The 71,824-nt window shown below is 45.9% G+C and overlaps 3 protein-coding genes across 3 annotated transcripts in view; all 3 read left to right on the top strand.

The window, feature by feature from the left end:
- The first annotated feature begins 13,810 nt into the window (after window positions 1-13,810).
- On the top strand, window positions 13,811-24,637 carry LOC144123910 (uncharacterized). Its single transcript, XM_077656623.1, has 3 exons — window positions 13,811-14,111; window positions 16,115-16,277; window positions 24,053-24,637. The coding sequence occupies exons 1-3, from the start codon at window positions 13,825-13,827 to the stop codon at window positions 24,635-24,637; spliced, it is 1,035 nt and encodes a 344-aa protein (XP_077512749.1). The 5' UTR covers window positions 13,811-13,824.
- Window positions 24,638-36,787: 12,150 nt separating this feature from the next.
- LOC144123909 (uncharacterized) lies at window positions 36,788-66,781 on the top strand. The gene is made up of 4 exons (XM_077656622.1): window positions 36,788-36,877; window positions 64,195-64,286; window positions 65,611-65,713; window positions 66,344-66,781. The coding sequence occupies exons 1-4, from the start codon at window positions 36,788-36,790 to the stop codon at window positions 66,779-66,781; spliced, it is 723 nt and encodes a 240-aa protein (XP_077512748.1).
- A 4,098-nt stretch (window positions 66,782-70,879) lies between these two features.
- Window positions 70,880-71,824, top strand: part of LOC144123155 (E3 ubiquitin-protein ligase Siah1-like) — a 16,544-nt gene continuing 15,599 nt past the window's right edge. Inside the window, exon 1 of the mRNA XM_077656038.1 lies at window positions 70,880-70,953. The gene's annotated coding sequence lies outside the window, so the exon portion shown is untranslated. The remainder of the gene's footprint in view (window positions 70,954-71,824) is intronic.

Genomic DNA, 71,824 nt, shown 5'->3' with positions numbered 1-71,824 from the left:
TGTTCTGCAATGCCGAATGACTCTGATACTTCGCATTTCCGTCGGATTGGTCCACCGATTGCCAGACATTAGAGTTAAAGCATTGCGCGATTCGTGATCCGCTACCGTGTACAGCTTCTGCGGAGCACCACTACATACGCGCTGGTTGGTCCAGGCGTGCATGCAGCTGACGGCAACGTGGCGCCATCTGGCGCCCCCATGGCGTTCTGCGTATGCGGAGTGGCGCCACGCGGCAGCAGTTCATAGTAGCGGATCGCGCGGTGCTATAACTCTGTGGCATTTTTTAGACGTAAGTATAACTTGCCCCATTGAGCAAAAAACCGGCCGTGTGCGAGCGCGCGCGTGCGTGCGTGGGTGTGTGTGTGCGTGTGTGTGTGCGCGTTTGTGTGCGTGTGTGTGCGCGCGTTTGTGTGCGTGTGTGTGTGAGAGAGGGAGAGAGAGAGAAAACTGCCAGTGATCGTTGAATGTTAAGTATGGACAGACCGATTCTGCATATAAGGGCATTAATCCATTAGCTATCTCGTCACTCTTTAGGCGGAGCGCGGGCCGCAGTACAGCCGGCGGCTGCTTTCCCGGAGTTAGCACGCAAAATTCATTCATGCAGAATTTCTAGCATCGAGGCATCGGTTTACATCACGCCGCAGAGCGCGGCTACTGCGTTCATTGAAGGGGTGGGCGAGCTTACGCCTGGTCACACGTAAGCAGTCTTGTCTCTGCTCACTTTTTTTGTTATTATTTCTGACAGCAGGCGTCAACTACGTGAGAATTAGAAAGGAGTTAGGGCTTTATATTCTTAGCTCGCCTTATGTTACTGCGACCTCAAATAGAGAGTGTATTGCATTGCATTTGTGCATATATAATCTTGCAGTTATTGCACCACTTAAAACATGCTTACAGTGGGTCAGTCCCGAAGCAACCGTACACATGCTTTAAGCGACAAAAAATGCTATAGTAGAGGCTACCTGACTGACTGAATTACCTATAGTTTGTGGTTCACTTTTCTGTCGTCCTTTGTCGCGAGCGAAAATTTCATCCGGCTGTTAAAATAAACAACAGAAGAAAAGCACATATTCGGGCAAAAATGCATAAGATATTTTAGATTCAGATAGAATGCCACCCGCAAATTTAGAAGTTCCCGGGCTGCCATACTAAAGTTGCGGCATTCGCGCTGTCAGCCAAGTGGATATTAATCAGGCTGATGACCATTATTCTAAGAAAAAAAGGGCGCTGACTGTTGAGTTCGAAGAAATTTCAGATCAGTTTCACGCCCAGTCCTCTGTAAGTATCGGTGCGTTGTAAAGGCCTTTTAAAACAGTACCAGTAAAAACTCTAGAGCATGCTTACTACATTAGAATCAGTGCGAAAACACGATTTTGTGCTGCGTAGAAGACGACGATAAGCGTGCAGTGCCCCCGGACGGACCAGATGGAATTCGGTGAAGAAGAAGCTCTGCAATGCACTGCGCTAGTGTGTGGTGGTGTTAAACACAAAGCGTGATCGGCTGTGGCGATAGCCTAGTGGTCAATAAAGGGGAAAAAGAATTGGCGATGCGCTAGTGGTCTCGCGCAGAGGTCTTTGAAGCATTCTGTTCACGCCGCCGCAGGTATCAATACTAGTCATGGATATTGAGGTGATTTGTTTTTCGCACCTCTTTTTCTTTATGCGGACATACATCGTATATAGACGATTTTTCATGGCTCACAAAAACCGGATTAGTGCTTTCACCCTAAAATAAAATACATCATAGCAAGCGATGACGTATGAGTATGTCTTTGCGCTCTATGTATGATAAAACAATATTCTGTGTCTCTTTTGCATGTCATTTATTCATGTTTGTGAAGCTTGCTGTCTCATATAAGGGAAGAAACTGCTGCTGTTGATCCATTTTCTTCACCGTTACTGCCTTCTTTCTCTCTATTTTCAACCTGAAAGCCAGCGTATGCAATAAAAGAGAGAGAACTGCAGCTGTTACCACCCACGCATGACTGTTACTTCAGAGGAATCAAAGGCAGTGGACCCAGTACATGATATAGGCAACACGCTTTAGGGTAGAACTCGTTACTGCCTTTACCATAATGAACCAGAAAATATGCTATAGCATATATGACCGGAATATATATGATAACTGCAACACATTGCTGCCTAATGCCATGTGTGGTTTTGCCGAGACCGTAATGAACGGCACTTGCTTCAAGCAAATCGGGTTAGAGGCCCCTTAATATTCCTACAATGCTGATGCGAGCGAAGTGGACTCTCTCGCAAAAAAAAGACGTGTTCTCGTCGGTTGACACTGGCAAAACAGAAACTACCGCTAATTCTCGCTTTTCTGAGAATACATGGATATCTATACTTTGCGATGACGGTTAACATCATCAATAGCGGCGGCTTGCATCTCGTTCAACGGCAACCATGTTTGTTCATAAACTAATGCTTCGAATTAGCTGTATGATCGGTAGAATCGTCGAGCGACATAAAAACAACATATTCATTGCTCATATTTTTGTTGTCTTGATGACAAGAAGCGAAATTCTCGTGCACCATTTATGCCCAGCCCAGGTATTGAAAAACACGGTAACAACCATAATCTCACTACGATGCAAAGCTTCGCGCTTTAGAGCGTGCCGTTATGTTGCAAACGCTACCTCGTTTCCTTCTCTGGAGTTACACGCTTTAAACATCTATAAAAACCGCATAATAAGGTTCAACCAGAGATAGCGTTTGTGAATGTACTCTACGAAGAGCGACAGTTTTTGCGTACGCAATACTGAAACAACCTAATTCAATAATTGACGAAAAGCAGCTTTACGCGCCCCCTGAGTGTTATTTATTTTCCAATCTCCTTGTAAAACTGGTCTTTGCACACAATATCGTTAAACTTAGGTGCATCTTTGTCCTATAAAAACATGCATTCTTTTATCGCATCTCCACGAAGGAGAGGCTACGGCGTTGCATCGATTTGCTGGCTGCCATGTTTGCATTAAACGGGACGTCTCGTCTAAAGTGCCAACGTCCTATCTCGTTGAAGGTGGATCAAGTAGGTCACGGACCAACCGTCCTCGCCGAGCCGCGCTGCTTTTCACCCAGATCGGCGCCATAAACAGAGAAATCCCTTTCACTCGCCGCATATCTGAACCACTGTGAACGAGCTTTATCCAAGGGGTAAAAAGAGAAAAACATATTCGTTCTTATTTAAAACCATCCCATAAAAATGAGTGTGTTTATGGGACAGACACAACCAAGCTGATTTCGGGGCAAACCCATCACATTCGGCGACATCGGGCGCTTGGAGCACTTGCGACTGCAGAGAAATATACACAGCCACCACTTCTCGTCGGTCTTGGCCAATGATTTGAAGAGCGCCCACAGTAGCAAGTCCCCCGGTCCCAACGGACTGAGGTCACCCTCCTGTAGCACGGTATTACTTGAGGATCTCATGGACATCGGAGGGCCTTCCCGTATTTGAACTTGGACTGTGATTTGACACTGTTTTCGGGTATGTGTGTGTTTGGGAACATTTGGTGCGTTCCGTGTCCCTCTCATTCTACCCTCTTCGCCCCCCCCCCCACCCTCTTCCGGTGGAAAGGTGGTGATGAAAACTATTTGAAACAGGGAAGTTTAGGACGCGCAGGTCCTTGGGCCCCCGCACGGACCCACTGAAATCAAATGTTCATGTCCCGGGGGCTCATGACGCTGGCAGACCGGCCTAAGGCGCTGGCTTGCTTGGTCGGGTCCTCGGAGCGCAGTAGGGTCTCCCAAGCGTCCCAAATGGTAAGGTGCTCCACGCCCCGCGGGGGAGAATCAGCCTTGCAGAAGAAAAGGATATGATCGAGAGTGGCTTTTAGGTGGTGGCAGAGGCTACAGGAGGGGTTTGTGCGGACTTTGTGATAGCGCAAACGTATATAAGTGGAGTGTAAGGTGCGTGTTTGGAGCCACCTCCAAAGTGTCTGGTAATAATTGTCGAGGAAGCGATGGGGCGGGGGGGTTGAGCCGACGTTCGGCTTTGCAGGTTTGCGCCAGTTCACTGAACGAGTGCATGAGCTCTCGTAAGAGCCCTAGATTGGAGGCCGGGGGTGCTGGTTGAGAGAACCTCGGGCTAAAGCGCTGGCAGTCTCTTTTCTGGGATTCCCGGATTGAGCAGGCACCCATATGATCATGTGGCGGGGTGGGTATGCGGCGAGGGAGTTCAGTATGCAGGGACGTGAACTCTCCTGCGAGCAGAACTTAATATGGCAGCTTGAGAGTCTGAAAGTATATAACTTGCCTCCATGCGCGTGATTGCTAAGGCAATGGTGGCTTCTTAAGCCTCCTTCGAAGTGGCAGTAAGGGCACAAAAGGACGAAGAGGCCGCGCCGCAGAAAAGGCACGAGAACGAAACGCGGCGCCAGCGAGTGAATGCGAGAACGTGAAATAGGAGAACAGTTAGTCGGCGGTTTGCAGGAGCATGCTGAGTTCGTGTCTTCCTGTATCAGAGCATTGCGCAAGATCATTTTAAATTATTTGTGCTTGAGAAGTGCTGCGCGTAAACTATACCTTCCGTCAGTCTTCATGTGACTAAATACTGGATTTTGAACTGTCATGCATATGCATTAAGGCTTACCACAGCTTATTGCAAAAGGACAGGGCAGGTAAATGGCATTTAGAGTTCTAAAATCATTACTTGTAACAAAATGGCGACCGGTATATCCTAGGACAATCTGTGTTTAATATATATAAGGCCATTCTTTTCAAAAAGACTGGGCGAATTGCTTCGGTAGCATGTGAGACTTGAGTTCGGTTGCAGATTCAAATTTCAGGAGTTGGAAGACTGGTACTTTCATTATAGAACATTCCGCATACTTTTCTTGTAATTATTAGCAATTAGCGGTATCAAAAGCTATACCGCTTGAAATTAGCCTTGAAATAAGGCTGAAGGGAGTTTTTTCTTAACCACTCAGACTGGGATTGTAGACGCTGTGGTGTTTCTATTCGCTGCGGTAAGAATAGTTAAAACTGTCAGAATTAAGTCCCGCAATATGGCGCGCGGTTGTGGCAAAAGACGATCGTCCTAAATATCTATAATATTAGATAGTGTATTAAACGTTACTAGCGGTATATCCTGTCAAGTCTTTCTAAAGGTAGTAAATGTTGCAAAAGAGTCTAGTTAATATTACAACTTTATAAATGTGTTAACTACACCTGAAGGTAGCTCCTGCTACAACCTCGTAGTCGTGTCACCACCCAGAATTTGCTATATGCGTTTCGTGCATATGTTGTATTTTATGTGACAAGCTCTTTTTGCCACCAATGTTAATTACCGTCACAACAATTTTTCATAGCGTCATCTTCAAAAGCAATGCCTGAAATTTAAAAAAAATACGGAAGTGCCCCTCAACGGATGGCAACTATGCACACGCTTTTCAACTTTTAACTCTTCCACAGAATAATTATTATGGCGAAACACGGGTAAGCATCACCACCTGTCTGCCGAAAAAAGAATTTTGTGGCCCGACTTTAGCCGAATAAAACCAAGAAAGATCATGCGCTAGAAAAAACTGCATGTCTTACACATATTGTTTTCACAGCGCATTGTGGTTTTGAAGCAGGCATTTCAACTAGTCTCTGTTTGCCCAAACATTATGGCCACCTACCTGTCTCAGACGATTCCAACGTTCTTATGCGCTTTTATAGCATAAAATATTGGCTTTATCTTTTCAATACACCTGTCACTCATGACGTATTCGCCAAAGGGGCGTCTTTTTATTCTCATACAACACTTCTAGCGAGAGAGACGTCAAATTTTTCTTTAGGTTGAGATATGTGTGAAAGCCCGCTTGCGTAATAATGCTTAATTTTCCTTGTCTCGTTTCAAACAAAAGCAAAGCGAGCGATTGCAGCATGATACGCTTCTACATGAAGATTGCGGCCCGTGAAAATGGTCCAGTTATTGTGAACCATATATTACCTCTACCGTCCAACTAAATTTCCGTGTCATCGGCGTCGTCAGCAAAAAACGCCAGGCTAAAAATTCAGTGCTATGCCAAGTGGAAATGTACCCAACAGCATATAGCTGGTTTGTCATACTGATCATAGAGGAGTCGTAATGTGAGAAGAATTAAAAAAAAACACACAAATAAAAAACAAACAAATTAATATAGTTTAAAAATAAGCAAACACATTAAAATTCAAAATTAAAAGAACGAAAAAATAAAAATATATGAATGGTAAATGATAAGCGGGCATACCGCATACAGCTCAGTACTCGTTTTCATTAGAAAAACAAAACAAGCATCAAAACCACATTATGGATGACAAGGCGCGTGTGAACAATAAGAACACCATTTCACCAATGCAGCTCAACTGACAACCATTCATTGTTCATGCATTGATCTAATCCTACCAAAGACTATCTACATTTAGAGCTGAAAATTTCAGTGTATATCATAGTGGTCATCAAGCAGTAGTGAATGTCGTTGTGAAGTAATAAAGGGTAAAATAAGTATATTTCACTTGTCTCTGGTTTCACGTCACAATAGGTAATTGGGCGTCATTTTATGCTTCGCTGTCCAACCACATTCACAGCATGGATTGGAGCCACATTTTTTTTTAATCGAAATATTAACAACCAAGCACCTACTATTAGTGCAGATAGCTCTTCTGAGCTTCACGTTAAAAGCCTTCCTGGTAAATACAGGGCCGTTGCCAGCTGTTAATTCCTCATGTGCTGCTATTGTTACCAAGCAGCCGTCGCAGCTGCACAGGGGAGCCGTTGGACAAGCGGCGTGAAAAAATTGAGCAATCAGACTCGCTCTAGCCTCACCAGCTCGAAAATTTCTACGTTCCTTGGGAAAAATTGGCGAGGACTTAACATAGCTAAACAGAGTAGGCATGCGAAAGCAGGCGTTAATTATTCAATTGGAGGGGCACTTAACTCCGTCTGAAGGGTATGACGTGATATCTTTGGTTGATTGATGCCCATATATGCAAAATCGTTCATTTTCTACTTAACATTCACACATTCATAGGCTGCCAGCACTCAGGCAAGGTATTATTTTCAGTCTTTTACTCCGCGACAACTGAGCTTGACAAAAAAGCGAAAGCTATAGCCTGAACATGCCCAGTCTTCCAACGCAGAGATATATCATGCCCGCATTCATTTATAGTGTGTTTTAAAAGACCACTTATTCGTAATAACGTTTTGAAACAGCGCACTTATTACGTAACTGAAATCTATACATTCTTTTGATTCGTAGGAAGAAAAATTTTTCATGATTACAACAAATATTGTAGGCATAACCCGTTTAAAGTAGCCTAGGAAGATGGCGATCTACAAGAGCGGCGAAGTGCGCATCACCGGCGAAGCCAGCATCGCACTAGTTGTCCTGCGGCACTATGCTGCGGCTTCATTTTTTGGAGTGACACAATTACAAACGGTCCTCCCATATGGGCTTCTCTTCATTGGTAGGAATAGCCGCCAGCGAGCGTACTACTATCGAAGGACTTGCCAGGTTCGTGTAACGTGTAGTTTCTGGAACTCTGCAACGTGGTCAGGTAATATTTTTGGTTAAAAACCACGGCAGCATTTAATAAATTACAAAATAGCATTTGCGACAAACAGTGTCGCAATGAGATATTTCTGCGATCACCTGTTCCATGGTTAAAAAAGCGGTGCTTTGGCTAAACCATTTTTCGAGAAACATGCAGGGCAACCAGTTTAAAAAAAATATTCAGACATGGGTACTGCTGAATGTGAGTGCGCTCTGCTTTGAGCAAAAGAGGTGCCTAGCTATTTGAATCACAAAATAGAGCGCGTAAAAGACGAAGTGCACAAACCAGTAGGGAGGACTTGAAGCCTGAAGCACATCTGATGGGCTCTTCGAAGTCCTGCAAAAGATTACTTGAGTATTAAAGTACCTCACCGCATACAGGTCCAAATGAAGCGCAAAACATATATTGAACGCATTTTCTGAGACCTTACGCAGTTCGCAAATACTAAATCTGGCTGGGATTTTGCAGCCATTTGCGTAATCTGCTGGAGACGCCAGCAGATTTTGTTGGCGCCCGCACATCAGCCTCAACCACCCTGGAGGAGTTCTGGAATTTTGTTCGCAGAAAACTGTAGTCATTTCAAGGCCCTTTTGAATGCATGGGCGAGCTCTCTAAGGTTCAGGAATTTTAGTGACAATTTTACTGTATACTCTCAGCTCAAGTTCGGATCTCTCGCGTCAAAACAAACAGCCGTGAGTGTTCTCTCTGAAAGTGATCGCATTTTAAGGCTTGTATTTCGTAGCCTTTGTTTGGGTAATTTACTAAGGCAGACCTTGCATCTTCGACACAGTAAATTACCCATCAGTTGATATTCGCTTCATGATTGCCAAAGAAAATCTCCAGCTTACGCTCGCTCACTCAAGAAGCATCATGAACGAGGTTATCGCTTAGTGTGCTTTAGCCATCAAAAAGCCAGCGGATAGTTTGGCGATATTGCTTTGAGCGCCAACTGACGGTCACGCCAATCGCCGAAAGCGCCTTTGGTTTCGCGTAGCTTGTTCCGCTCAAAATGTTTTAATAGTTTTCTATGAGAATATAATTATCGTCACGTAATAGTGACGGCAGTAAGAAATACAGCGTAAAGGGATTCTTAAAGAAACTGTTTATAGGGCAGACCTGTGCCCACAAAAAACTGAATTACTTGGCGGCGTCACAGCAAGCGTGCTCGATGATTGTCATACACTTCTACCAGAAAGAAAACCGTGAACAGCCTAAGGAACTGATAGGCATGTGGGATTAATGTTTGCAAAACAGCTAGCTTCGTACTCACCCGTGGGCTCGTAGGACTCGATGGCGTGAGCACGGGGCTATGTCTAGATGCCCGCTCGTGGGCCGACTGGAGCGGCGTCTGTCGCGCCATTCGTCTGAGCCTGCGAATTAATGTTTAGATTACTAACGGGGCCGTAAGATATTTTCGTTCAATTTTTTGGAGGCTTGCACCAAACGAAGCGCGTGTCTTTTTTTGTTGTCTACAGACAGTCGAGCTTGGTGATGAATATTCTGCAGTTACAACGCCGATTATATTTCGTGCATTTTGTCTCCATCGACAAGGAAGAGGAAAAGGTTGGCCTATGTGACGAGTTCACAGCACCAGAATATAATTAGAGGGCTGTTTACAGCAGCTGTACAAGTCGACATTCCTCAGAGGTGTTGGTTATTGGCGCTTGCGCATTACGGTTGTGGCCTTAACACAGCCTATGTAATTACTTCAGAATTAGCGCTTTACAGATTGTGTTTGTGTAAGTTATACTGAAGAATGAAATTGCATTGAAGTTATTAATTATCCTACAGCAAGCGCGTGAAAAAGTTAACTTACAGCTAGCAGATGTACACGGGCGATGTGATGTGCGGAATTTCTCTGGTTAACTGGTCTTACGCTCATGCATTTCTGCTACCTCTTCTTCACTGAAAGCCACGTTATTTTCTTCCGATACACCAAACGTAACTACAGGATAGAGAACCCAACTTCGAAGCTAGCGCTCGGCTGCACAACATAACAGCCAAATAGTCGCCGTTGCGGGATTGATATTCGCCACGTTCCTTAAGGCATAGCTCTAAAACATTTTCCAGCATATTCTAACGTAGTTCAGGCAGCCGTTTTATGAGCAAACTGTACTGCAGGCTCCGCAAAAAAAAAAAAAACAGTGTTCCCTTTTGTGCATTTTAGCTGCTTGTTATGTTTCTTCACGTGCTCCTCGGGGCGACAGCGAGAATTCTGGAAACTGCCTGTGTGAAACCGGCCTGTGTGAAAGACTTTAACTGGAACGCCTTGTGTGTGTGTGTCTCCATGTGTGCACGTTCTTTTTTTTGCGTTTTCCTCTCTGTCATCTTTCTAACCCCTATCCCCCATCCCCAGTGTAGGGTAGCAAACCGGAGACTCACATCTGGTAAACCTCCCTGCGATTCTTTTTCATTCTCTCTCTCTCTCTCTGGAAACTGCCCTATGTACACATTATACACCCTGAATCTCGTATTGGTCCAAGAATGGGCACCATATGATAGTGAGACTCTACAGGAGTGAGAAATTAATACTCGCGTAGTAATCAGGAAAGCGCGTACACATCTGGGCTATCTGATGGCAAGTTTAATCTCTTACCCCCTCCTTGACTGCAAGCGTCTAGGCCCTGTAGCAGAAGTCCTTGGCACTGCAGAGAGGCCACGAAGCGAGAGGTTAGGCGGTGCCAGTCGCTTCTTCTTCTCACATTCTTTTCAACTTTTTTGTGTTCGTCAAGGAATAACGCGACCATATGCACTCCGCCTTTTCGGTCTGCTGTCAGGTAGATATGTAACACGATGGAAAGTGTGTTGAGAGTAGCGTTCTGTCATCTCTACATATTTTAAGTGTAACATATTAATAATGTCATCTCGAAAACCTTTGTTCTAAGTATAAGTAAAAGAACAAAAATTAGAAATCATGAAGCAGTCGTCTAAGTTTTAGGCGCCTCCTGGGCGGCGTAGCTTAGATGAAATCTCTTAAGCACCGAGCAGTTGCCTGAAGAGGGGAACAGAGTAATCCCGAATGTCATAGATAATGCTCTATTAGGATTGGCGCCAGCATATCTCGAGGAGTGCCACCAAGACAGAATCTCTTGCCAGGTGTCTGCGGGGTGCATTTACCGGCTAGCCCGGTCGTTGCTGCGTGGGACAAGCGGGAAGGAGGGCTCTGCGAAAATTCCTTTAAGGAGTGGCTGACCTCGGCCGCGAAGTGGTTCCGACTCTCTTCCGATTTTCCCCGACGTCTCCACCGACCCGACTACTCCTGGCTTCACGAGCACAGCACCAGCGTGGGAACGGATCGCCACAGTGGCTCGTCTGCGGGCTTCGCCGGCCATCGCTAATGGCAGAACCACTAGGGAATTTCTCCAGACGGGACGCTCCGGCTTTGCGCCTCGGCTTCTTCGAAGTTCACACACCGGCGGAGAGCGGGCCGAACACCTGACGTCTCCTGCCAGCCCGGCGGGGTCCTGGCCGCATACGCCTCTCCCTCGGGCTCAACTTATGCCAGGGGTTTGTCCATGTGTGCGGAGGTGTCTGTTTGTGTGTGATAGTGAGCTTGTCCACACCCTGGTACCACGGCGAGGGCGTCCCCTACCTGGGAAATCTAGGGAAGACGCAGTGTATAAAACTGGACTGCAAATGCAGTTGGAGGAGTTCCCTTCTGAACTTGAAAGCTTGTAAATATGTAAAATAAACCAAGTCTTCTTTCTCCATTAACGAACCCTTCTCTCAGCGGCACTCCTGTCGGGAACGGAGCGGGCGTCATCTTGACCGAGGTTGTATCGAGAAGCGACCCCGATACCAACCTTCAACAGCTCTATCTCAGAACACGTGAAGCCAAGACGGACTGAAAGGCTACACTGGAGTCGCGAAAATCGACCTGTCCTTATAATAATGGTCTGCAAAGAGGTTTTCAGCAACCTCTACATGGTTTTGAATTCTCTCGAGCAACTTGGAGCGTACATAAGTGATTCTCAGGAACTCAGCTATTAGCAGTGGAAGGCAAAGCTGGCTCGCACATAGCAGCCCTTTCAGCGCCAGCTCAACGGCCAAGCCTGGAGGTCAATCTTCGTTGATGGTGTCCCTGACCTTTGCGATCCATCCGCGTAATCCCTCAAAGTCTATTTACTCTAATTTTGCTCTCTAAGTCCTTGCATATGGTCCTGCTGGAATAATTCATCATTAGACGTTTTTGGCGAACCTTTGAAGCTGCAGTAGCTGCTGTGGTGGAGATCAATATCCAAATGAATTTTCCACAGCCGCCAACTTAACTCCGTTTTCTTATTAGGCAGCCTTGCAAGTTCATTGGCTCTGAAACTGCACCTTTTCATCTTAGCCTGAACGTGAGTGAAGCCCCAGTTTATTATCACCGTGGATTCTCCTGTGCAGCTTTCCTTTCTCCGGACTTCCTCGCCCTTCATTTCTAGTTCGGTTACGTTCAGTGACCTTCCATTTTAATCAGACCTCTTGTAAGCTTGAGTACTACGAATGGTACGGAAGCTGAAGTCGTCCCGCCACTAGGACGCTATAGAATTAGTTAGTTGACAAGCCAAAACAGCCATACAAGCCACCTTTATGCAGCGGCGCATTATATCCTGCCTGGTTACAGACGAGGGGGAATTCACTATCACGATAACCTGAAGCGGCGATGAACTGCTTCAAAGAAAGCAACGCCCAGATGCAGTTTCGGACGCCAAAGGATTGCTCGCATGGTGACCGCTGTTGCGTGAGGCCGACGAGCGGTGTAGTCACATTTTCAATAGCATTGAATGGTAGCGGTCCAGCACAATTCCATGTCGTCTGCGTGACGATATTCTGTTGACGCTCATCAGATAACATCGACAGTTTTCACTCATTAGCCGTTAGCACCAAGTGTGTGTGCTCTTAATCGTGATTGCTCTAAATTTAAGCGTACTGAAGCTAACCTGAACATGCGCGGCCGTTATTCAGCATTATCTAGAGTTCGATAATTCGAAGATATGAATCAACTTTCGCAGTGCATCCAATTTCAAACGTGCCTAGCACCGCGTGGCCTACCAACTTAATCGAAACGACGACAAAGCAGCGGTTGGCTCGAGAGGCGCAGCGCTTGGGATATACCTGGCTCTGGGATTTAAAGTACCACCCTCATTTTTTTGTTCCCCCCTAAACCTACCTGAACGGCTCTCCTTGGGTCGTCACACTGCTGGAGGTGCTAGGTAGGCGATAAACGCAATAATAGGATGAGTCGAAAAAGACAGGAATACCCGACGAAAGCCTATTTAAATTCAAATAAAGTTTTTGTCCGCTTTCTTGAGCCTCTACTCACATGCCAGCGACCATTCTGCACATTTATGTGCTAATATAAAAAATAAAATGCTGTTACATCCGTTACCTGTGCCACATTGGTTTTGTTCATTCCTGTGAAGATGCCAGCCTAAGGTCTCGGAAGACGTCAGCATGTTGAGAAACACTGCACGTGTTTGTATCCACCAGGAAATTTACCGTTAAGAAGCAGAGTAGAGACCAGTTATGACTGTACAGCAGTTCTGAAAGGCTGGGTAGTCACTCTCCACATTAACGCTAAGCAAGAACTAGATTTTGTTTTCCTCAGCTCCTCAAACTTCTTTGCGCTATTCGTGGGGAACTCCGAGGTGCAATTCCGCTGCCTCTCAGCCCCTGCCTCACTAATTTTGATGATGATGGTGGTGTGGCTCAAGGTTGAGAAGAAAGTCCCAACCTTTGCACCCTTGCGGTGTTGTTTGAAAATAAAGTAATGGGAAAACACTAAAAAAGGACTTTATTCATAGCTCCAGGAAAGTAAGTGAACACATTCCTGTAAATCAGCACAGTATAAAGAAAAAGAGGAATTTCATAACAATGACCTACAAAATTAGAAGCGTTGCTCTGAATCGGCACTGAGGAGGAAAATCGAAGGTTTTGTGTTGTCGACACGCCAAACAGATGCATCAATTGCGGTCATAAAAATATATTGTTCGTTTGTTTTTTTATGTTTCATCAAACTGGTTAGTATGGATACAGTTCGCCCTCTACCCTAGGCGCGTTTACTTGCTACGTACCGTATTCAGAGATCATTGATTCAGTTATACACCGTTGTTAATCGTTGCTGACACAGCTTTCAAATAAGCCTTCATGCGCAACGCAAAATTCTTGTGTGCAGGTCATTGACAGAACGGAATCAGGGGTTTTTAAAGTGTTTGCAGTAGAGCATGGACACCGAGGACAATGATGACATGAAAGCAGGCTGCCTTGTCGCGAGGAGGTGAAGAAGAAGCAGGAGAACTGAACCTGACTGTCACCAGAATGAGGCACTCAAGAAGGCGTCCGAATCGCAGAGTTCCCGCGTCACCTCAGCGCAAGGCGCCGAATCATGGAAGAGCGGCGGCAGAAGGCGCAGCTCTCCGGCGCAAGATTTCGGAAATTCTCCCGCCAGCGCAACCGAATCCAACCCCAAGCCCCGCCAGTCCTGGGGAGGCAGTGCGTGAGGACGAACAGAAGCTCCACTTTTCGATGTGCCCTCTTGACAGTCCGCCAACAGGGCCGCCACCAGCTCCTGCAGACAGGGGCTACGCAGCGCTTACACCACCTGGGTGAGTGCTGATAATGCGCGTTGTGATTTGGACCGTCGGCTGTTCCAATCTCCTGTAATTTTTTTTTGTGAGGCGGATTCGGAGTGGAAACTGCTGGGGATAACGCGTATGCAAACATTCAAATTACGACGGTTTAAAAACCACATATTCTTGGGTAGCTGAAAACACCGTGCCGGAAGAGACTACTAATAGTGTTATACATTGCGAAAAATGAACAGCAGCGAGGCTTCATGCTTCTTCAATTGAAAGTCAATTTCATGGCTGGAACACTAGCGGGGTGCGAAAGGTTAAACATTTTAATTGCAGAATGCTTTTGACGGCCACCATAGCGTACTAACGTGGGCGCGTATCGGAGGGTCCAAGAAAGACGAAGGTTAGTTGTGTATGGAGGGAATGGATTTCACACATAAAGCGAATGAAATCAGTCGGAGCGATTAAAAAGTTTTCATTTAAATTAACTTAGCACACTTAGAGTTAGCGTTACTTTTTGCACAACGAATGCGGGATTGCGGAGAAAGCATTTCATTATATCGACACTGACATACTTCTTGTAGCTAGTATTCTTAGTATTGCACTTTTAAGTATAATTTAGGCGCAGGGCATATCTCTAGAAGAATGTCAAGAAACTCTACTTTAATTGGCTTACATGTAGGAGCGTTAAGCTGCTTTGAAAACGATCAAAGACATAGAGATGTTTTCTTGATTAGTGTGAGACTTAAGACTACAAGTACAAGTTTTGATCTTGCAGTAAATATCATTTATATGGAAATAACTGTATTTCTTAAAGAGTTAGTTTTGAAGGGCAACTCAGATCGAGAATTTGACTGCCTTCAAAACGTCGAATGTGTCAAAGTTGCAGGTAAACCATGTGAAGCCCTTCTGTGCTAGCATTTAGAATTATGACGTGAAGGCCTATTAAAATCGCGGCTGCCTTAAAGCTTGCCCGCACCACACAGTGCCAAGTGTGTGGGAGATAAGCGGGGCGGGCGGCATGGGGTGCCATTTTCTGTATAGTTGCATTTCCCTCGCATAAGCACTTGCTAAACACCACGCATAAGCACCTAAACTTCGCCTTAAGAGCATGACGCCATAGGTTTAATGGATTAATGCCCATATATACTAAATTGATCACTATGAACTTTATGTTCATAGATCAATGGGAGTCCCCATCCTTGTGCGATACAGGATTGAGTACATTCAGCGCTTTATCACATCATTGATTACACCTCGCTGCGTGTGACTCCTAATGAATGGAGAGCAATTTTAATTGTTAGCAATATTGAAATAAAAGGAATTTGGAAACTGATTTCGACTCACCTTGTTCAGTTTATTTTTCGGCTTTTATCCAAAGTGTAATGCCTAGTAAGAAATCTGGATAATCATAGCAGATCGAGGAATGGAAAAAATTCATGGGTACATCAATGACAAGCACGAGTAAAGCAGCATCGAGCAAGCAGAGAAAGTGATACGGGGATTTTTTATCAGAATCTAAGACCGACGAAAATCAGCGCGACGCGTAACGCCCGATTATTAGGCAAAATTTAAAAGCGGAGTGCCACAGCAGATAGGAAGAGGAGCGAAGCTCAAGAATCGTATCTAGAAAGGACATTCGGATAATCGGATATTTGTTTTCAAGAACGTGGCAGTGGCCGCCACTAAACTGAAATAATCAGAGGTGTTATTTTCCTAACAGTGGATTCACCATGACTGCGAGTTTTGGAAGAGTGACTGTCATCCACAGCATGTAAAAGTATCTTTGGCGCTTTTCGCATGCTCCACAATCTGCCGTCCGCAATTCCGGGTATTCTGTCGTTCTGGCTTTTGTAAATTGGGTAAGGAGAGGGGCGGCAAAAAGGCGGCCATCACAGTAACTGAAAGGCGCAATACTTTGGGGCACAACATTGCATGGTTGGAACTTATGAAGTGGTATTGTGGTGTGGAAAGCTGACTGCCGTCATATACTGAGCCAAACCACTGCATATAGTGCATAATTTTAACTGCAGACTGCACTTCACCAGTCACCGGATTCGACTGTCTGCGGACCAGGCGCCGGCGCAAGAACTGAGCGATCTGAGTGGGCTGCTCTCTCCGAGGATTGCTGCGTGGAGAAGGCCACAGCCCACATTTGGACTGTCGCCACTTTTACCACCACTGCCGCAGGCAAAGGTAATTTCTTCAGTGGATCGATTCAGTTTAGGTCCCTTTGAGTTTTAGTTCTTTTGTTTACTAACGCATTATTTCTTTATTCCACTTCTTCTCTCAGGAAGCCGGCCTGACAGCCTCGAACCAACAATATTTTCTATTTCTTAAGCTTACGAGTACTATATGAATGAATGCAAAGTGCGAGGAAATCCAAATAAGCATGGATATAGGACAAGAAGTTAACTGAAGTACTGCTGTCTGCGTCTAAAACAGACGCTTTCACAGAGGAACAACAAGACAATGAAGAAGAAACATTCGTGTGTCGAAACTCCCGTCTAGGCGTAATCTTCTCTGCATTTTTAAGCTCGATGGAATGATAATCACTGTACTCCAATTTTTCGCCATGCGTGTATTAGTACAAATATGAGGGTGCACGCTTTAGGGCAGGTATGACAGTCAAGTAGGACATCAGCTCAGTTATGGAGCTGTTGTCTTCTGGTGAAGGTCAAAGCCTTTGTAAGAGAGCGGAAGAGTGCCAACACTTTAATACATGTACTAGCGTAACAAGGGGCAGGGTTAACGGACACTTATTTAAGCAAGCCAGAGTGACCCTCCAAACACCTCGAACACATGGTGATGATTATAAAGCTAGTAATAAATTTCATATACCACATCTGCCATATTCCATGATATGGGTCATAGGCAACTCGACAATCGGGGATATGCGTACAATCATTACAGTAATCAAGCAGTGCGAGGAATATAACGAACCCTTATACAGGGTAACCAAAGCTACGCTTTAAAGTTAGGCGCTGAGAGGTACGTGAAATCCACCTCAGCACATAAGCGACGCAGGCACGGGGACACAAAATGAGATAACTGCCACCATAAGTCACGTAATTAAGTAAACTCTCTTGATGAACGTTTGAGTAAATGCTAATCGCGTTTCGGTTATTTTCGGTGAACTCTTCACCTAGGCCTCCTATCAGTAAAATTATTAGCTTATTTAACATTCAGCCCTCGCAATTTAGGTACGCATGCGCTGTTTGGGACCCCTATCACCGTAACCTATCTAACATACTACAAGCAACACAAAACCGCGCAGCAAGATTCATTCGCTTGGCCTTTTCCTATCACGTAAATGTAACTAAACTAAAACGTAATGCTCATCTTACAAACTTGGCAGACCGCCGTACTGTTGCAAGACTGCCTTTTCATGAGTTTTGCTATTATCCTATAAGAAATTCTCATATCAGCCCCGCCCACCCCATGTCCAGCCGCACAAACCACCAGAGGGCTGTTTGCCCTCTCCCTGTCCGGACAAGTGCTTCTCTGTCATCATTTTTTGTACGCACTGCAAAGGACTCGAATCACTTGCCCAACGGCGTCGTACTTTATTCCGACCCATCATCATTCAGACCATCCATAGAAACAACCGTTTGCCCTGAACTCCACTCCGTCATCTTATACTCCTGTATTGGGGCATGTCAAGTTGTAATAAATAAGAAATGAATAGAAAATAAATAAATATATAAGGTCATATAACCAACTAGTTTTCACATCTCTTCTTATAATTACGCATGCAAGACTGCGCGGATCTGTGCAACGCTTCTACCCTCTGTTGCGTGCTGCGTTTTGTTTGTCGGCGGGGTCATGGCATATGTACGGCTGATGTATGTTCCTCTTTCAATCTCGCTTGCGGAAATACAGTAGTGACTGCGCGGTGTGGGGTAAGCATTAGGCGTTACAGTTTTAAGGTCCATCATGGCAAACAATTTTTCGGCACGTTTTTGCACTGCTTGCAATCGCATTGCGACATCATCTCGTCAACGGGTTGGATTCGTTGCGAGCTACAAGATTGCCTCCGCGTTAGCGCCGCCTGTGAAAAACCACCACGAAGAATAACGTTGAAACCCACGTCACTTAGCTGCTTCCTCCGGGACGAGGTACTCCACCCAAGAAAAAATTTTGGACGACGCTTAAAAGGCAGCTGAAGCACTTTTCGGAAAAAATTGAGTTCTCATCATTTTCTAGCTTTTATTCCGCTGAAAAAGAATATCTCATTCAAAAAGAGCGGAAATAAACGCAAAAAGCTGTTTTTTAGAAGAAAACGGGCTCTTCGCCTAAGGGCGCCGAGCAAACGCTCCTCTTGCCCGCGATTGGCCGGGACTGTCGTGACGTCATCCACGGGGATCTCAGTACGGAACTGACGGCCTTGCTGCGTAGCGCTTTGCTTCAGCTGGCTTTCAAGGGCTACGTTTTAAAAATTTTGGATAATTTAAGCAGTGTTGAACAGTATGGGCTTTCACCATGCACGTTCGAGCTATAAGCAGCTTCAGAAAACGGCGGAACCAATGACGCCGCGGACTGCGCCAGCAGCGGATGTCAAGTCGCGACAATTTCACGTGTGGAAATCTCGACTGGACAGATGGATGGATGGATGACAGCTTTTATTTCCACCGGAAATGCCTTACCACCCCCGGCACGCAGGACTGGTGGGTGGGGGTCGGAGCCTCCGTGACTAAAGGCTAACAAAGAGCGGCATCAGCCGCCAGGCGGATTGGCTGGTTTCTGCCGAGCGGTTTCTTCGCTGCGCAACACAGCTTCCCAGCTTTCTCTGCTATCAATATCTTCGTCGACTCCGGGGTAGTCAGCGCATTCCCATATTCTTTGCTTCCGGGTAGCCATGGAACCGCCGGATTGTCGGAACCTGGACGAACGCGCGCAAACCTATTCTGAAATCGTTGAGAACTATAGACTAAACAGAAAACTGCTGCCACCGCCGGATAAGATGCTAAGTAATAGAGAAGCGAAAGCATGACGGCGCCTGCAAGCCGGAGATTTCGTTAACTCGGTAGGGGGCTTTCACGTCCTACCAGGGTAACACGAAAACCAAATTTCGACTGATGCATATGTTTTGCGTAGGTGACTGCGCGTACATATCTTTTTTGTAGGTGCATGTGTAAGTCGCAATAAAAAAACAGGAAATTGCGCCGAAACGCAGTTGTGTACCACTGCTGCATGAAAGCCTGGCCACCAACTTTTTCCCGGCTGCAGTCTGTGTGTGTCTTCTCCTGGTCCTGCGTCTTTTTTTCGCTGGTTTATTTCTCTAGACCAACTTCTTGTAACTCCTGTAAACATGATCTAAATCAGATCACCTGCACGCTTACGCGAGCCCCGCGAGGTAAAGCATTTCTTTGCTTATTTATTTATAGTTGCTTGCCTAATTACTCCCGAAAGCCTTTTAGGACTACAAAAGAATCCACGGAGCCGAGGTGAAGTGCGTCCGCTCACGGCGTTCATTCGTTGGCTCTCCCGTAAGGGAAGGAAAATCCTTTCTCTTACGGCGCGGTTCAGGTGTCCACAGAGATGCGCCATTTTTCGGTCACGGCCAAAGACGCCGACGACACCGGCTTTTCTGCGACACGAGCTCCTTAACATTGTCGCGTTTAAAACAGACGTGTACTTCCGTTGGCTCAGATGAATGACAACGCCTCATGAGCGATGCGTCTCTAAGCGGCTCGCCAGCCAAAGCGTCAGCGTCCGATTAAGTAAAATTTCATAAACGTCTTTCAACGCCTCCGCATAAACGCCTAAAACCAACATCAGGGACAGGCCACAAAAGTGATTGTCGATGAAGGCTTGTAAATTGACAGTTTCGTGTACGTTAACTGCATGCCATTAGTCAGCCTGCAACAGATTACTAAGAGTACGACGCACCTTCGTAACAGCCGTCAATTTGTTAAGGAACTGTAACTTCCATCCGTACCACGTTTGCCTTCGCCAGGAGTTTAATAAAGCAGATTTTGAAAAGCGGCTTCACTTTATATATTTGGGCCTGATCAAAATTGATGACGGTAAGCAATTCCTACAAAAAATTAGTTTGGACTGATGAACCTCGGTTTTGTCCGAATGTCACTGTGAATGTTTACAACTTCTGCGACTGCTTTCAAGAGAATTACTATCGACTGCGGCAAAAACAAGCACCCAGTATGGTTGAGTGTGAATATCTACTCTTGTGAATGTATATTGTGAAATACAAGATGATAGTATTATTGGTCCTAAAATTTTTCAGGACAATCTCGACAGAATGAGGTGCGCGCAACAAATACTTGCTGGTGCTGTCGACTACTTCGCTAATCTGCTCCGTAATTAGGCGCGCGAATTCTGGTCCAGCATGATAGAGTACCACCACGTTCCTCTTCTACAATTAAAGAGCTTGTTGAACAGACATTTTCAACGACTGTGGATCAGGTCCAGTGCAGATGTGTGTTTACGACCCAGATTGCCTGATTTTTCTACGCTTGCTTGCTTTGGGGGAGCTGCATTAAAGATCATATCCTTGCAATTAAGAGAGAATTGACTTTACTGCCATAAAGAACGGGATAAAAGCGGGCTGTGCGACCATCATCCCAGAAGCACTACACTGATTTAATGAAGAACCGCGAGAGTGGTTTATGTGTGTCGCTGCTGCGATAGGAAATATTTTGGACTTTTCTAGAAGCTATAATATCTTTACGGGTGTCATGTTTACATACAAAGTCAGGTTTGTGCATGAGCTCATTGGACATTAAAAAGCAAAATGGAGTATTCCGCACTGCCAAGTCACGTTTTTTGTTGATTTCAATGAAAACAAATTATACGAATTAGAATCAGCAGTTACTTTATTTGCATAACATAGGCAAAGACATCGCCCGTCCTTCTGGGCACCCATTACGCACGCATTTTCTCCTCCGGTTTTTCCGCTGCCTCCCATGCCTCGGCAAGGCACCGTCGCTGTCGTTGCAGACTGAGCGGTTGCGTGTTTCGGCAGCGGTTTTGGGATCTTAATTTTTTATTTCCCCAACCGAAAGCGAAAGGGAGGGGAGTATTTATCACCTTTATCTATGCTTTAACCCCGTTTCCAGACTGAACGCCGCAAGCAACAGACGCCTCACCCCGGGGAGGAGCTAGGAGCTGGTCATCAGTCTTGCATGTGTAATTATACGAACATATGAAGACTTGCAGTCGGACATTTCGGAACACGGGCATTTAGAAGACTTGTACAAAACAGAATTGCATTGAAAATATGTTTGTCTATAAACTTCCGATATTAACATGCCCGGCTCACTGCATTCCCTAAAAAAAGTTCAATAAACAGTTTTAGGTAATTAGGTGCCTGACAGAGACGAATATTATCTCAGATTTTGTCTCCCTGGCCGCATAACGTATGTGCACAAGTGGATTTCACGTACATCTCAGTGCCTGATCTGAAGAAATCTCTATGACTTAACTTTGATCATCCTGTATAAAGATTTCATAGATTATTAGCAAGATTTTACTCAGTGAAAAACAGCACTCGTAAGCGTGGCGGTACCTGCGTGTAGAAGAGGTATGTGGAAGGTTGTTGAAAATACATGTAGATGCTGAACAGCCGCCAGAGTCGTAAGTAGGAATAGTGATAAAATGAAGGTGTCAGGCAAGGAGACATGATTTTAGCAGCACCGTTAACGGCGTGTTTACAACAGTTATTGAAAAACATGGATTGCGAGGAGTTCGCAATAGATGTTAATGCGGAATTCCTACGTAACCTTCCGTTAACTTATGACAGTGGTTTACTAAAAACTCAGGTGAAGAAACATTGATCATGCATGATCGAGGACTTTCTATGGTAAAGCTCAACGGCGAACCTGAAAATAATATGAACAAATGTAAACTAGTGTTCAGTAGTCTGGGTGTCACTGAACAGTTAACGACAACCAGCGATGCATCAGAAGCTTTCAGGAAATACACCAACTTAGGGCACGTAGAATCCGGAGACCCGGACAATGGGAGTCGCATAACTAAGCGAGAAGAAAGGAGGAGTTCATTTTGTTGGCCTTCTCAGTTCGTGGATCAAACGTTACCATTAATGCAGAAGTAGCAAGCTTATGACCATGGTAGCTTGCCAGTACCGGTTAACGTAGGTGGCAGAACTTTGAAGGCTAATCAAAAGCTTGAAATTGAGTTTCTGATAGCGGTATGACCTGAAGAAAAGAAAGTGGTGTTTGTAATGTTAAGAGATAGAAAGAGAGCAGAATCAGTCATTAAATAAATTCAAGTTATTCATATCGCAGTTAAAATGACGAAGGACAAATGAGCATTACCAGTGCATCTAATGCGAGGGCAAGCTAACACTGTGGTAAGGGTTTGGAGTAAGCGAGGAAGTAATAGTGACAGAGGGCGATCGAGTGGTCAGGTGGGCAGATGGGATTAGAAATTTTGCGGGAATAAGGTGGCCGCCGCAGGCACCGGGCAGGGTTGATTAAAGAAATTTGGGCAACGCCTTCAACCAGTAGGGGTCGTAGCTAGGCTGATGCTGCAGATGATGGCGTGCGGCTTTTCAGAGCATGAGGAACGCTTTCAGAGGAGGAACGCTTTGCGTCTCCCATGAGAAAATGAGGAGGAAAGCTCGGAGGTGGACAGCGCGGAGGGAATGAAAGCGCTCCGGTTAAAAAAGAGGAGGGCAGAAGAGGGGAAAAGAGGTGGGCGGGGCGCTCCTCAGCGCACTTTCCGCTATTAGATCACGTATTTACTTGAAGCATCGGATTGGCTGACGGTCGTCCACCCGAAATGGCTACACTGCTGACAGTAGAAGAGCTCAGAATAGGTGGAGAGAGGATCATGGGTGCAATAAAGACAGAATTACCATTGATATGCCCGCATCAATGCATCAAAGACAGGTTTGATTGGGCCCTCAATTTTAGAATATTTTTTTTGTGTGTTCTACATCTTTTCATTTCAAGTCGAAAATTTTTTAACCAGATTTACAAGTGGCCCCATTGTTGCCCTTAGAGTTTGTGTTTTATTCGTCACTCTAAGCTATCAGTTTTCTCAAAACAGAAAAGAATGGTCATATTAGAGTAGGTTTAATGTATCTGACCAGAACTAAGTGTATGTCCTAATTTCTAGCTACACCTTTTGATGAGCTAGTTTGTTCATGATCTTTAATAAACAACGGTGCACTTAACAGACCAACACAATAGTCTAGCATTCTGTCTTCGTCTGTTTAGAGCACGTTTGTTTCTTCAAAGCCTTAATTTCTTCAATGCCTTGTTGCAATCCGGCCCCTGCTTGTTAGAACACGTTTCCTTGCGCACAAATGCTTAAACATTTACGCTGGAGCCGGTAATCCAAGGCCTTACTGATAAAAGCATTTACATCTGCAGTATAAGTGAAGTTACCCTGGGAGTGGCCGACACCGTGCTTATCGATCACTAAAGACGCTGACACAGTAGCTAATGCTGTTGCAGTAAGTGACCAGTGCGTTTTGTAAACGTAAAACCTATCCATCCGATCTCTCAGGTGCCGTCTAATAACGTGAAGCCCTCACACGCACATGCGTTGAAGCATATTTGTGAATCCATGGCTACATTAGGCTGGGCAGACCGACATTCTCTATGTGACCGAACACTGATATTGGGTTGGAACCCTGAATAAATGTACTCAGTTCACGGTCGAGCCCTGATCGCTTCTGACATTTGAGTACAGGTTGTCTTTCATCGCAGCTTTCAGTGAGTTACACGACAGTAGCATGCAATCAAGGTAAGGGGCTTAACCAACTCACAAACCATTTTTTCTGGTGAGAAGTAAACAGAATTCAACACTTCCCAAAGCAGGCTGCCGTATTGCGCACAGAGCCAGCACACATCAGCCATACGTTGCAGGGAATGATGCAGAGGACCAGTACCTGCATCAGTTCGAAAGCTCAAAACCATGTGACTTTAATATTAAGACAGGGATGTATTATTTATGTCGTTTCCAACACCCCTCTCATGCAGAACCCGCGAGTGCGCTTCAAACATCCTCCCGCACCGCTGATGTCTGAGGCTGGCAGTATCGTCTACCTGGAGCACGCGCCAGCCAGCAAGGAACAGAGCAGCACGACCTCAGGCATGGACCAGTGTCCTCAGCTGCGAGTCATCTGCGGCGTGTGTGCCTGCATAGGCATCATCGTGATCAGCGCTGCGATGGCTGCGCACATGAGCCGCTCTCTGCTGAGCAACATCCAAAGCCCTGCAACGCTGAGCTTGACGTCATCTCCGGAGCCTACAGCGCAGAAGCCTGCTTTTACGACTACAAGTGCCCCTTTCGAGAAGAAAAACCCCGGCTTAAGTAGAAAAGCTGGCTTAACTGCTGACACCACTGCGGGATTAAGTTTCAGGGAGGCTGAGGGAACAAACTCCAAAGAAGACGTCTATGAAACGTCGTTTGTGGACGATTCTGATGAGCGTGACCAAGCAACGGCCACAGCTGACGTAGTTGTGCTAAATTTTTCAGGTCGAACTGCGAGTATTAAGAATGTGCTGAGCCTGGCCCGCAAAAACGGGAAAAAATCGGGAGGCGCGTTCAATGATGCTGATTAGTGCCATCAGCAGGAAAAGTAAATGCAGCGTACATAAGTGTTTGAAATTCTTTATTAAATCACGGTATAGTAGAAACGTTCATTCTGTCGGCAGGTGCAAAGCGCGGTGGACTACGCCTGTCGTGCTCTCTCTCGTCTTAGTGCGGATTTAAGCTATCGTGCAAATAAAACTTAATCTCGCTCACCTGGTGTATTTATTTCTCGTGTGTGATCCGGCGGTGGGATCCGAACCCATGACTTCCGCATTTCGTGTTCGGTGCTCTACCAACTGAGCTACGGCGCTGGATGTTCTATCTTCTACTTTTGATTGTATGTATGTTGCGTGTAACCTCTCCTTGAAAATGTGCACCAGCGCCACCCTCCTGTATAAGTGCGGGCATAGTATTGCCGCGAAGGTGATCGAACACCAACAAAGAAACACGTACGAGAACACTCTTAAGATATCTATCGCATTAAGAGTGCCACAGCCAAGGACCTCGTTAATCTATTGAGTGGGCAAGTGCAGGAAAATGAGGGGCTCGTTATTACATACAAACGAAGGAAGCAAACAGATTCCGCACTCTAAGAACATAAGGAGTGCTGGGAACTCCTTTCGATGGAGTATCCGCTTGTCCCATATTCCACTCCTTTTTCCAGAGTTGCCGCACTCCTTCCAAGAGTATGCCCTCTGCAGGAGTAGATATACTCCTTTATTAAGATGCTGCCGGGGAAAAAAACTGTGTGAAGCTAGGAAACGAACCGAGGAACTTTGGGGGTTGTGAGGCGGGTGCGCTACCTCTTCACTATCACTGAAACGAGAGTTTCAGGTTTTGAACACATATAAATGTTTTCATTATTACTTCCGTGGCGCTTCCTGCGTATGTTCCGTGAACTTCTGTCGTTTAACTTCCCAGGCAGCTGCCGCGTTTGTTGTCACAGCACAGTAAGTGATGAAACAGTCCCGACAGCAGCTGCGCGCCACCGATAATACTTTCTCGGAAGCAATTTCATGGTGCACGGTATGTTTAAGCCTCACCGTTCGTGAAGAAGATAACTGCTGTGCTGTTGCATATTTCTTTGTATTAAAAACGAAGTCAATCTTGACTGAAGCGCTGGTCGAACATTCGCACCTTACCAGCACTGCAATAGCAAGTATTTAGAGTGACGTTTCGCGGCGAATCGAGAACGTTTACGGCATCTGACAGAACTGTTTTCCTTGAACCCTAGCATCGCTCTTTTCAGCGAAGCGCTTTTTCTCGGAAGGTCACCGTTTTTAATCAGATGTACCAAAATAAGAATGGCAGCTCCGGAGCGCGTAAAATACTTAGCGATTGCGCTATGTTTCGGATAAATTGCGAAAGTTACAAGACGTTCACTTCTCATATTCATGTACGTAAAAGCATGCTTTCGCTGAATGGAACTGATCCAGAACCTCTGCTCAGGCATATCGCTTCTTTTCTGCAGCTCAAATGGAGAGCTATTTATTTTCGTTAAGCGGGATCAAGGGCGGACCTAGTTTTCATGAGGTACGGGTCGTAGGTGACTATATAGCTCCGCTGCATTACATTGTACTCTTTGCCGAAGGAGGCGTTTCACTCCTTAGGCAATTTGGAGGAGTAGAAGCTCCTAGAGAGTACAGTGGCTGGCATCTTCTAAAGAGGGTGCCAGTTGTTAGATTGCGACAGATGGTTTATGGTTTATGGGTGTTTTACTTCCCAAAGCGACTCAGGCTATGAGAGACACCGTAGTAAAAGGATCTGGAAATTTCGACCATCTGGAGTTCTTGCGCTGACATCGCACAGTTCACGGGACTCTAGAATTAAGCCTCTATCGAAATTCAACCGCCGAGGCCGGGATCAAACCCACGTCTGTCAGGTCAGCAGTCGAGCGCCATAACCACTGAGCTACCGCGGCGCTCAGGTTATCGAAAAAAAAGAAAGCACAGGTTATTTAATTTTTTGTTTTTGATGCTGATCAATGTGAAATTAATCCTGTAATTGGATCATTGCTGAAAGGCGCTTGATTACAAATTTGAAAAAAAATAACGTTGAGCCGCCGGTGGGATCCAAACGCAGGGCCCCCGCAATGCTACGTAAGGCCAGGCGTATATCTTACCTCAAGGATGGCGTTAGTATTGCAGCATATATCATCAAATAGTAGTGGGCACCGAAAACAAGCTGTACACCTGCTTTGCGCACGTAACTCTTAAGTATCTGCGCAAACATTGAACATGTGCAGAGGAACTGGCTTAGCTCTGGCTATGTTCAAGAAGGTGCATCTGGTGTCAGTTAACTGTGGCTCACTTATGAAGATTGTTAGCATATCGCAAGTGCTCGAAAATGCGTTATACTTCTCGCTGCTGAAGGCGCGACGGATTACCACCGCTGCACTGAAACTAGGGAATCATGAGCTGTTCCGCAGCGACGATCCAATTGTGGAATTTTCTCCTTTTTTGAAGAATTTTATGACTCAGAGTTGGAGAAAGGAAACTGTATGGAGTTTCAGATTGTTTTGAGACGGGGAATTTTCTGACCCGCAGTTTTTAAGCTTCTGCAGGCAAAAAAACGGCAAGGAAACGTTTTTTTAAAGAGAATTATAGATAATGCTAAGGAGCAATTAACAAAAAACTTTACATTCTACCATTCTGGTCGCTTTTATTTTAATTCGCTGAAGCCAACAAAATGGCGCATACGGGGAACCCCGGGCAGCGTAAAAAAAAATAGTTTCAGTGCCATCGCATTACTGCCCAATGGAGCACGAAATCACAATACGGAAGCTATATTTCTTCCATTAATGCATGGTGTTTTCCCGATTTGTAAAGCTCTCTTGGAATATATTTCTAATGCTTCTAAAAAAAATTTTGACACATTATTGCTTGTGGTAACTCTGAAGCCATAGCGTTAAGCACACAAGCCTTTATAAAACACACCGACGCACACTTTTTTATAAACGCCACATTGCCACAGTTCGAGCAGGCGGAGCTTTGCGGAATTGTCTCGTTCCTAACAAAAAATAAGCTCTAAAGAGGCTAACATCTAGATTAATTGGTCAAGTGTGTCGGGATAAATGAATGTAGAATGGCAAACGCGAGATTTAATTTTTTAATAACAAAGCGAAAAAATAAAGAGATAGCGTTGAAACAGAAACGTCGAAACAGTGTGGTGTAAGTGCCGTGCAAGGCTTGTTTTGAAGGCCAAGCACCCTCACCGACCATACGCATCGGCTTGCATCGGTTAGCGCGCTTGCATTTGGGCTAATTTGGAAGGTCTATAAGGAAAGAACTGCACGCAAGCTGTTTGCTGCTCTCGTTCATACCACAAGTCAGTTTTTGAACCTTTGAATGGGATCACTGAATTTGCAAAAATATTATATTGCGGGACACAGTAACAAGTAGTATTGCCGCTGCTTAGCGTGTTTGCTCTATCGGAAATTGGTCTGATGCATAAAAACGTTACGTTTTTATTTGTCATTATTAGTACGTTAAATTTATTTCTGCGGTGGCTCAATACAATTACTTAGCATTGTGGTTGTCATCTAGCGCTTATCTTCTGTGGAGGTAGATTTCTGATGTCCGTTTGCAATATAGATAAGGAAAGCTACAATTTAGTTGACGACTGAAGGTTTCTTGTTAAGTTGCAAATCTACATTAGTCGCCTTACGCAGGTACAATCCGCGTATAACGCATGTTCTTTATGGCATATATTACAGTATTTTTATTATCACTTGAAATACGATATTCTTATAAATAAGTTACACACATGCAACAAATTTGATTGCACCAATAATTTAGGCATTTCACTTCTGCGTTTACGATCTCCACGCATTATGCGCTTGACATGAACACAAGAAAGACGGCAAGAAGGTTTGTGCAAAACGAGATAGATTAGGCTTCGTAAGGTTTTGCATTTCTGTTCCTGGATGATCTTCATACCTCAGCAGGGGTTGCATTAAAGAACCGATGGGAATATATTTAAGTGTTTATCAATAGTTATCCTGGCAGGTCCCCAAAGGCATTTTAGGGTATTCAGTTCTGCGGGATGCTTCACCGATACACACTGTGTTCCAGTTTGAAGAGCATTTTCAAGAGCATTTTCAAGGATGCACTATGGGGAAAATACGCGCTTGGAGGTAAAAATTTCCACTTAGCGAAGAATCCACAGGTGGCTTTCGATAGTGCGCTATTTTTTCTTTCAAAATTGCTCAATACACTTCACGCCGCGCAATTTTGTCTGGGCAGGCGATGCATCTACAGTCATAGTTAGGGTGTGCTCATCACGCAATTTTGTACTTCAGTTTCTACTTGAGCACGTTTGTACTTTAGCTTTGTACTTTAGGCTTGCCAAACCCGATTCTGACTAAAGCAATTAAAAATGTAATATTGTTTATATCAGAGAATGTAGATACAATTAGCGCGAAGTGTTGATGCCACGTGGAGCGCTACCGAGCAAGCGTTCGCATCATGGGCGATTCTTGCAGCGTTATTACTGTGTTTACGCAAGTAACCTTTAAAATTGTGCGCAAGAAAGCATTTCTTCAGATAATGAGAGCTCAGCTCGCGTTTTGATACGCAAAGGAGAGATATATAGCTAGTTATATACAAACCTATCTCTGGGAGAATTCCACGCTGGCACTGTGCATGCTAAATGGTGTACTATTATCTCAATGTGCTCGTTTAGCTAATACACAAGCTATGTGCTTAACAAGAAAAAAAATTGGCGGTGGTTTAGCTCTTGCTAAACCTGGAGTGATGCGATTGCTGCAGCTGGCCGAGTGAAGCTGAACTTGCTCACTTGAATTGCCAAGTCAGTCTTTCGCCGCCCCGTTTCGCTGGGCGTTCCTTCCTCATCTTCGTCCCACTTGATACGGCGCATGCGCACAAACGTGGCAGCCGCCGGCAGCAGCAGCTGCTCCGCACCACGTGGCTGGTCACGTGGCCAAGCCGGTGACGAACCACGTGATCAGCCACGGCGCAGCGCCGCCGGCAGCTTCTCCGCACCCCGTGACCAATCACGTGACAGCGTGGCGGCGCAGTCAGGCTGAAGGCTCGAAATGCTGCCGTAATGTAGCTACAAAAAACGAGCAGCACATAGCCTCGGGTGCCGGAGCGGTCGCGGACGCAGATGCGTGCGGGCAGAATGACGGCGGCGTCTCCTGGCATTTCAGGGCTTAAGTGCCAAAAAAGAATGCATGTTCGAAACGAACGCACGCACTCACGCGCACGCACGCACGCTCGCACGTGCACGTACCCACACAAACACACACACGCGCGCGCGCACACACACACACGCACGCACGCACGCATGCATAAATACTGTGCTTCCCAGAAGCAATGCGTGCGACATGTTGTGTCACTCAATTATTTTACACGTGTTCCTCAGACATTGTTACGCTCTGAGGTAGTTATCTGACACGCTACGTCGTAACGCGCAGGTCTAATTGTGTGGATCGAAAATTGCCGCTTTTCAGATACCATGCCAGCAGCACATTAAGGAAAAGGCACAAGAACAATATGTACGACTGGACGAGGCGCTGAACTGACAAAATTTATTTTGAAAGGGGAGGCGGACCAGTACTTAAGAAGAGCCCTATCAGGCCACATGACCACGAGAAAACAAATAAAAAACCAAACGAAACATGGCACAAAAAACTTCAGATACGAGAAGCGAGGGCAAGACCTCACGTAACTAAGAAGGAAAATACAGAATAAGAACAAGGCAAAATATAAGATATCTTCCTACAAAGAAAACAAACTCAGGTAAAAAGTTTGCGCAGCTCAAACTTATACAAAGCCAACCAAGCACTTGCAGGAAGATATCTTATATTTTGCATTGTTCTGATTTAGTATTTTCTTTCTTAATCACGTGAGGTCTTGTTCTCGCATCTTCATACGTGAACTTTTTGTACCATGTTTCGTTTGGTTTTGTTTTGGTTTTTCGTGGTCATGTGGCCTGATGGGGAAATTCTTAAATTCCGGTCCGCCTCGCCTTTAAAAATAAAAGTTCATAGTTCAGTGCCTTGTCCCGTCGTACTTCTTGTTATAACTTGTCCTTAGTGCGCTGCTAGCATGGGTCCTAACCAAGCAGCCTAAAAACAAGTATTGCTGAAGTATTTTTCAGATACGCTCCACCATTTTATAGAGAGGTTCCTGCTTCTTGGTGTTTTCTTCTTGAGCTGCGTACAGAATCCGCACGACGCCTGGAAACGGCGAAATAGCATTAAAAGGAAGATTCTGGGCGAACTGACGACGACACTAGTGAAACACGGGTAGACAGAACGTGCTTTGAATTTGTTCTAGAAGTTTTTCTCCCATGAGATCTTTTTAGGGCTACACTAGCATGGGGTCTCCGCAATGTAAGGTTGGTACAGATGGAAGAAAAAAGAACGATAAACTGAAAGGCACCCATTCATACTCACGTATGTTTCTAGATGTTTCTGGGTGGATTGCAAAGAATGTCTAAATTCATGTTCGCGCATCAAAAAACGAATTTTAAAATCGGTGGCCAGTCTCGTCAGTGCCTTATTCTACCAAACATCCTAATAGCGCCCCGAATAATTCCTCACAAGAAGAAAAAATCTTGTAGCAAATATTTATTAGGACCCAGATTTCTCCGGGAGGACTATTAGGCCTTGAAAACAGTGAACCTGTGTGCAAGGTCTGAGAGCTACTAAATATCACATAGCTGGAACTTCGCCGTCTGACCTCCTGGAACCACTCGCCCTGTATGGTTCGCCATCCAATGGGTGCCTCGAGGGATCCATAGGGCAGGCTGTCGTCGGCCATAGGCTCTTCGCTCATCTCTTCATAGCTAGGTAAGTGTTGAATGTCTGCCGGGGCAAATGAGAAGTTTATTTGACAATCTTGTTGCAATATACATTCGTGGCTTTGTGTTCCATTGATTTCATGATTCACAAAGAGCGAGAGAAAACCTCTGTACTTGATTAAAATGAAAAAAATATGTGGTGGTTTAGCTCTGGTTAAACATGGAGTGACGCGATAGCTACAGCTGGCCGAGTGGAACTTGGTCACGTGACCATCCACGTGACGAACCACGTGATCAGCCATGGCGCCGCGCCGCCTGCAGCTGCTCCGCACCACACGACCAAACACGTGACAGCGGGGCAGCGTAGCCACAGAGTAGAGCGCTGCCACGCTGAAGGCTCGAAAAGCATCCGTAATGTCGGTATCGGTAGAAAAAAAATCTCGTGGAATCCTTCCCGGCCACAGTGTATCTACCCAAGTAATGAAAGATGTGATAGGCATTTGTCTGCAGTGAGCGTAGTGAGGCTGACGGTGATGCATTTATTATGTCGGAACGACTTAGGCTCCAAACAAGAGATTCTTCTATGTTCTGCGTTGCTGGCTCCAATAGATCAGTAGCTAAGGAAGCATTTTTTAGGCCGTGAAATTTATGTGAACACCTGAAATAGAGTCCAAAAAACTATGTTATCACTTTTAAAACCCTATCTCAAACCTGATCACTCTTTCTATCCTTTACATGCTGTGCCTACAAAGAACCACTGCTTGGAAACTTGAGCCAACTGAGGCTTTTAGAAAACAGTTGCATGTCCACTTTACGCAAAAATTATGCGAGCGTCAGCTCCGTTTATTTTATGCGCAGATCCTTCTTTAAGGTCTTTACTTCAGGAATAGGATTATCCCTAGCATGTTCCGTTATTGTCGAGCTATCTGGTGGTTAAATCTGGCATTTAACATCTGCCGTGATCGACGCCGGAATATACTGCATGAAACCTCACTTCGCTTTTCTCTACGTATAGGGCTTTTTTCGAGTTTACTGTGGCAAGTAAAAACATTAGCACATGTAACCCAGGAACGGAGCGGCATATTTGCACCGTGTGGGGCTGCGCTTTGTGCAAACGCTGATAGCACCAGTGTCGAGCTGTTCCCGCATTTGCTGCGTGGTGGAGGCAGGCAGGATGTATGCTTTATTAAGCGCTCAGCTTCGAAAACGTCGGAGCTCTGGTTTTGAGCGGCCGTGCGTGCCACATTTTCTTTCCAGCTTGGTCGTCAAAGCCAGCGACATTTTCAGTCATAATAATTGGAACATATTTACAAAACGTCATCGCCGAACCCAGACTCGGCGACTCAAATTGCTGCTTTTGTTCACTAGCTCTATTACCTTCGGCTGCATAAAAAAAACTCTGCTCAATGCCAGTATTCTTTACTCCAAGTCAAACGTCATGCGGTTGGGAAACTGAAGCCGACCTTTTTACGGAAATATGCATCAGTCTAAAACGGAAGTTAATTCCAATCTTGACCGACCACCCTAGAAAGTAAGCCTTTAATAAAAAAAGCGGTAAGAAATTGTTTTAGGGCGTTGACTTTCTTCAGAATTCCGTTTAGAGGAGGTCCGCCACAAAGAGTTCACTTTTAAACATTGACTGATTGCTATGAAAATCAGCCGGATGGTGCACACTTGTGTCGCTAAAATCTGGCCAAAATATTTATATTGCTCTTTGACAAAATTGTAGTTGCCATAAAAGTAAGCTACCTGGTGAGACATTTTAGGAAAATATAAATTCAGAATACTTGTAATTTGTTGACATTTTGGTCATAAAGTACCACAGACAGTGTCTCATACATGATAAGGACGACCAAAGAATAAAATTGGACCAAACAAAAGAAACTTTTGATTGTTTTCCGCCAGTGACATGGCGAAGTTATTTGCCACAAACACCTGAGAACCGAGCATGGTAAGTAGCTTAACCAATTCGCCGTGTGGTGGTAGTCCAGAAAGCAGCTTTAAAATAAATAAAATCATGCTTTGGTTTATGGAGTTTACCGTCGAAAAGCTACTCAGGCTATGAGGCACGCCGTAGTGAAGGGCTCCGGAAATTTCGACCACCTGGGTTTCTTTGACGGGCATTTACATCACACATTACACGGGCCTCTAGAATTTCGCCTCCATCGAAATTCAAGCGCCGCGGCCGGTATCGAGCCCGTGTCTTTGGGGTCTGCTGCCGAGCGCCAAAACCACTGAGCCACCGCGGCGGCCGCCGAGGAAATGAAGTCAATGAGTCGAGTACGCGTACTGTTGTTTGAAAGTTCTTTTTTCAAATAAAAGCTTTTGTTACATACGTTGGGCCTCGTTATTCGAAGCGATTAGGTTCAATGGGAATCGCCTCAAGGTTTTTTCACTCATTGTTGTAGTTTTGAACTGTGCATCGACTTTGTTTGCTCCACACTAAGCATAAGAGGCACTGACCTTAAGAAGGACAAGGTCAATAAATTCGTTTTCTGAGGTGACCTGACGCATATGAGCTAATTAGTGACTTTTTTTTCTTCCTAGCGATTACGACTCGCAAGGCAAGGATTGTATTTTTCCTTGTGTTTTTAATTGTGTCTGTCTCTATTCTTGACCAAATTCCCTGGAAACGGCGACACAAATTCCGGCATGCCTGTTTTGTTCGGCGGTGTGCGCTTCAAACGACTTTCGTTGCGGGGCCTGCGACACCTCCTGTTCTACCTGTAGTTGAAAAAACTTTTTTTTCAACATTCCAACTGCACAGATCCTGACCAAATTATGAAACGTTCCTTCTCCCTTTATGAACCGTATGTAACCAAATACCATGAACAAGTTTCTTTTTATGAGAAATAAATATTCAAAGTTGATGCCCTGCATCTTCACCTAAAGCGAAAATAGAAACAGCCTACACTTCCAGTCATCTCGTCAATCGTGAACAGCAGCACCCCACGTTGGCAATGCGCCGTTCTGGTGATTGCACATTTGCGCTTAATCTTTTTCATTCATCACTTTGCTTAAAGCGGTCCCATTGAGAAATCGAAGCAACTCTTGCCGCTCTGTGAAATGACAGCCCCGGAAGGAAAATTTTTCACGTGACTTGAGTAGCCTGATTGCCTGGTCAGACTACTCCGTGTACTGCGCGGCTTGACTGGCCTCACAGACGGGGTCACCGCATGGGACTGTGTCTCACGTAGTTTGCCCTACCATTTCTGGATCACTGTACGAGCAATTCACTGCTTTTTATTAAATCTTGTGCGGTGAACATCATTTTTTATCGCCTACATGGTATAAATAAAGACCCATGGGTGCATTTTACATCACTGTTGAATTTTATGCCCATTTTGCCTGAGATCTCTGCTGGGCCCGATTAATTTTGTATGCTATTTGATGGAACTGGACGGCTGAGTATCTTGAAAACCTCGTTAATATATTCACCATGGCTACATCGTGCTGACGTATATAGCACCACCGCCAACACGGATTCCACGGAAAGGATTTCGTTGGCTTCTCTGTTAAGTATATGGAGCGTAACGGAGAGGGAGAAAAACCGCTTCCTTTGATACCGACTGAACTTCCATCGTGGAGCATCACTGACCGACTATGCAGGGTGTTTCACCTAAGGCTAAGGCTTAGGCTTATTTAAGACAATATTTAAACATTGGAATTTTGAGTAATAGTTCTTTTTCGGCATATACAGCCAAGAATATTCAGTATGAGTTAATAATCGTGATAGTGAGCAGGATGGTTACCCTCGGCGCTGTGGCCCAACAAATTTTGACTATTTCGACGAGTTGCACGCGCTGGAGAGGATGCTTTGCCTGCAAGCGCCTCGAAAGTTGATTATTTTAGCGAGATGTAGGCAAAATTTCTTGGGCCACTGCGCCGAGGGTAACCACGTTTTCGAAATTCTAAAAATTGATATCGATGTTACTTGCGCTGCCCTGCACACCTCTCAATAATTAGAGAACCCACCAGTCACGGTTTGAAGGTTAATTATTTCTAATTAGTTAACGAGCCAGCTAGCCTGCAAGTTAGCACGTCTTGGCTATATTCTGATAAAGAACACCGCAGACAATGCTATGCTGAAAAAAATCTCAAGGCTGCCAAGCTCGTCTTGTTTAAGCGAAAATACGTTCGTGGGAAAAGACGGCTCGTATCTTAAACGCTTTTTTATAGACTGAAATAAGTGCATGTTTTCTATCTTCGCGGAATGGTTGCATCGTTTTAGAATAAGTAGCGGATTACACGTGAAACGCCTTGAAACTGTCGTTCGAAATTGAATTGAAAATTGGTTTTTGGGGAAAGGATATAGCGCAGTATTTGTTTCACATAACGGCGGACACCCGAACAGCGCCGTAAGAGAAATAATAAAGGAGGGACTGAACGAAAAGAGGAAAAAAGAGATGCCGTAGCGTAGGGCTACGGAATAATTTAGAATACCTGCGGATCTTTAACGCGCACTGACATCGCGCTGCACACGGCTGCCTTAGCGTTTCGCCTCCATCGAAATGCGGTCACCGCGGTCGGGTTAGAACCTGGGTACTCCGGCCCAGTGGCTGAGTGCTCTAACCACTGAGCCATCGTGGCGGGCTCTCGTATGGTCGCAAAGTGCACACACTGGGTGTTTGCCTTGACACACAAACAGGTAGACTCACTGATACAGAAATAATGCATTGCAAAGCAGTGCCAAAAATGCTCGTTAACGGCAAAATCGCAAGAGGAGCAAAGCAAGCTTAATCGGTCCTAGCAAACGTAGTTATCTTGTATTGAGTTTCTTTTTTACTTAGTCGTTTGTATCAGGAAATAAAAAAGTTGTAACGGTAAGGGGCATTATAAAGTTTTATGGTTAAGTATGTGGTCTTTTGTGACGCCCCAAATCACTCAGACTCGGAGTGTAGAGGACTCTCCATCAACAACAATCGGAAATTGAAGTGGTATTCCGTCTTCGTGGCACGAAAGCATCTGCTGCTGCTTTTTAGGAAGACAGGGCGATCGCAGACGGGCATTCCACACCCAATGTAGGTCCGCGTACTTCTCTTCGTTTGCTTAGTCCTGTTCTATTTTTCTTCATTTTCTGCGAAGTTCTGTGCACTGCGCTGTCTAGGCAAGCTTATGATATTGCAGCTCTGCTACTGCGCGCGTGTCCTTCGCGCCTTGAACGCTCCACCTCAAAGGCAAGAAGGGGGCCTTGTATATAACTCGTTCTCGCCAAGCACTAATCCAGCTAAGAACAGGTCGCCGTAGTGGCCGACCAGGCCTTCCTGTTAGTTCTCGAGATGACCTGCTCCCACTCACATCCAAGTTTTACGGCCAACTGCAAACGGCGACCACACAAGCGTGTCACGTGCAGACTGAGCACTGTGTTCGTTTTAAACGATGCCGTCGTCGGGGTGGTCGCCATTGGGGTCATGCAGACACCTCCCGTGGAAGCGACCAAGCTGACATACAAGCGGACACCTCAAGAGACCGGGCACAAGGTGGACTTCGTGGCCATTTTGGTAAGCCAGCAAGGTGCGTAGTTATGTAGAGTGTTCGCGAGAAGACTGAGTAGTTTTCCAAACCGTATTTTAAAGCCAACACATTATATGTAGCTGTGTACAGCACGAGCTGCAGGGAACGTTGGTCTGACATGACGTACAGCAAATCCCGCTTCTTTTCCTTTGCATCGTGCCCTTGCGCTGTTGTACTACGAAAACAAAACCGACGTCAGCGTTGACCAGCAACAGCAGTCCGAAAAATCGAAGATGACGCTACCGTGATATCAAAGAAAAGTAATATCTCTTCTGGAGGGGCGGGGATTTTAACCCAGGACTTTCAGACTAAGCAATCTAAATTAAGCATTCTAAACTGGCCTGCGTAATTTTTTGAAATACAACCTTTGCCCGTAAAGTTGAGAGACTGAGTCCGTTAAAAAAATGCGTTTAACATTCAAGTCATTTGTGCAGCATCCCTTCGATATAGTCTCCCATGAAGTCTATGCACAGCTTGCAGCGCTTCTTGAGGTCTTGGAAACGGTTAGAAAACGCTTCTTTTGGCAGGGTTGTAAGCTCCTTTGTAGTGGAGTCTTGAATGGCTTCCAAGCTCCCCATCCAACCGACCTTTTAGGACTCTCTTCACACGAAGAAACAAAAAAATCGCTTAGGGAGAGGTCAGTCGAGCATGGCGGATGGGGAAGCGCAGTAAAGCGGTGCTTGGAGAGAGATTTTGTCAATCTGAGAGCTGTGTGTGTCCGTGCAATATCTGGGAGAAGGCTCCATTGTCCAGATGAGAATAAGTCAGAGCGACGGCATCGCAGTGCATCACGCTTGTGCTGGAGCACGCGGATATAAAACTCCTGATTGGCTGTCTGCCCTTGTGGGACGAACAACTGTTGTATTACAGCTCTGGCATTGAAAAAAAAAACTATAGATATCGTCTTTGTTTTGGTATTCTATCGCTGAACCTTTCTCGACGCCAGAGAGCTTGTGGACCGCCATGCGGCGCTCTGCCTCTTTGTTTGAGGATCGTATTGAAAACACCATGTTTCGTCTTCAGCAATGATGCTGCCGACGAATGCAGCATACTTCTCTGCCTCGGAGAGCAAATCAGCACTCACTGATGCCCGCGTGTCCTTCTGGTCCTGTGTGATGGAGTGCGGCACAAGTCTGGTATTCAGCTTTCGTTTCCTCAATTTGTCTCGCAAACTTCGGTGGCATGTTATCTTACTAATGTCGAGAGCATCTGAAAGAATGCGGAATGTAATGGTCTGGGCTTGCTGTACGATTTTCCTGATCCGAGCCACATTGTTTGCATTCCGAGAGGTTGAAGGGCGCCCCTGCCTCTTGTAGTCTTCCACCGATGTTCTCCCTGAAACGAACCTCTTCTGCCACTCGAAAAGTGGCACCCGCGATAATGTCTCGTGGACGTTAGCGTCACGAAGGAGCTCATACGTCTGTGTGGCTGTGTTGCCAAGCTTCACACAGATATTTATGTTTACACGCTGTTCGGGGTGGACGTCCATCTCTCCCCATTCACACACAGTAGAATGCGCAGACGACTAGTGACAACGTATTTTTCTACATGTAGTGCCTTCTAGCGGCTCCCACAACAATTAACATAAAGAGCTCAGGTTAACTTGAAAAGTAGGCGCTACGAATACGCACCAACATTTGTTGTGGAGAATCATTTCTAAAGAAGAAAATAAATCAGTCTCGAAAATTTATGACGAAAGGTTGTAGAACGATGATTTTTTTGCGGTCCTGAGAGCGACGTTGGCGGTCGTAATTAAATTTATGAGTGATGTTGATTATTAATTAAATCACCAGAACCCGCTAAAAACATTTTTTGTTTCAGCAGCCAGACGCCCACTTTTGCAATTGATGAATACGGGGCATCAGAGCTGCGAACCTCGATTACTGTAATTTGAAAAAGCCGCCACAGGCTGGAACACGTTGAAGTAAGGAGCGTTAGCTGTTTAGTTTACTAGATGAAGAAGGCGAAGAAGAAGGCGCCGCTCGTCTCGAGAAACGGAATGTAATACCCTTTGAAACGGGGTGGATTGCCACCATGCTCGGCTAAGTGTACGCACGCCACCCAGAGCGAAACGGTCGCCGTCTAGCGCCATCTATCAGAAAAATGACGATGCGCGTCTACCCATTGTCTAGTTGCGCCCACTCAAAATCCGTTCCAAACGGAATTTGCTTCGTTTGGTGGGTCAAGGTGGGCCTAGAATTCGGCTTGCGGTGCGATATGGTAACGTTTCATTTAGAAATTCCATGTATGTAATGTTTACCTATTATTTAATTGTGGTTTCATTTCTATACCACCAACAATTGGGTTTTATTTGCCTACCAAATGCGGTATACAACTGTCCCCGGATGGGTGCCTGTTGTCGATGGAGTATATATAGCGGAACGAATGTGTATGTTATGCCTGATTTAATATCTCCTGCGGGCCCATGGTCCCGAGAACTTCTTTTTGGAATATGGCGGAGTACTTGGCTTGAAGCACTTTAGCACGGGACGGCCCGGTATTGCACTGCCTACGGGATCGGCCCGGGGCATATTAGCGCGCGCATTTTCTATCTTTGCTCTACAATCCTTTAACCCTCCTACTTTCAGCAATCGGCAGTGAGCGTGGCTCGGCTTGAGCCAGTAGCCAGGCCCGTGCACTTTCCTTTTCTTTGTTCCTGTCAGCAACAGCAGTAGCAGTAGTAGCGAATTTATACATGTATAGCGGTCCCGAAAGTTGGCAGTTTTCCACCAGTTTAAGGATATTTTTGGTGAGAGGGGGGGGGGGGGGGCAAACGAATGAAAGGGCATAAGCAATTTTAATGGCCGCCACCTTGGATTTGAGAAACCAAAACTACGCCATCATTTCCTTCCTTGACGTCGCATTCACATAGTTCCACCTCTAACCGCCATATTCGACCGTGACGTCATCATTGGCGCGCGGTAGGTTGTTGTTTCTACAATGCTATTGTAGATGGCGCTACATGTCTCAATGCGACATGGGCTGTTTTCTAGTTGGAGCCCAAGATGGAGCTTTGATCTCACGGTTGTAGGAGACATCACAACATCTCAACGTGATGAGTAGTTGCTGCCACAGATGGCGCTGAGACCAAGGGTGGTAGCTGGCCCCACGAAATTTTGAAACGTAATGAGTGAGAGCTAAGCTCTTAAAATGGAATTGCCCTTGGCACTGCGGGCTGTTTTCGAAGCCATTAAGGGTTGCTTCAGAAGCCGTTGCTTATGGACTCTGGCATGCCTAGTTAGTTTCTGGAAAGCGCATCGTGAGTGGGTGGATCCAAATCACTTTGACGCTATAGGTTACTCTAGCGCTTCCAAACTGCTCAGCGTGCGTGGTTCACTAACTGCAGAATAAGAGACAGTTGGGCGAGGAGGTTCATGATGCAAGAGAACCGGTGCGAAGCTAAAAGACAGCGGAAGAAAATACGATTAAAGCGCGCTTGTGTCTTTCTTTTTCTTGTGCTTTTGTTTGTGTCCCGTAGTTCAATATTTAATAACCGCTTGTTCTTTGGGCAGGCTTGAATGAAATCTATTGCAGGCGGGCGGGCGGGATTCACCAGACTTTGTTATGCGGGAGCCATAACATCACTGTAGATAGACCTGCAGAGATCAGCGACCTCTGATTGCGTTAACAGAACAGGCGCTAATGAACAGTGCGGGCATCCTAGAATTACCGTGTGCGGCATAATTTAAAGAGAGTCATGTTGAAATGTGGTACTAGTAGCATCGCACCGACCAAGTTGAAAAGCTTCAATCAAGGTTAATGATTTGCGACAAGGCACTTACCCCTACTCGGTCGTAGGCCGCCCTCGTTAAATTCGATTGCACCCTGTCAACATGGAAAACAGAGGGAACAAAAGTCAGTTTTCTTCTTCCCCTTCTAAGAAACGAAACTAGGTAGTTCATTTTCGCTCTCAGCGCAACACGAACGGGACACAAGACGAAGGACTAGCACAAACAGGCGCTGACTATCAACTGGTTTTTTATTGAAGAACGCAAAGCGTATAAATACAAACACTGAACTACTTATCAATCGACAAAAGTTATCTGGAAGGCACTTGGGAGGTTAGATAGCTCAATTCGCTCTCGGTTAACGTTATGGAAGGGCTGCTGATACATTTTGCGCCGTTGTGGTAAATATAAAAAGCTTCCATAACTTCGCGTCTTATTTTTTGTTATGTCGGAACAGGATGCGCGTGTTCTTGTAATCGGGAACACATTGGCATTTTTTTGCACCGGAAAGACGCCTGGGCAAGGGGGTCCCCTTTAGCTCTCCTTTCTGCATGATCATTTTCATGCCTGCATTGGCATTGCCTGCTGTGGGAGCCTGTGTGAGACAGGGGGTCATTATTTCTGGTGTTTTCATGCTCCATTAAGCGTTTATTAACGCACCTGCCAGTCTGGCCAATGTACATGGCACCGCAAGAGAAGGGGACCTGGTATACCACCCCTACCTCGCAAGGTATAGATGGCGACACATGACGCACTTGACAAGCATCCCTCTTGCTCTTGCCGTAGTGCCTCTGATTCACCTGTTTGCACATTGCGCTAAGTTTTCTAGGTGCATAAAAGACGACATCAAGGTCGTATCTGCCCGCAACTTTTTTCAGCCCATGTGACAAGCAGTGTGCATACAGGACCACAGCCGGCTTTTTGTTTTTGGCTTCTTTCGGCTAGCCCCATTCTTGAGCTGCCTAAGAAGTTTCTCCGCTGCCCTGGAAATGAGTTGATCTGGGTACCCGTTCACACGTAACCTGCCTGTTTGCGCCAAAATGCTCTCTCGCGTCCTTTCATGGCAAGATTTCCTGAGAGCTGATTGCAGGCAAGATGCGGCAATGCCCTCCTTTATGAGCTTAGAATGGCCAGACCGGAAGTTTAGCAATGGTTTGGCAGTCCTCGGGCGATACCACCAACACAAGTGTTTCCCCGCCCCCCCCCCCCCACACACACACACACACAGTGCCAAATCCAAAAACTGCAGTTCTTTGTTGCTGGAAACCTCAGTTGTGAACTCCAGCCCACGTCCGCATTCCTTAAAAGTCTTCAAAACGTCGACTAGACTTCTAGGCAAACTGCCTTCTAGGCAAACGCCACCCTCGACCATAGCGGCGGACGTAGCATGTCCTGTATTACCGCGAGCGTGACGTGGAACGTCATCTAACGACGAGGGTGGAAACTGTGCGAGAGCCCTCTTAAGCAACCTGTGGCATCAAGACTGCCAGAACCGAGACCCTCGTTAAGCTATTAGCAGACAAGGTAAAGTAAATGAGGGGCCCGTTAGACAAACTTATGAAGGGAGCCAACAGTCACCGAAACCAAGGTGCATAGGGGAACGTTATCTTTTTTATGTGTTATGCTTATCAGTGGGATAATATTACTTAGATTAATAAATCGCTTAAAGAAAATTACTTATATAAAGCAGCAGAAAAAACCATGCCGCCGGTGGGATCCGAACCCACGACCTCCGAATATCGCGTCCGGTGCTCTTACCAACTGAGCTACGGCGACGGCTGTCCAATCTGCTGCTTTCGTGGGTATTTATGTTTACTGGGTGTAAGCGAACCTTGAGAGTGTTCACCAGCGCCACACTCGACCATAGCGGTGGACGTAGCACGTCCTGTAATACCGCGAGTGTGACGTAGAACGTCATCTAACGGCGAGGGCGGAAACTGTGAGAGCCCTCTTATGCTACCTATGGCATCAAAACTGCCAGAACCGAGACCCCCGTCATGCTATTAGCAGACAAGGCAAACGAAATAAAAGGCTCGTTTGACAAACATATCAAGGAAGCCAACAGTCACCGAAACCAAAGTGCATAGGGGAATGTTTTTATTTGTTTTTTACTTTCTAAAGCAGGTGTTCAAAATTTCTGGAGCCCTTCATTACGGCATCTCTCATAGCTTCATTCGCTTTGGGATGCTAAACCCCAATAAAAAACTCGTTCTTGCGTCGTAGGGTCATACAGCAGAACTATTTTGCTATGGATGAACTTTGTATCAGTGCATGAGGTCAGTTTATTCTCATATGAGCCCATGAATACCTGTTGCAGTGATTAACTTTTATGGCAGTTGCTTATGCAGAACACTGTGTTGCACTGCAAGTTGTAAGTTCAGATACTGAATGTCATATTTGCATCTCGAATTGGCACTAGGATTATAAAAAACTGTGTGCTTGAACTGATATGCACGTGTTCAACTGCTGATTTTCCATTTTTATTTCTTTAGGCACCACCGAAGACAGCTGCTGCTCAGGAGAGCACTAAAGAAGTCTGGGCAGCGTACCGGGATTACAACAAATTGCAGCAAGCAGCTGAGGAATTTAACGAATAAATTATTTGCACAAATTTTCCGCGTTCTTTTATGCAGTTTGACTACTTATAACCTCCTCAGAATGTACTCAAAACATCAAAAATTGTCATTTTGAGGCTATTATTAGGATGTCCTAAGGCCGGATATAGGACCTTTTTAGTACATTTTGAGGACCATTTGAGGACGTCCTGAGGATAAAGAATGTCCTCAGTATATTTCAGTGTTCTATGGGTAGAGTTGAGCAAGAAGGCGGCAACCTGACTCCGTTTGCGACAGGCGCGTGCATTGATTTCTAAGGTGCGCCTTCAGGAGCTCCCGGAAAGTATTCAGCACCCCAAACGCCATAAACCAGCTGTTTGAAGTAGTGATGGAGAGATACAGGGCAGGTTTAGTAATTCTGCGAATGATGACCTCAAGGGCATCCTCCTCTTGCTTCCATAGGTAGAGATAAGTAGTCGAAGAGAATATTCGACTGGTTACGAAGGCATTTGCCAGCCACAAGTAATCCTTACTTCGTAACCCCCTCCCCTGGCGTTTGGTGGAAGTCCGGCGGATCATGCAGCCCACCCTGTCTCCCACCTTACGTAGTTTGGTTAATTAGAGTCTGGCCGTCTGTGTTCGTGGATGTAAAGTCCGTGAACACGTATCTCATCAGTTTCCCGTATGGCAACCCTCTCAAGAGAAAGAGATTTTAGTTGTGCAGTTTTGTGAGCCGCGGAGGTGCCCAAATGTAGAAGCCTCCGCCACAATCAGACCGCAACATCACTTTTTCTCCATGTCAATAAGAACAATACACAAGCACTGTCTTATTTCTCAAACACTAGCGCTTCCCTGAATGACACGACTACCACAACAACACATTCCAGCTAACATTTGCAGTGCTTCTTCATTCTTCAAATCTGGTGCCACACAACTTTATCGCTTTGTTTGTGACACAAGACGCGACTAGATTTACCTCAATTGATCGCAGCCAGGAAGAGCTAATTCTACGTTGTTCCGCAATGTTCTAGTAACTTTGCACGCTTTATCTCGAAAGTTTGCTATCAGCTTTAAATTCAGCATGGCCGACAGCGGCGGGCATTCTGTTCAACGACCGCCGAGCACGTTTGTCGCTTCGCCGGCGCCGAGTGATTCAGTCCATTTTGGGTGCAAGTCAAGCCAATAAACAGTTCTTTAGAAGACCTTTTGTCCGTCTTCGTCGCTGCTTCGACTGCCGTCACCACTACGTGACATCTGGGGGAGGTGCTCGGTAGCCTTCCATGTTCCGGACGCCACCGTTCAAGTCGTGAAGCCAGCCCTCAGCGCTTCGCAACTGAGGACGAGCCAGCAGCTCAGCGATCCAGCCGACGTCTCCAGGGAGAGGAGCCTGAGTTCGGGACCCTGCCGGACCGCACCAGACAGCGAAAAGACGCTGCTACGAGCAGAGCAACCTCGCCGAAGATGTCGACACCAACCATACTGCAGCAGCTGCGGGTGCCGCCAACTTTCAATGGATCACTAGGCAAGACCCTGAATAATGGTTGGACCAGTTTGAGCGCATGGCGTCATTCAACAAGTGGGATGATGCGGAAAAAACAGGACGCGTATTTTTGTCATTGGATGGCTCCGCACGCACGCGGTACAAAAACTACGAGTCGTCTCTTACGATATGGAAGCTATTCAAGAGAGAACTATTGAAAATGTTCACAAGTGTCGTGAGGAAAGAAAGAGTCGAACGACTCCTCGAGTCTAGGATCCAGCTTCCGAATGAGCCCGTCCACGGTTACGTCGAGGAGATGAAGCGCTTATTTCGCCGCGCCGACCCCGAGATAACCCAGGAAGAGAAAGTTCAGTTTTTATTGCGCGGCGTAAAAGAACAACTCTTTGGTAGCCTCGTCCGCCAGGCGCCAATAACAGTCGAGGAATTTATACAAGAAGCCTTCACGATTGAAAAGAGCCTCGACGTCCGAGCTCGGAAGTGAAATCGCCCTTCCTCTGATTGTGCAATTCGTTCGGACATGATGGCCACTACCAGCGACAGCTTGCCGGAAGTTATCCGCGAAATCGTCCGATAGGAGCTACGCCGATTACTGCCATCCTCCCCACAGCCAAAAGCAGCGACTCTGACGGATGTGGCAAGGGAAGAAGTGCAACAGGCACTTGGCGCCCCGACGGCCACAGAACCCCAGGCCATGACCTACGCCGCTGCAGTAATGACTCCTCAGCCCAACGATAACCCCTGCATCCTGTCCGACATGAACAACTTGTTCCCGAACGCCACCTCCCTGCCCCCACCCACCCAGCCTACGTTCGATGCTCAAGCCCCAGGAAATGCGACGCCTGGAGGACTTCCCACAACCGGCCGTTGTGCTTCCATTGCGGGGAGGCCAGCCATTTTCTTCGTCACTGCCCGTACCGACGTATCGCTCTTCGAGGATATGCTGTTAACGCCCCACGACCAAGCTTCGGCCAACGACCGCAGGAAATCGACGAGTACCAGCGTCGAGAAGAGTACACGCCGAACCGCTTTTCGCGCTCACCATAGCCGTCAACCTCGCGCTTTGTGTCGCGACGCCGCAGCTACGCTGCCGCGGTGCGAGGAAGGTCTCCCAGCCCCCGCAGGGGAAACTAAAAGCAGCAACCTCTGGAGGTGAGGTTGCTCACGAGCGAAATGCCGAACATCCTCCACCGACCACGCCCCATGAAGACGCTGCACCCACGACGCTGCATGAAGAACCTACACTCTCTGCACCGACGCCGCACAAAATGACAACCGCGACCACGATGCAAGCTGCCTTCAAAGCGACGCCGCCACCCAGAAAAGCTTCGACCAGACGCCCACCTGCGGCTCGCACACGCGATGAAGCCATCACCCGGCGCCAAGAGCGACTTGCAATGCATGAGCCAGGACCCCCGACTTAGACGTGACTATCGCCGGCCGGAAAGTTCCCGCTCTAGTCGACTCAGGAGCCGATTACTCGGTGATGAATGGAACATTCGCTGCGCATTTGAGAAAGGTCACAACGGCTTGGGACGGCCCACAAATTCGCACCGCGAGTTGCCATCTCATTACGCCATCAGGGCGATGCACAGCGCAAGTGTCTGTCAAAGGACATACCTATCCTGCGACCGCAATGCGCCCGCGAAGTGATCTTGGGTATGGATTTCCTTAATGACCGTCAGGCGATCATCAACCTGCAATCCAAGCTGATCACGGTTTCGACGGACGAATCCATCGCTTCGATGAAACCTCGGGAAAATCACTTTGCCCTGAGTATCCTAGAGGAAGAAGTCAGCGTCCCACCCCGATAAAGCTTTATCGCGACCGTAGGCGCCAGGAAAGCCATTAACGCTGAAGCCATCATCGAGAGGAACATGCAGTTGCTTCTAGACCGAGGAATCAGCATCGCAAGAGGCATCGCACAATTCCGCAATGGCCAGGCCGAAGTACTGCTGACTAACTTTGACTAACTAACGATTGCTTTCTTCGACGAAATATCTGACGTACGAGACTCCTTTGCCCTCTCCGACCCCTCCGCAGAAGATGCGCTTGACCAAGAGAACTCGCCCACATTCGGCATTAGTCCAGCCCTGCCCCGGAACAGACAAGGCTAGATCCGCAATTTGCTTCGAAGCTACAGTGAGTGTTTTTCGACATCGCTGAAGCTCCGACAAAGGGCAATTGCCTAGCATCGCATTATAGCGGACCAAAACGTCCGACCTCTCCGTCAAAGCCCCTACCGTGTGTTACCGCGAGAACGGCAAGCCATCCCGGACCAAGTCGAAAAAATTCTTTGCGACGACGTCATCCAGCCTTCAAACAGCCCATGGGCGGCACCGGTTCTTCTAGTGAGAAAGAAAGAGGACGCACTTCGAATCTGCGTTGATACCGCCGCTTGAACAACATAATAAAGAAGGACGTCTACCCCCTCCCCGCATCGACGACACACTGGACCGCCTCTGCCACGCCAAATATTTCTCGTCTATTGACCTCAAGAGCGGCTACTGGCAAATTGAGGTCGACAAAAAAGATCGCGAGAAGACAGCATTCATCACTCCGGATTGGCTGCTTGAGTTCAAATTGATGCCATTTGGTCTCTGTTCCGCACCAGCGACGTTTCAGCGAGTAATGAATACAGTGCTGGCAGGCTTGAAGTGGCAAATTTTTCTGGTATAATTAGATCACGTCGTTGTCTTCGCCTCGAACATTGAAGAGCGCCTCAAAGTCTTCGAACAGTACTAGACACCATCAAGTCGTCTGGCCTAACCTTGAAAGCAGAGAAGTGCCACTTTGCCTACGAAGAGCTTCTGTTCCTAGGCCACATCGTTAGCAAGGAGGTTGTACGCCCGGACCCGAAGAAAAGAGCTGCTATTGAACAGTTTCCACCGCCGGCTGATAAGAAAGCAGTGAGCAGATTTCTCGGACTATGCGCATATTACCGACGATTTGTGAAAAACTTTGCACGCATAGCCGGGCTCTTGACCCAACTGACGAAAGCGGACGTGCCGTTTAAATGGAAAGCGCCGCAAGCAGAAGCCTTCAAGGAACTTCAGCGCCGTTTACAGTCCCAACCGATCCTCGCGCATTTCGATGAGAACGCTGATACCGAAGTTAATACCGACGTATGTAGCGTGGGCCTAGGTGCCGTTCTCGTTCAAAAAAGCGACGGGCTGGAGAAGGTCATCGCATACTCTAGACGTTCCCTTTTCAAGGCCGTGGCTATCTATTTGACAACTGAGAAGGAGTGCCTTGTCATCATCTGGGCTACGTCAAAATTCCGCCCTTACCTGTACGGACGACCGTTCAAGGTGGTCAGCGATCACCACGCGCTGTGCAGGCTCGCCAATTTGAAGGACCCCTCTGGCCGACTCGCTCGATGGAGTCTACCTCTCTAGGAGTTTGACGTCACCGTCGTTTACAAGCCCGGACGCAAGCACTCTGACGCCGATTGCCTCTCACGAGCCCCAGTAGATACACCGGCGCCGGACGACGATGAGGACGCCTTCCTGGAACCCATCAGCCCCAGCTCTTTTGCACAGCAGCAACGCTCGGACCCCGACCTGGAACGCCTCATCGAGTACCTGGAAGGCAAGGTTTTTTCACCTCCCGCTTCATTCAAGCGAGAACTGTCTTCCTTCTGTGTGCAGAATGAGGTCCTTGGGAAGAACTTTGCAGCGAACAAAACAGCCTATCTCCTAATTGTACCTGCTTGTCTCCCCGAAGAATTTCTACACACTTCACACGACGAGCCGACAGCTGGATATCTCGGGTTTACTCGCACCCTCCGACGCATTCAAGACAAGTATTACTGGCCCCAACTGTATGCCGATGTCGCACATTATGTGAAAACCTGCCGAGATTGTCAGCGACGAAAGACCCCTGCCACACGGCGAGACGGTTCTGTGAACCCCATTGAACCTCCCTCAAGACCCTTTCAGCAAGCAGATCGGCATGGACTTGCTTGGCCTTTTTCCGACGTCAACGTCTGGAAATAAGTGGATCATCATAGCGACCGACTACCTGACATGCTACGCCAAGGCTAAAGCCCTACCGAACGGAACAGAGCAGAAGTCGCAAATTGTGCGTGGAGTGCATTCTTCTTCGACACGGCGCCCCCGATGTGCTCATCACGGACAGAGGAACAGCATTCACGGCGGAACTAATGCAAGCCAACCTGCGTTACAACCAAACCAGACACCGAAGGACAACTGCATACCATCCGCAGACCAACGGACTGACCGAGCGCCTGAACAAAACCATCGCCGATATCCTCGCCATGTATGTCGATGCCTAACACAAAACCTGGGATGTCATCCTGCCTTACATCGTCTTCGCCTACAACACCGCAGTGCAGGATACCACTCAGATGACGCTTTTTAGGCTCGTCCATGGCAGGGATGCCACGACCACGCTAGACGCCATGCTGCCCAACGTTACAGAAGAGAACGTCGACGTTGCCACCTACCTTCAACGCGCAAAAGAAGCTCGAAGGCTTGACCGATTACGGATCAAAGATCAGCAGCGGTCCGATGCCAGACGCTACAACCTACGATGACGCAACGCCGAATACAAGCCAGGAGACCAAGTCTGGGTTTGGACGCCCATTCGCCGCCGTGGATTGAGTGAAAGGCTTTTGCGCCGCAATTTCGGCCCGTACAATATTCTTCGTCGGCTAGGTGAGCTGGATTATGAAGTCCTCTCTGACGCAATGACTGCATCCCAGCGACGTCGCGTACGACCAGAAGTTGTCCATGTAGTCCGCCTGAAACCGCATTATGCGCGCTAAACGACGCTGCATTTCCATACTCTATTTTCGCAAGATCCGTTTTTTCCTTACTAGTCATCATCATTTATTAACCCTTAAGGGTCCCGTCAGGGACATTACATAAGGGGGGGGGGGGGGTGGTACAGGGGTGTTCAGCCGTCATACATGAATATAAATAGAATGAATATAAATATAGAAGGAATATAAAAATACAGAAAAATATAGAAAATATAGAATAGAAAAAAAAGTAGAACACGACGAAAAAAGACAGAAGTAACAAATTCAAATAATCACGTCATGACAGAGTGTAGCAGAAATATAAACAAAAACAAATTGCAACTTTGGAAGTAGCACAGGATGGTCAGTTAGCAGGGCTTGGAAGCTGGCATAGGGTGCAGGAAAAAATTATTTGTCGTTGAGATGGTCAATTAGGAGCTGTCTGAATCTGGAAGGATTAGTCTCAATGATAATGTGTTCGGGGAGGCTATTCCAGCTTTCTATAGCACTGGGAAGGAAAGATTTGAAGAAATAATTGGTGGAGCCGTGCAAACGCTGTATGCTTAAGGAGTTAAATAAACGACGAGATGATCGTACCGGAGCTCGTAGAAGGTTTTCTCGAAGTGCTGGAAAGTTAAAGTACAGTTTGTGAAAAAAACAAAGAATTGAAGTTTTCCTGCGAAAGGCTAATGACTTGATGCCGAGGGATGATTTCAACGCTGTGATGCTGAGCTGAGATTTATACTGTGAGGTGATGAAGCGTGCTGCCCGATTCTGGATGGCTTCGAGTGAATCTATCAAGAAGGCTTGGTGGGGATTCCATATTGTTGAGGCGTATTCTTGTTTAGTTCGAATGTACGTTTCATATGCTAGTTGTCTGGTGGCTGCTGTGGACATGGAAAGTGATCGCCTGATGAATCCGAGTGATCTGGAGGCACTAGGTAGTTTCGTGATGTGATTAGCCCAGGTTAGGTTGGTTGTTATCTCGATGCCGAGGTACCGGTATGAATTAGTTTGAGACAGCGCTATGGAGTTCAGGGAGTACGAAAAATGAAGAATCGAACGTTTACGTGAGATGTGCATGAACTTACATTTAGAAACGTTGAGCTGCATTAGCCAGTCGGAACATCACTTCTGAATTCGGCTTAGGTCATCCTGTAATAATTCCTGATCACTGCTATTGTTGATGCAGCGATAAATGACGCAGTCATCCGCAAAGAGACGGACAGATGATAAAATACCAGATGGCAAATCGATGATGAAGATTAAAAAGAGTAATGGAGCAAGAACCGATCCTTGGGGAACCCCGGAGATTACTCTAGTAGTTTCAGATGCATGACTGGCGATGACGGTGAATTGCAAGCGGTTGGTTAAGAAACAGTGGATCCAGGATAAGACAAGCGGGTCAAGTGACAGAGCTGAGAGTTTGGAAAAGAGACGCTGGTGAGGGACGCGATCGAATGCCTTGGCGAAATCTAAATAAATTATATCGGTTTGGAAGGCGGAGTCTAGATTTAGGTGAAGATCAGTTGTAAGTTCGAACAGCTGAGTTTCGCACGAAAAACCTGCCCTGAAACCATGCTGATTGGGAAAGAAGAAACGGTTGTGGTCAGGGTAAGATGCGATGTGCGAGTATATTATATGTTCGAAAAGTTTACAAGAGATACATGTCAGTGAAATTGGTCGATAATTTGAGGGGTCGGAGCGATCTGCAGCTTTGAAAACTGGGACAACTTTGCTTAATTTCCAGTCGTCTGGAATCTGACTAGTGTTAAGAGACTGGGCAAAAATGAGTTGTAAGATTTGGCTCGTGAAATATTTAGTTGCTTTAAAAATCTTAGCAGGGAGGTTGTCTGGTCCAGGGGAAGTGGATATCTTTAGATTATCTATGAGTTTTAAAATTCCCTCTGCTGTGATGGTAACAGGTGGCATAGGTGCATAGTTTAGACTTGGCACGGAAACAATGCTTGCTGTTGGCTCCTGGGTGAATACGGACGTGAAATAGGAATTCATGACGTCGGAGCGCTCGGAAATTGGGACATCGGAGACGTCTCGTGCCTTCAGGGAAATATTGTGCGAACTGTTTTTATTGGGCGTGAGCAAGTTCCAAAACTTCTTGGGGTTTACCCGCATTATCTCAATGAGATCGTGACAGTAGAATTTTCGTTTTGAAGATCGTAATAACTGCGTGTATTCGTGCAGACTTGCAAGGTATTTGTCCCACTTACTAGCGTATCCTGATTTCTTTGCGTTACGGAATAGGCGTTTTTTCTTTCGCGACAACTTCCTCAGCGCATTTGAGTACCATGGTTTATTGGCATCCCCACGAATGCAGATGAGCGGGACGTAAGCTTCTATAAGCGATAACATTTTCTCTTTAAATAGACACCAGTTGTTATTCACGGATCTGCTATGTATGGAAATTTGAAAAGTCTGAAGAAATTCTTCAAGGTGGGAGTTAATGCTTGGGAAATCAGCCTTAGAATAATCACGGATGTATTTAACAGACGGTTGGCGTATAGGAATTTCAATGGACAGGTTGAAAGTTATGATACAGTGATCACTTAGACCTTTAGTACACGAAAGCGATTGAACTAATTCTGGATTGGATACAAGGACGAGGTCTAGTATGTTTGAGCCTCGAGTTGGTGCACACACTGTTTGGGTAAGGTTAAACGTAAGGACCAGATCCAAGAAATATTTTGATGGACGAGATGACGCAGTCAAGTTATCCCAATCGACGTCTGGAAAATTGAAGTCGCCACAGAGTATGAAGTTGGCATGAGAGAATCTAGACTGCAAATCTTCAAGAACAGAGTGAAGGTCGCTTATGAAGGAAGGATCCGTGTCGGGGGCTCGATAGCATGCAATTAGAATGTTGGTGCAAGAGGGAAAACTAAATTTGATGCAGAGTATTTCGCTATGGCAATTGATATCAACTGGGGTAGAAGAAAGGCTTGTTTTCACCAGAGCGAGGATGCCGCATTATTTGGTCTAATTCACCGGGTCGATGCTTCCTTGAGAGGGGAATAATGCCACGAAAATTTGCAGTGTTTGTTCATTCTTCAAATCTACTGCCACACAACTTTTCGCTTTGTTTGCGACGCAAGACGCGACTAGAATTATCTCGGCTGATCACAGCCAGGCAGAGTTGATTCCACGTTGTTCCGGAATGTTCTAGTAACTTTGCACGCTTTATCTCGAAAGTTCGCTATCATCTTTAAATTGAGCACGACCGACAGCGGCGGGCATTCTGTTCGACGACCGCCATGCACACTTTTCGCTTCGACGCCACCGAGTTATTCAGTCCATTTTGGGCGCAAGTAAGCCCAATAAACAGTTTTCTTTTAGAAGACCCCTTCTGTCCGTCTTCATCGCTGCTTCTACTGCCGTCACTACTACGTGACAATATGATCACGGCGGCGTCAGCAAGACAGCAAGACAACGTAAGCGTCTGTGGGAAAGGTACAACGAGACGCCTCCAGCATGATTGAAGTAATATAAACGAAAGCTATAACGGTGAAAGCTTGTGCAGCATCATTCTCATTCCTTTTGCATGCCGGCTGAAAATGATTTCAAAGCAGGCAAATGAGTATGTGCAGCACACACTCGTTTTCTTAAGCGTGAAAAAAAATGCGTGAAAGCTTAAAAGAATACTGTAACCCGGCCAAAGCATTAGTAATGATGTAGATAAAGGTGATTTCGCTACTCAAGCTGAAATTTTCATAGCAGTGTTACAGCACCAGATATATAGCAGTCACGTGTAAATGACCGCAGGAGGGCGAAATTTCTTTAATGTAATTATTTCTGTAATGCCACGCGGAAAACAAAAATATATGAGTCTTTTACATTTTCTATACAGGTGTGCTCCTCCTGCCGGTGAAGGCACCAGCACACAGGAAGTCTGCTTGGGATCTATCCATGATCCATTTGTGTCGAATATTTACATTATGCTTTACTGCTCGCATGGAAATCGTCAAACTGGTGAGCACGTGCTTAGTGTATTGTGGCAGGCGTGAAGGTTTAACGTGTTTACAAGGAGTAAGATTGCATACAGCTAGTGATGTCTGATTGCATTTATACATAGTTTATTGAGCAAGGAAGGACAGTGTAAATAGAACTGCTTATCAAAATAATGCAAATGAATCATGACTTATAGTTTTCAGATGACAGCAGAAATAGGTGTGGGTTACACGCAGTGCTGCTCAGTAATTTTGGATTTCTCTTACTGACCACAATGTAGCCTCATTTTGATAGGTGCAAAATGCAAAATCATGCATATACTAAAACTGAAGGCAGTCATAAAAAATTGAGCTTGTACCCTTCCTTGCAACATATTTTGTAGTGATTTCTTTTACTGAATATAAATAGACTCTAATATAAAATCGTTTGTGGCCATCAGTTTGGAAAATCTGCAATCAAGTTCATGCAGCTATTATGGAAACAGTTATTTTGGTACTAATAATTGGTTTTGCACTGAGCATATTTTAGTCATACGTGAAACTAGACTGCAGTTGGACTTGCAGCTTCAACAGTTTCACATATTTGGGAACGCAATGTCTAGCTTGTTCGAAGATTTCAGTGTACAACATAACTTGCTGGTGATGATGTGCGTCAAATGCAGATGTGATGGAGCACTCTCACCATGAGATCTCGTGCTCAAAAGCCCTGATGCCAAATCCACCTTCGCTCACGTCTAAGCTGGACTGGTTACCTAGCTCGGTGGCCATGCCAGGCTCCTGAATGATTACATGAGCTTTTTGCAAAGATGTCAAGGGCTGCACGGCATGGTCAAGAGTTCTATTCGAAGATCAGCACAGCTTGCATTGTGCAACCGAACGTATTCGTGTACACTTGCTGCAGGATCGTGACACCACCGGCGAGTGGTGATAATAGCAGGAGCATCAACATCTACAACAAGGAGGAGGAAACAGACCATTCAGGTTCTACCTGACAGACAGGAAGTGTACGATCAGCTGCGTGTGGGAATCGCACTCACTGCAATGGTTTTCACATCTAGCTTTGTCACAAGCAGTCAGTGCACCTTTTATTTTTTTCAAGTTTAACAGCATACTGCTAAGAAGCTCGTCAACCCTTCTTCATTTTGGTTCTCTTCTATAAACACGACCATATTTTTGGCTTTCAATTCATTAGTGGTATGCATGACAACAGAGATTACTTTCAAGGCGAAAGCCTTTTATAGGCCCATTACCTGCAAGCAGGGATATTCTCAGAAAAGTGTTACAGTATACCTATCGATCAAACGTGGTTGAGGTCTCCACCAAGATTTCGAGATATGATCTCTGGGTCCTTCCCTCAAAAACCTTTTCTTTCTTCAAAACACATGCTTTCACATTCCTCCACGTAAGCAGGCAAGTGTCCTCACAGTTAAATATTAATTAATTAATTAGCAAGACTACTTCTTAATACCTGCGCTTCAGCCTACTGCGCATGCGTGTGACGGCACTGAGTGGCGACACCATCGTTCGAAAGGAGCGCTTCCCAGGCAATCTTTCCAGATGCTTCCTGAATGCTGATCTCGAAGGATGCAGTCTAAGCGCTCTCATGTGTCTCCAGAAATCAAGCGTGCGCGTGCTAATGCGAAAGTGTTGTGAAGCGAACAGTTGTGTAGTCGTTAATCAATTCCTTCGCCACACATCAGCGACGCAAGCCACGGCACTACGCTAAAGGCTTTCGCTTCACCCCACTGTAGGTCGACAAAGTGACCTCCTGAATTTTTCTTAGGGGCTGCAGTTTTTTCGTGAGTCAAGAAGTGTCCCAAGTACTTTCTGCCTACCGTCCGCTAGCTTCCTGAGTGTGCAATTCAACAGAGGCTTTGGTGATTTTGAAGAAATGCCGTTCCTTGTAGTGCCTCCGTACATGCTCTGTTTGTGAACAACACACATTTTATTTGGTGCTTCAGTTAGAGACAGGAAGACACCAAAATGTTTTCCTTCTAGTATCACAGTGTTGATTGGACATGCTTTCACCAGTGCTTTTCTGTTTGCTTTGGTGTTTTTGGAGAGCTAGCAGTCCATAACATGCTCAACCTACAGCACGGTCCCTGCGTCTGCAGTCATTTACAGCATCTCTTCAGGGTGCAACACACCCTGCGTGGCACTGTTTGTGTGGTAAGATTGCAACGTGCTTTACTTCATGGCATTTAGTTGCCTCTGTGTGCTTGCTTTCGACTGTCTCTTTCAAATGCTTCATGTGGTTATACAGAAATGGTGTTTTTCTTGACGGAAAAGTGAGGCGATTGTTTCATGCTCATTATCTTCGAGGTGACAATGCAAGGCTTGGGCAGAGTTTTGTCAGGCTGCCCATTCCCATCTTCGAACTGAAATTTGTACCCGTGACGAAAACCTACAAATTCTACATTAATTCAGTTGAATGTAACTGCAACTATAAATTATACAGGTGGACGTAATTTCAATATTAATGCTCCAAATGGCATTTTGCAGATGGAAGGGTATGATCAAGTTTAGTAATCCAGCTGGAAATTGACTGTAATACTAATAGTACTGAACTTTGTTATTGATTTTTCTGGGTTACTCTTGTGGTGTTGCCAGGTCCGGGATCTTTTTCTCTTTCCGTGATCTGGGGTCCAGGATAAATTTCTGTGCTGGGCTATCAAACTCCCAGTGAAACCGTGTAAAATCTCATTTTCACTGACTCAGCCATTTGCATTTTGCTTCATTTATATTGGGGATATTTTTCGGCGGCCTTAAGAAAAATCCCCGACAACCTGTTTACCCTCTACATCGTCAGTGTGACTGGACCGTCAGTTTACGTGCTTCCACCTTTTTTTTGGCAAAGGTGACTACTGGGTACACCTCTTTGCATGTCAGGCAACAATAATGTGTGGATACACCACTGTTGAACGTTTTTGAAAGGAGGGTCTGTCAGAAAATATCTTTGTACACGAGGCATATTGTTCAATATGTAATGTTGCACTAGGTAATAATTCGCAGTATGGCTGCATAATGAATTCTAGGATTTATGAAGGACAGTGATGAAAATGAATTATTTTTGCAATACAGGCTTCCAGTAACTTTTCGCTGTACTTATAAAACACACCTTGCTCAGACAAGTTGCTCCACCTAAAAGGCATAGGAACTTGTCTCGCTTCCCGATGTAGTAGGAGGACACGTAAGCTCAGAATTTAAGGGCATTTAATGACTTTGTTAATGGCTCTCTGCAGTGGTTTCTCTTCAACACACACTCACTGTTGTTCATTCATGTTCGCACATATATCAGTATTATCTCAACACAGGTTTTACAGGTTTCACACTCTTGTCCTTGAACTCTTGCACACTGCACTTCACCTACATAATATTATTGTAACTGGTTTCTCACTGATTAGCACTTATCTAGTTCACTGCCGCAATTACATTATTAAGCTTCAAATGAAGCCAACAGCACACACGCTTCACCCCCCACCCCCCCCCCCTCTTTTGCACCTCAGTACAGTCAATGTGCCAGCACGGTGTGGTTGGTAGTGTGTGCCTGGCTGGTGACCCAAGGGTCTTTGTAGCCAGACTAAAATTTAATCATAAATCTTGTAGCTGAAATCTATTGCTTTATGAGGTGAAGTAGTTTGAGACATATGCAGACATTTGATTTAAAGTACAAATCCTGTTTTCAGTGACTTTTATTGCAGATATACCCCCGTGGCGCGGTTTTTTGACACAATGCCGGCTGGCTAAAGCTGGGATTTTGCTGAATGGCAGCCTTAACGATGCCGTGTTATAAAGCTCTCCTTGACAGTGGTATGTGCAAGCTTTCGATACCTTCCTTTTCTGGTTGCACATATCGCCCAATAAAATGTTAACACTAATTGCGGTGCCATCACATGCCCCACACCAGTAAAGGTATTGCCTGGTACTGATCGCTAAGAAAATTTTTTTTTGTGGCAGTCCAAAACAAAAATAGCAGCCTATTTCCACCTTACTTGGTTTGGTTTCATACTTCTGCTTGAACTTGAAGGGAAAAGCCAGAAAAGCTGTACAACAAGGTAATTTTTCAGGAAGCATAAATTTAATGCACAAGCAATTTAAATGACTCTAATATCGTCATTTTGCAGCCTGTTCTACCATTATATTCGTAGATGAATACTTTCTGTTCTTGCCTCTTGGAAACTAAGAGTCAAACTTGCTTACCATGTTTCAAACTGCCTTAATAATGCTGCAAAACAAGTCAAGGCAACTTTATTCCAGACATGTAAAGAAAATCACACGGCTGATGAGTAAGGAAAAAAAAGCCGCAATATTGCGGCTTGACAACGTTCCCTTCCCCTAAACTACATCGGCGGCAGGGATAATGAAAGCATATATAGCATACATACAAACATACAAAGCACTTAGTTCACAATTTGAACATAACAAAACAGAAATCGAAAAAATAAGAACGTACGGTTTATCCACAACCGGAAAAGCAATCAACATAATATATCTTACATCATATACAAAAAGAAAAGGCATTTCAAAGCAAACACATTCCAACACAAAGAGCAATCAAGGCATCGCAAAGGCGAGGCTAGCAAAAATTATAAAAATAAAGTTTTCATCTGTTGGCTCGAAGGTAAACTAACGGAAGAGCTGGGCAGGCGAAATTGATTAAGCAAAGTAGGTAAGGCGTAGTTTAGTGTCTGAAATCCGTAATTAGTGCGAGGACGTGGAACATACCAATCTTCATGATGGCGAGTTAGATGGGAGTGCGTATTTTCGCGTAAATTGATAGTTTCTTCTAAGAACGGCATTCGACGTTCGGACAAGGAGTACAGTTGGAGGAGGCGAAAATCATAAAACGAGGAAACTTTAATTATATTATATTTTGAGTATAAAGGCCCAGAAGACGAATAAGAAGGCACATTTGCTATTGCTTTCAGCGCGGTTTTTTGTACCGTTAACAGCTTGTTTTTATTGGTGGCAGTAGTGCTGTCCCAGATTAAGTTACAATATCTTATATTGGATTCGAACAGTGCTATATACAGAAGAAGCTTGGTTCTAACAGGTAGCATATATTGCATTTTTCTAAGAATTCCAACTGTACGAGACAACTTGGTCTGTAGATGCTCAATATGAGCATCCCACAGCATGTATTCATTAAAGTAAACACCCAGCGATTTGACTACCTTAGCTATTTCTATGTCAATCACCCCCAATCTCAGAGGATTTTCTATGTTATAATTCGTGTTTTTGGCTCTGAAAAATACAGCTTTTGTTTTACTTGAGTTAACTAAGAGAATTTTTGATAGACCATAGATGCAGTTTATCCAAGACTTCATTTCCTTTTGCCACTAAGCCATTTACGTCTGAGCCAGTTAAAAAGAAAGTGGTGTCATCTGCATACAATACATATTCAGCTTCATTCTCTATATTTATTAGATCGTTAATATATATATTGAATAGCAGCGGACCCAGTAAGCTTCCCTGGGGAACTCCATGCTTAAGAGGCCTGTAAGCAGAGTGAAAATTATCGACAGTGACAAACTGTTCGCGGTTACTGAGGTAATTGGAAAATAAATTAAGCATCTTATCCCTAATACCGTATGCAGAAAGTTTTAAGAGAAGGGTAGTATGATTTATTCTGTCAAAGGATTTTGAGAAGTCTACAAATATTCCTAAAGTGATCATTTTGTTCTCGATGTTCGTGAGAATGAATTCTTTTTGTCGGAGCAGTGCCAGTTCTGTAGGTGAGTGCTGCTTAAATCCGAACTGTTTCATTGTAATGACATATTTTTGAAGGAAATCAGACAGGCGTACAAAAATTATTCGCTCTAAGTCCTTGGAAAATATTGGCAAAATAGATATAGGCCTGTAATTATTGAGAGCACCTTTAGAACCGCCTTTGTGTAAGGCAATCACTTTTGCCTTTTTCATTTCAAAAGGGAATACACCTGTATCTAGAGCTAAGTTATAAATGTGAGCTAGAATTGGACAAATAATATCTATAACATGCATAACTGGTTGCATTTTAATTTCAAATGGGTCTTCACATTTACTAACGTTCATACGCCTGAAGGCTGACAGTACCTCCGTGTCGTCACACGAAGTAAGGAAGAGAGTATTGGACTTATAATTGTCTATGTAATCAATAGCACTAGGATCATGTCCAGAATCTACAAGAGAAACGAAGTAGTCATTGAATTTGTCAGCTAGGTCTTTACCGGTAAATGTTTCGTTATCAATAATTAAACTGCTAGGCACATTAGATTGCTCCTTACACAACAGTGTGTTTAGTCTTTTCCAAACGATCTTTTGATCTTTGATGCCATAAAATAGGTTGATGCGATAGTCATTTATCGCTTTTTTTTGGGACAGCATTTAGTTTATTCCGATGTCGTTTGAAGACTAAGAAGTCTTCTGAGTCGCGACTTTTAAGGAATTTCTGATACAGTTTTTTTTTTTAAATCATTTTAAGAATATGGGCCGTGACCAAGGGCTTGCGAGCCTTTTTAGCTGCTTTAACCGTCTTGCATGGAAAACATTCTCTATAAATTAAAATGAACTGTTCTAAGAAAAAATGGGATGCTTCATCAGCATTTTTATATTTCAGTACAGACCCCCAGTCAAACTTGAAAACAGCACTTCTGAAAGTATCTAACGTGTCACAATTAATATGCTGCATTTTCTTTTGTATTTTCATGCTAGGGTTAGTATGTGTGACATCATAAGTACAAATTGCGTAAACTGGAAGATGGTCTCTGAGGGAACTGTCAATGACTCCTGCCGATATAAGTGCAGTCGACTTGCTGACAATTAATAGGTAGAGCATTGCTGCTGACGAGGGAGTTACGCGTGTGGGCAGTTTAATGACATTTTGAAGGAAATAAGATTCCAGAAGAAGCAGCATACGAGTTCGTCGGGGGAGAATTTTCGTCTATATTAATGTTTAAATCCGCGCCTACAAAAATAGTGTAACCACAAGCATGTGCAAATTCAAGGACATTCTCCATATATTCAAAAAAGTCATCGATATTGCCGTCTGGAGGATGATAAACAACAAGAAATAGAATTCTGCCAGTGCGCACAGAAAGGATTTCGTAATGAGCTGTTGACGCAGTTATTTCATCTTCCTTCTCACAATGCATGCTATCTAACACTAGCAAGCAAACGCCCCCGCCCCGTCTACCAACTCGATTCAGGTGAAAGGTATGATAACCGCTAAAAGAAAAACCTCCATGATCGTTAAGCCACGTCTCTGTGATCATAACTGCAGTGTAATTGAATTAAAATTCGTTTAGAAACTCATGTAAAATTTTTTCTTTACCTCTTGCCGATTGCAAATTAATATGCAAAAGTGACAATGCTGATTCTTTTCCAACAGTCGCATTCAGGTCACTTGGTTTGAAGTAGCTGTTCATGATAGTTAGCAGTTTTTGTATTTAAAAGAAACACACTACAAGCAAGTGCTCTCACGAGACGAGCTTTGCCAGGTCATCCTCCACACGAACAATATGTGCGGATTCTCCATTAGTTCTTCGGACTAGAACTTTACCGTTGGTGTGCCAAGCGTATTCAAAGCCATTCTCGTTAGCCCATTTCCTGGCAACAAGGAGAAGCGACCTATTTCGCTGAGTAAGGTTCTCAGTGACAGATACCTTGGATTGCAAGTCTCTCAGTTTCTTGCATTTCTGAATCCAGTTGTCTTTCTGTTGTAGCTGAGAAAAACGAATGATTATCCCAGGTACCTCATCTGGCCTCGATGGCAGTCTGTGCAAGGCCTCAACTTCATGCAGATTCAAATTTGGAAGGTCTACTGTGCTACCAACTTCATTGATTTTCGAGAGCAAGTCTTCATTATCAGAGAACGGTACGCCATGAACAACCAAGTTGTGGCGTCTGCTACGCCATTCTAAATCATTTACTTCCAATTTGAGCTGCTGAACCTCGACATTATAATCACGGGCCTCCACAGCTTCAACTCGCTTCCGGAGTTCCTTCAGCTCTGCATCATGCCGAGCTACTGCCTGCAGTACTTCATCGTATTTGTCTGACATTAGTGTGACAGCTCTCTCGATGCCATCAACCTTTTCAGAGAGATTTTCTAGTTTTTCTAGTTTAGCATGGATTGCCGTCAAAATCTGGCGAGTGTCCATAGGTTGCTTATCTTTCCCGCTACCCGCTCCCCTAAGTCGAGATGAATAGCAGTTAGTGCACGACCATGTCTGAAAGAATGTTTCCGCTTTGTTCTTAGCCACCGCACCTGTCACCCCAGAACACTTGCCTAGATGATACGAACCAGCACATACCGAGCACTGCATAAAACGACCTTGAGCTGAGAGCACTTTTGAGCATTCTGCAGAGTCGTTGTCAGAGCCAGACATGGTGAAATACAGGAGGAGTTCAAAAACAACATATAACCACAAAGAACGCTGAGTGTTGCACGCTCGGCAGCGGCGGGAGCAGAATAAAAATCAACAGGTGAAGTAAAATAAAAAACTAACCTGCAATAGACGACAGAACAGTCTTCAGCACATCCGCTCCATGTCACCGCCGCTGCCGATGTGAGTAAAGTGGGCGTGTCGGCCAAAGCGCGATAAGTTGAAGAAAACAGCAGCGTAGTGGCGCCAGTGGTCGTGGCCTGCTTGTATCGCTACTCGTCCCGTGCACCTCGAAGATAGGCTGCAGCGCTCGGTGTCCCGTTAGAAACAGAGCTGCCGAAGATCCTTTCCGGCTTTTGGCAAAGGTGAAGCGATGGGAACTGCAATAGATGACAGAACAGTCTTTAGCACATCCGCTCCATGTCACCGCCGGTGCCGATGTTTACCCTCCATGTACACACCGCGCTGTGCATCTTAAGTGTTCCATTTTTTTTTTCACGTAGTCAAGGACTGTACTAGCATTCTTGCCAATGCAGTTCACGACGATAATCTTTTGCACTTCAAGTGCTTCTTTGATCAAATAATATATGAGCTGCACAGGAGCTTGGTTTTCATTACAGGCAGGGGCTCTCTTATTGTAATGTTGTAATGTATTGTTACAGAACAACTTAGATTTGTCCTCAGCATTCTTTCAGACTTTTGCCGACATTGCAACGCCTACACATGGCACGGTGGCCTTCATTGAACTGTGGACATCGTGTTTTTAGCGTGCATAGAGAGTTTAGGTTGTTTATTTTAATGCACAGTAAAGTAAACTACTTCGAAAGTGAACGCAATTCATGAAGCATTACTCTCCTGCAGTGCACATTAGTGCCATCACATGGTCTTCATTGCATCAGTGTATTATGTAAAAGTTGCCTAACCACATTGTGATATACCGCATGAAAAAAAAACAGCCCTAATATGTGTGTGATAAGGAGTGTACACAGTGAAGGTTATACACTTGCACACCAGGCAACAAACATTGCTGAAGCCTGTTGTAGGTTCCTTATTGTAGCAGTGCTGGTTCACTCTGGCGTCACGCTGACAGCGACCTAGCATCATCCCCTATTACTTCACCCTCCTGTCTCTCAATTAACCCGTTTCATATCGGCAATAAATGCTGTTCTTCACTGACTGGCGCCCTGCTCACATGATGGCAGCGGTCCATAGTCGGCATGTCTACGCCAGCGTCCCTTCCAGCGTCTCTTCATCCGCCACCGAAGCCCTTGAACACATCAGGCAACGCTTGGCTAGGATGGCAAGCGTGGAAGAGTGAGCTCACGTTGTTTTCTACTGCTACCCAGCTGAACAAGCAGAGCAAAGAGGTGCAGGCAGCCACACTGCTAGTGACGGGTTGTGAAGAAGCTAGAAAATCGTACAGCACGTTCAAGTTTGAAGCAGGAGAAGACAAAAAGGACGTCGGGGTCCTGCTAAAACAGTTTAAGGATTTCTGTAAGCCCAAAACCAACCAAACATTTCACAAATTCCGCTATGGCTCGAGAAACCAAAAGGAAGGCGAAAGATTCATTGAATGGCTGACAGAGCTACGAATACTAGCAAAGAACTGCAAATTTGGTGAGCTAGAAGACCGTATGTTGTGCAGCCGCATTATTTTGGGCATTCGGGACAGAAAATTGCAGCAAAAGTTGGTCTTTGGGAACCCGTCCTATCAGAAGACTGTCGAAATCTGCCGCACCCTAGAACAAGGGAAAGAATAGTTCCGCGAGATAAGCGAAGCGGCAGGAACCACCCATGAAATGAGAGTTCATGTCGTAGGTGCTAAAAATGACGACTGCAATAGATGCGGTTATCAGACGCACTGTAGCGGAATATGCCTCGCGAACGGTAAATCTTGCAAGAAATGCGGCAGGCGGAACCACTTCGCAGAAGTATGCAAGTCGTAGCCGCATTCACGAGGTGCAATTCAGAGAAGAACATAATTGCAGGAGCTGCATGTAGAAGACGGGATTACTTCTTAGAAGCTTTGACAGTGCACACACTGACGGCAGACAACTGGAGTGCGATTGTGGACATTGAAGGGACACCAATGAAGTGCAAATAATACACGGGAGCAAACTGCTGCGTTATTTCAAGAAAGGACGTTAAAGAACTGGCAGATAAGACAGAACAGACCTGCCTGGTCACGCTTACGGCATTTCTTGGACACAAAACCACTTCCCGCGGGAAAGTACGGTTGTTGTTTTCTGCAAACGACAAAGCTCACGACGAAACATTTTTCATTGTGGAGCAAGACGCTCCGGTAACACTGAGTGGTACAGCAGCCCAACGTTTCAGGTTTACCAGACGCTTGCAGAGCATTCAGCACGACCAACTCTACCCACCAGCAGAGCCATTTGCAGAAGTCTTCAAAGGCTTCTGGTTCTGCAGCTAAATGACTTCGAGTACAACATGAAGCTGAAGCCTGGTGCCGGGGTGTCATCGTGCCAGCTACAAGAGTTCTGGTGGCCTGTTAAGACAAGGTGAAAGCAGAACTACAGCGCATGGAAGAGCAGCGCGTCTTAACAAAAGTAAACGAGCCTACTGACTGCTCTAGTTTCATGATCACAGTAGTGAAAAAAGGTCAAAGTATGCATTTGCCTCGATCCAAGAGAGGTAAACAAATCGCTTTTGCAAGAAAAATACCCTATGCCGACAATGGAGGACGTATTTCTGCGACTTTCCGGGGTTGTGTTTTTCTCTACTTTAGATGCCGAATCAGGATTTCGACAGATTAAATTGGGCGAGGCAAGTTCAAAACTCTGCACGATGGGCATGCCGTACGGCTTCCACCGGTTTCTTCGCATGCCGTTCGGAATCGCCTCAATAAAGCAGCTATAAACCGCTTGTTAGAAGGATTACCTTGCGTGGTGGTAATTATGGACGACATATTGCTCTGGGGAAGAACTAAAAAGGAAAACAACTACCACTTCACAGTCCTGTTGACTCGCTGTCAAGAAAACAATCTTAGGCTGAGCCTGAAGAAATGCGCGTTTTCGCAGCCCCAAGTGCGTTACCTGGGCTACATCTTCACTGCAGAAGGCCTGCGAGTAGACCCACAACGAGTTCAAGATATACTACTAATGCCAGCGCCCAAGAACAGTAAGGAGGTACAAGTATTTCTTGCCTTGATTATTTTTGTGCAGTGGTTCATTCCTAGCATGTCTGATGTGACTGCCCCGTTCCGAACATTCCGCAAAACATTGCGTGGACCGAAGAGGAGGAAAGAAGTTTTAAGAGGTAGCGGCAGTCTTTGGTAGAAGCACCTGTGCTATCGTACTTCAACCGGAGTAAATCTACCATCCTCTCAGTCGATGCCAGCGAACTGCGAGTTGGCGCGCTTCTTATTCAAGAAGGCCGCCCTGTCGCTTTTTCGCCTCGGTCGCTCACAGGCGCACAACAGTGCTGTGCGCAAATTGAAAAAGAGACGCTTGATATTGTGCACGGTTGCACGAAATTCCACGATTATATTAACGGCCAGCCAGGAGTAACCGTTGAGACCAATCACCGCCCTTTGATGCCGATATTCAAGAAGCAGTGGCATCAGTGTCCTCTTCGATTGCAACGCACGAGAGTAACCCTGCAGCGCTATCCTATCAATGTTATCTACAAACCGGGCAAATAACTATTTCTCGCAGAAGGTTTGTCGCAGTTTCCCAGCAAAGAGTGCATGGCGGAAGAGAAAGAGCAAATTCAAGCGAATGTGCTAGATTTCGTTTCTGCTTCAAATGAACGTCTCGGAGACCTCCTTACTGCAACCGATGGCGATCCTTCTCTGCTCCAGCTACGTGTATATGCGGAAACAAGCTGGCTGGACGACAAGCGTGATGTCCCCGAAGCCGTCCGCCCATACTGGTCATACCGGGAGGAGATTCACACCCAGGACGGCCTCTTATTTCGCAGTAACAAGGTAATCATACCACATTTGAAGAGAGCAGAAATTTTGTGTCCTCTTCACGCCGCACATACGGGAGCGGATAAAATGAAAGAGCGGGCGAGAAGTGTCATGTTTTGGTCAAGCATCTATGCAGATATTGACCTGTACTCCAAAGCTTCCAAAATCTGCCAAACGCATCAACCACGCATTGCGCAGATGCCCCTTTTGAGCCACGAAGTACTTATCTTGCCGTGGGAAGCCGTGGGAATGGACTTGTTCTTTTACGGTGGCAGGCAGTATGCCATAGTCGTTGACTTCTATGCATTCTTCTTTGAAATACGCGAATTCCAACATGTGACAGCGAAACTGCTCAAATCATGGTGTGCGGAAATTTTCGCTGTTCATGGACTGCCCTTAAAGCTTTGCAGTGATAACGACCCACCGTTCAATAGCGCAGAATTCCAAGCATTTCTAGCCACGCTAGGTGTTGCACACGTCACCTCGAGCTCTTATCATCCGCGCTCTAACGGAATGGCTGACAGGGCAGTCCAAGAGGCTAAGATGGTGCTGAATAAGTGCTCGTGTGGGATGCCAGACTTCCAAATGCCTTTATTCGAGTGGCGCAATGCCGCCAGGGATACTGTGGTGAAGTCTCCTGTGCAGAGGCTTATGGGAAGGCAGACGATAACTCTGCTCCCGGTACCGGCACAACACATGGTTCCAGAGATGGTGCCCAGCAGAACCGTGCACAGCAGACTCCAGGAAACTCACCAATGCCAGAGAAGCTACTGCAACCGTGGCTCCAGACACTTGCCTCCCCTATCGCAGGGACAGCAGGTAACTGCGTACGACACGCTTCATCGGACCTGGGCACCTGCTATCTTCCTGAGGCCAGCGGAGACACCGCGTTCCGCAATCCTGAAAACGGAAGACGGCCGGGAGATCAGGAGGACCCGGAAGCACATACGCGACGTAACCCCTCGGCCAGACGATCCTCCAGCGTCTGGCGACCCAGACGTCGCACTCGACCCCTCAGAGCTACGGCGAAGTACACGACAACGTCTACAGCCATGCCGTTACCCACTGCCGGAGAGACGTTAAACTATTTGTTTAGGAAAACAAAGATGTAGCAGAGCTGAGTGACTCTGACGTCACGCTGACAGCGACCTAGCATTGTCACCTATTACGTCACCCTCCAGTCTCTTCACAAACCGGTTTTCTATCGGCAGAAAACGCTGTTCTTCACTGACTGCCGCCCTGTTCACAGTGGAGTGCACAGGGCTTGCCAAAACCAATACACATCCAGTGTTATCATGCAGCATTTATGAACCTTTTGCCAGAATACCACTGCTTGTGTGTGATGATGCCTCTCTGAAATATTGTGCTAAAGGCCACGTTAGCCTTGCATTTCTTGCATTCTTTGTGTGTTATCTTACGGCTGTCATGCTTGTGCTTTTTTATTGTCGTGTTGCTCTTCTTCCTTCTTAATTGTGGTGCTTGCAACTTCACAGTTCTTTTTATTCTGCTTTGATTCCTTCGCCTCACCCTGACACATTTTCATGCTTAATGTGCCACGTGCACTAGGTAAGGCGTGTGTATGTGCACATTAAGATATCAACTAGTATGAAGCGAATAAAGCAAGTGTCTTGCACACTGCATGAAGCTGTTTGTAATATGGCACAACCCTCCACCTTCTCTCTCCACCTCTGTATTCGTCCCGTTTTCTACGGTTGAGTAGCATATGTGAATACTTTTTTTCCATGTGACCTCTTCACCTTTCCAGACATTAAACTTTTCTCTCTTACTAGGAATGTTGCTGCATTAAAAGGAGCTTGCTGTTGCTGCAGCAGGTGCATAACGGTAGCCTTATAATAAATGAATCACTGGGCTCTGCGTGAGAAGTTTTGTTTCTCATTCTGCATTGTGGTGTTAACTTCCATCAAACGACCAGTCATCATCATCATCAGCCTGAATACGCCCAATGCAGGGCAAGGGCCTCTACCATGTGTATCCATTAAACTTCTCCTTTGCCAGCTGCACCCACAGCGCCCGCTTTTTCTCGGCCGATATACTATCATCGGGCGTGAGGGCCAACGCTCGGTGATTCAGCATAAAGTTGAACAGAGCTTCCAGTTGAATAGCGCCGCAGCGCCGTGCCGCTATCGCCTTCACTGCTTCCGTCTGGAGAGTCCATTTTTATTCTGGCGCGATTTCGTGCTTCTGTGAATGGACAGAGGTACAGAATTTTCAGTTAAGTTGTCTTTATTACAGTTTTTTCATGCGACGAAGTTAAGTTTTAAAGGGGTAAATTTTCAATATATATACTTGTTTTGCCTTCATTTTATGGGTGCACGAAGACTCTCCCCCTTGTCGCCGCATGTGCTGGTGAAGCGACAGTCAGGGACCGCCAAATAATCCTCAGTCATAGCGTTTTTCGCGCTCTGCCGCCAAGTTTCGTCACTTCCTGCGGGCATAGCAGCGGCAGCGTCGCGAAGAACATCGCTTCACGCAGTTGCCGCTCAACTATCCTCACTATTCTTGCGACTAATTGCGTCGCGTTAAGAACCAACGCCAGATCCATATATTCCTTCGCTGGCCAACGCAAACGTATGGGCTGATAAGCTGAGGCCGCAACGCATTTCCCTGTTTCGTTCATCGGCTGTAAACCACGCGTACGCGACGGAGATGCTCGGCTTAAGGCACGCTTTAAGACATCGGTGTTTTTTGAATTTGGCGCCAAGAAGCAGACGACAGTATCGATTGTTGTCATACTTTTGAAGCGAAAAGCTTCACTACGCTAGTCAACACCGCGCTTCGCGCGAGCCGGCGTATGTCGGAGCACGAGTGACGTTACGCACGGTGCAGGTGACCCCCGCCGACTCCGTCGCCTGACCTTTCGCTGCTGTTTCTGTCTCTCGCTCCCTAGACCTTACTGCGCAGGCGCCACTAGTAGCACCAAGCCAAAGGTGTTCCGCCGCTGCGCGACTTTCCTCAAAATCCAACTTTCAATTTTCAATTTTCTCTTTCTTCTTTCCCTCCCTCCTTTATCTCTTCCTTTACGGCGCGTTTCGGGTATCCATCGATATATGTGCCACGGTTACTGTGCCATTTCATATCCCCAAAACCCAAACGAAACAAGTTAGCCGACGACGTTTATAGAGTTCATTGCCGTTGACAACTTTGCAAGGGCCGTTCATTTTCTCGAAAGGAAAAGCGCACAACCGGCTCCGTGGGTCAGTGGAGAGCTCAATCTCGCTTTCATGTACGTGGCGTTGGTTCCCAACTGCACAAGCCTGCTTTGATTGCGTTCCGCAGAATGGATAGGCAGCGCGCCCTCCCTGCCACCCTGCGAGGGGGCATGCAGTTAATGGTTGATCGCGAGAGATTCACCAAACGAGCGCTCCGGCCTAGCTATTACTCCAGTGCCGCATGTCAGCCGGAATGCTGTCAGAGCTAATGCACTCAGGCCACATCTCTCTCTCTCTCACCACCGCCACATGTATCAAAGAATGAGGCGTCCGCATATCCAGAGAGCCAGTTATGCGCCTTTACTTTGCTCAAAATCACCGCTGTTTAGAACATTGTCAACACCAACGCCAAACAACACAGTGAACGCCGACATCCTTCGCTTTGTATATCCTCGATTAGCTGAGCTAATACACATTTTCTTTCTTTTCCACTTTCGTCATGCGATTCTGCGTTTACGAACCTTGCCACCTCCCCGATGTACGCGTCACGGGTACGCCTCGCTCAGGGCGGATCGGCGTATATCGAGAATAGGGCCCCTGGTAGAGGCGCTTGGATTGATTTGGATGTAGGACTAACGATTCATGACGCGGGTAATGGCGATGCCAATGGCCGTTAGGCTGCCCAGAGTCAAGAGAGTTCTAATTATTGTTCTGGCGGTGGTGGTAGTGGCTTTATTAAATATAATAGTAAAAAGGAAGGAAAAGATTTTTGCTAGCCCCTGCATCTGCCATCGATACTGAAGCACCTGAGCTGGGGCAGCGGAAATAAAGGACAGCAGGCTGAATGGAGAAATGAAATGAAAGAGGAGAGGGGACAGGAATAGAGGACAGGGGGAGAAGTAATATGTACAAACTATTATCACAATAAGAAATGTGTCCAGGTTGTGCGCGTGATTAGTTCATTTTAGAGGAATTAAATCACACACGCGCACAGCACTGTGTTGGTTACAACTAGAGTGGGGCGTCCAGTTATTAATCGTTCAAGGTAGAACTCGCGGAGCGTTCGGTCACTGCGTGTAACTACCTGACGGAGAACAGACGGGACGTCAAGCCCGTGTGTTCGAGGAATGCACAGAGGCTCACCAAAGTTCGCTCACGAGTGCGCGCACTGCCCTGCGGCCACAATAGCGTCTTGATGGAGTCTGGTAGTATGCCCTGCGCCCTATAGGCCGCGAGCATATCGCGACGAGCATCGGCAAACGCGGGACAGCGAAGGAGCAGATGTTCTAGTGTTTTATTGTTCTAGCTTTGAAATCGCCGCGCTTGTGGCTGTGGGTCTAAATTGAAAAAATTATTCAAATAATCGTGTCGTACATGCATTCGCACACATATAAAATGGGATGAAAGCGTGTAATAGTTGACTGCTTGAAATAATTACTTCCTGAAAATGCAGGACTGCGAACGCAGGAATAAATAAAATCCAAAGGTAACAATTTCAGTTTGTTCATACCCTCAAAAACAAACATATCTGTTTCTGGTAATTTGTTAGCACATTTCCAAAACGTTCAATGGGCTGTAAGAACATCATGCATATTAGAATATCCTCTCCACTTAGCATGCGGAGGATATTTGAGTCCAATAGTCGCCTTAAGATGCAGAGGATATCGATACATGGACAATGGACGTTAAGACCATTTGTTGATATCCTCTTAATATTCAAGGTTTACTGGGATATGGCGTGTGCTCTAATGTTCCGCTTCTCCACCGTGGTGGCCTATTGCAGAACCACGAGCTGCTCCACGAGTTTGTGCTGAGGTACATATGCTGCATCCGCGCATTGCGGTCTACACGCGTTCGTTGGAACGCTACTGAGCGTTCTATGCGACGCCGGTTGCAGCGCTCGCGTTTCAGACCGCGTTGCTGATGGCGTTCGGTGCAACCTTCTCCCCCCTTGCCCGTGCTTATAAAAAGGCCGTGAAGGTAGCGTTTGGTGTTAGTACTGTCCGACCCCTCGATCTGTGTGCGAGCTGTCACAACGTGGCCGAGGATACACGTCATCAATCTCAAGTTCCCTCCTTCTAGAAGGTAAGCTATAATCAACGTAATTTTCATCTTGTGCAAAAAGGCCCTCAGGGTTTTGTGTCAAGAGGTTGTAATAATGTGCGGTAGTAGAGAAGCCGGCACAAGGTGTGCATGTGTTGCACAGGGTCGTCAAACATATTTGCGAATGCGGCCCCGCGTGGCCGCGCTCTGCGGAGCGTCAGAGCATCTAAACAAAGCGGTGCAGGCGCTCAGTGGCCCTGAGGAGTGCTTCGTGTCGTCTGCGACGGTGAAGAAGAGCACTGTGCTTGCATTGCAGTGAAGCGCACCAGACTGTGTGGAGACAGCGTCCGAGCCCACCGACACGGCGTTGAGGGAAAGCGCACCTATCTCATTGCAGCGCGTTGTCTTCGCTTCGGCCTGCAACTCAGTGGCCTGTTTTCTCAGTGCCACGATGCTGGTGAAATATATCTGTTGCTGGAAACTTATAACCCTTTCCTGCTAGTGCAAAAACAGCCGGAGAAATGACATTTTTTTCCTGGGAGTATTTTTTTTGTGTGGGCCTCCGAACTAACCTCCATGATCAAAGAATGAAAATATTTACTTCGTTATGTTCAAACTGAACCCACACATATGTGTGGTCTGGGCTTTTATTAGTACGACTTGCAGTACAGTAAAAGAAATGAGTGCATGCGAATTTGCACCCCCTAAACTCTGGTATGGAAAGCTTTAAAGCAATTGCTATCGCTTGTCAGACAGCGATACAGCGCGTGCGACTTCCTCACAAGTTTCCTGGCAGCCTGCAACACCTAGCATTCTAGATGGTGTCAACCATTTTTTCCAGAAAATGGTCAAAACCATCTGTATGCTTGTCAACTCCAGGAATTAATTGCTGCTACGTACACCTATGGCTTTG

Source organism: Amblyomma americanum, chromosome 3 (genome assembly GCF_052857255.1).
Source record: "Amblyomma americanum isolate KBUSLIRL-KWMA chromosome 3, ASM5285725v1, whole genome shotgun sequence".
In the NCBI taxonomy this organism is placed as follows: domain Eukaryota; kingdom Metazoa; phylum Arthropoda; class Arachnida; order Ixodida; family Ixodidae; genus Amblyomma; species Amblyomma americanum.
The sequence above is the reverse complement of the archived record's forward strand: the minus strand, read 5'-3'. Positions and strand labels throughout refer to the sequence as shown.

What these genes read in the sequence shown, in the direction of transcription:
- LOC144123910 (XM_077656623.1), top strand. Translation starts at nt 13,825, where the DNA reads ATGAGGCACTCAAGAAGGCGTCCGAATCGCAGAGTTCCCGCGTCACCT. An exon ending in GCAGCGCTTACACCACCTGG is followed by an intron (nt 14,112 to 16,114) that starts GTGAGTGCTGAT and finishes TTTTAACTGCAG; the next exon opens with ACTGCACTTCACCAGTCACC. An exon ending in CACCACTGCCGCAGGCAAAG is followed by an intron (nt 16,278 to 24,052) that starts GTAATTTCTTCA and finishes CCTCTCATGCAG; the next exon opens with AACCCGCGAGTGCGCTTCAA.
- LOC144123909 (XM_077656622.1), top strand. Translation starts at nt 36,788, where the DNA reads ATGCAGACACCTCCCGTGGAAGCGACCAAGCTGACATACAAGCGGACA. An exon ending in TGGACTTCGTGGCCATTTTG is followed by an intron (nt 36,878 to 64,194) that starts GTAAGCCAGCAA and finishes CTGGTTCTGCAG; the next exon opens with CTAAATGACTTCGAGTACAA. An exon ending in TCTTATTTCGCAGTAACAAG is followed by an intron (nt 65,714 to 66,343) that starts GTAATCATACCA and finishes TCTCCTGTGCAG; the next exon opens with AGGCTTATGGGAAGGCAGAC.